At 49.2% G+C, this 70,381-nt stretch overlaps 2 protein-coding genes, 1 non-coding gene and 1 pseudogene across 5 annotated transcripts; all 4 read right to left on the bottom strand.

The window, feature by feature from the left end:
- Positions 1-1,080: 1,080 nt before the first annotated feature.
- Positions 1,081-11,879, bottom strand: IRAK1 (interleukin 1 receptor associated kinase 1). 2 transcript variants are annotated; one of them, XM_038588700.1, is made up of 14 exons: positions 11,674-11,879; positions 11,425-11,592; positions 11,180-11,314; positions 10,922-11,025; positions 10,566-10,754; positions 10,276-10,340; positions 9,963-10,077; positions 9,067-9,185; positions 8,271-8,478; positions 7,779-7,844; positions 5,863-6,099; positions 4,849-5,269; positions 4,318-4,461; positions 1,081-3,785 (listed from the first exon to the last, which is right to left on the bottom strand). In XM_038588700.1, the coding sequence occupies exons 1-14, from the start codon at positions 11,807-11,809 to the stop codon at positions 3,724-3,726; spliced, it is 2,169 nt and encodes a 722-aa protein (XP_038444628.1). In that variant the 5' UTR covers positions 11,810-11,879; the 3' UTR covers positions 1,081-3,723. The 2 variants fall into 2 exon arrangements, with proteins under 2 accessions (XP_038444628.1, XP_038444627.1); XM_038588699.1 differs by having other exon boundaries at positions 8,271-8,538.
- Positions 11,880-11,925: 46 nt separating this feature from the next.
- On the bottom strand, positions 11,926-11,997 carry MIR718 (microRNA mir-718). The gene has a single exon (NR_130472.1). It is a non-coding gene; the product is annotated as a microRNA mir-718 (primary transcript).
- A 10,463-nt stretch (positions 11,998-22,460) lies between these two features.
- MECP2 (methyl-CpG binding protein 2) lies at positions 22,461-25,617 on the bottom strand. 2 transcript variants are annotated; one of them, XM_038588702.1, is made up of 3 exons: positions 25,267-25,353; positions 23,623-23,677; positions 22,461-23,513 (listed from the first exon to the last, which is right to left on the bottom strand). In XM_038588702.1, exon 3 carries the CDS (start codon positions 23,383-23,385, stop codon positions 22,594-22,596), a length of 792 nt encoding a protein of 263 aa, XP_038444630.1. In that variant the 5' UTR covers positions 23,386-23,513; positions 23,623-23,677; positions 25,267-25,353; the 3' UTR covers positions 22,461-22,593. The 2 variants fall into 2 exon arrangements, with proteins under 2 accessions (XP_038444630.1, XP_038444629.1); XM_038588701.1 differs by having other exon boundaries at positions 22,461-23,677; positions 25,267-25,617.
- A 34,787-nt stretch (positions 25,618-60,404) lies between these two features.
- Positions 60,405-60,578, bottom strand: LOC119868696 (annotated as a pseudogene).
- Positions 60,579-70,381: the final 9,803 nt, after the last annotated feature.

A 70,381-nucleotide genomic window follows, 5' to 3' on the forward strand; every position in this document is an offset into this window, starting at 1 on the left:
AGTAAAATATCCTTAAAAAAGTAAAATAAAATAAATGATTTAAGGTTATACTTTAAGAAGTTGGAAAAAATAAGGAAATTAAGCCCCAAATAAGTTTTATTTTTTTTATTTAAATATTTTATTTATTTATTCATGACAGACAGAAAGGAGAGAGAGAGAGAGAGAGAGAGAGAGAGTCAGAGACCCAGGCAGAGGGAGAAGCAGGCACCATGCAGGGAGCCCAATGTGGGACTCGATCCTGGGACTCCAGGATCACGCCCTGGGCCAAAGGCAGGTGCTAAAGCACTGAGCCACCCAGGGATCCCCTTTATGTATTTTTATTTTAAAGTAAAATCTTTAAAAAATGCATGACTTCTCTTTTTTTAATGGTTTTATTTATTCATGAGAGACAGAGAAAGAGGTAGAGACACAGGCAGAGGGAGAAGCAGGCTCCCTGCAGGGAGTCCAATGTGGGACTGGATCCCAGGACCCCGGGGTCACACCCTGAGCCAAAGGCAGATGCTCAACCACTGAGCCACCCAGATGCCCCGCAAATAAGTTTTATTACTCCAAAATAAGTAAAGGATAAAGGGTGGAAACCATCAATAGAAAAATGGATAAATGATGGAGAAAAATCAGTGAAACAAAAACTTGATTCTTGGGATCTGTGGGTGGCTCAGCGGTTTGGCACCTGTCTTTGGCCCAGGGCTTGATCCTGGAGTTCCGGGATCGAGTCCCACATCGGGCTCCCTGCGTGGAGCCTGCTTCTCCCTCTGCCTGTGTCTCTGCCTCTCTCTCTCTCTCTCTCTCTCTCTCTCTGTGTCTCTCATGAATAAATAAATAAAATCTTAAAAAAAACTTGATTCTTTAGAACAACCAATAAAGTCGATAAGCCTCTATCTAGGCTGATCAAGACAAAAGGAAAGACAGAAAATACCAATAGAAGGAATGACAGGGGACAGGAGTGCAGATCCTATAAAGGGATGATAAAGGGGTATTATTAACTTTATGTCAACTTAGATACAACAGGCAAATTCCTTGAAAGACACAAATTACTGAAACAGACACATGAAGAGAGAAAATCCAAATGGCCCAAATATCTGAAAGAATTTACTTTAAAATTTTTATTTTTACATAGTTTCTGAACCGAACACGGGGCTCAAACTTAGAACCAGGATCAACAGTTGCATGCACTACCAACTGAGCCAGGCAGGCATCCCTAAAGGTACTGAATTTGTAACTAAACATCTTCCCCCAAAGAAAACTCCGACTCGAAGTGGCTTCACTGGTGAACTCATCAAATATTAAAAGTGATGCCAAGCATACAAAAGTCCTATAAGAACATAAGAGAAGGGAAAAATTCCCAATTTGTTTCATGGGGGCCCTGATACCAAAACCAGATAGACATTACCAGAAACCTGTAGGTCAACACCCCTCATGGACACAGATGCAAAAATCCCCAAGAGATATTAGCAATGGCGAAAGACAGCATGAAAGACAATTTTGCATCCAAGTTTGAGAACAAGGCAAGGATGTGCATTCTCACCGCTTCTAGTCAACATTTGGTTAGAGGCTCTAGCCATCGCTATAAAGCAAGAAAAAGGGGGATCCCTGGGTGGCTCAGCGGTTTGGCGCCTGCCTTTGGCCCAGGGCATGATCCTGGAGTCCCGGGATCGAGTCCCACGTCGGGCTCCCTGCATGGAGCCTGCTTCTCCCTCTGCCTGTGTCCCTGCCTCTGTCCCTCTCTCTGTGTCCCTCATGAATAATAATTTAAAAAAAGCAAGAAAAAGAACTGAAGGGCATACAGATTGGAGAAGTGGTAACTGCCTTTATTTCCAGAAGAAATGACCGTGTATGTAAACTATTCCAAGGTGTTAACCCCAAACAAACAAAACCCAAAGAAACAAAAGTGAAAAACCACCAGAGCTTGGTTCATTCCTTGATTTTGGCACCAAACCCTGAAAACAAAAACCTGCTGGAGCTAACAAAGGAATCTAAGGGAAGCTACCGCATGCAAAGCCGTTATTAAAAACTCAGTTGCAGGGGCGCCTGGGTGGCTCAGTCAGGTAGGCATCTGCCTTCTGCTCATGTCATGATCTCATGGTCCTGGGATCGAGCCCTGTTGGGCGTCCCCACTCTGCGGGGAGCCTGCCTCTGCTTCTCCCTCTGACTGCCGCCCCCCCGCCCCACTTGTGGTCCGTCAAATAAATAAAATCTTCATAGAAAAATAAATAAATTTTAAAAACTCAATTACATTTCCAGAAACTATCGATGATCAATTAGAAAATGAAATAGGGGCACCTGGGTGGCTCAGTCAGTCGAGCGTTGGACTCTTGATCTTGGCTCAGGTCACGATCTCAGGGTTGTGAGATCGAGCCTCGAGTTGGGCTCACGCGCTGGGCACGGGGCCTGCTTAAGACTCTCTCTCTCCCTCTCCTCCTGCCCCCCCTACCCAGAAAGAAGGAAAGAAAATGGAATAAAGATCCCATTCACCATAGCATCAAAGCCCGTAAAATACATGGGGGTGGAAACAAGAGCCTCCAGAGGACTTTTTTTTTCAGTTGTGTGCGGGTGGGGGTGGCTGGGGCCCCGTGGTTAAGGACCCCGAGCTGAAAAGCATCGGAAACACTCAGGCCTTTCAGTGCAACAAACTCCAAAAGCACAGCCGCAGATTGAAACGTAAGCTTTTATTCCTCTAGGACAACTTGGACTTCACCAACGCCTAGCTTCGTGGGCATGTAGTGTGACTCATGACTGCGGACATGAAATCATCGTAAGCCTGTGCTACCTTCGAACACGCTCAATTGCACAAAAGTGGACTTGCTTTGCACGCGTGAGTCCCGTCTTGTTTCCTGCCCCCCCCCCCCCCGCCCCATCCAGCTTTCCACCTGCCCGACTTCCTGGGACTTCGCGCGGTCTGGGTAGCACGAGGTCTGGGCCTAGCCCCACCTTGGGTCGTGGCTCCTCTGTCACAATCAGTGCCTGGGCCTGACACCGAGCCAGTGGCCTCCGGGGCCTACCCTGGCTTGGCGGCCGTCGGTGGGCGCACCCAGGGGTGGCCTGGCCAGCAGGCGGTCACGTTAGCCTTAGCTCCCGGGTCCCTGGTGCAGCCCGCAGACAGTGGCCTGGTGAGAGGGGACGGGGCACTGCTGGCCTCTCTGTGGTGTCCTACAACTGTCACTCGAGCCGGTGAGCTGAACCACGGGATGGCCACACCTTACTTTTCCAAATTATGAGGGGCCGGGAGGGCCCCGGGCCTCGTTTGCTCTGCTCTACAGAGCGGCCACTTGTCCCCAGGGCTCCGGCCAAGTGCAAAGAGAAGGGCAAAGGTGGGCCCCGCGCAGCTCTTGGGGGAGCCAGCTCCCTGCTCCGCCCCGCGCCGGCAACCCCGCTCACGTCTCCTCCCCGGCCGGGCGGCCCACAGCCCCACACGTGCATTCCTCCCACACCCCGGCACCCCTCCGACGATCACGGCTTTCCTGTCCCCCAAATGATGGAATGACGGCGGGCCTTACGACCTGTCCTGCCCTACTGACAGCTTCCAGCAGCCGGCCAGGGTGGCTCCGAGCCCGGCCCGTGCCCACGCCCCTGGAGCAGCTGGGGGGCTCCAGCACCTGCTCTCCCTGTGAGGAGGCGGCCCCCACCCCCCACCGCCCACGGGCTGCTGAGGATTCGAGAGCCATGAGAACTTCCGACTATGAGAACTTTGACTTCCAGGTTTAGGGAATGTGCCAGGTGCGCAGATCAGCTCTGGAATTCATCACTCTCCTCGGGCCGCGGCCTGTGCTGGTGCTCCCCTCCTAGGTCTGCAAAGGGGGGAAATGCCAGTTAGGAAACGGGGGCGCCCCCGGCTGCCGGGAGGCCTGGCTCGAGGGCCGGCCGCGCTTCCTTCTCAGCTCCTGGGCATTCTCGGGAATTAGGGCTTTCTCTTCCTAAGCAGCACTGCTTCCACTAGTCCCCGGGAGGGAAAATACCCGCTGGGGCTTTGTGTGTTCTGGAAGCAGGGGGCGGGGGCAGCTGGCAGCCCCAGGCTAAGGGGAGGCGTTGCTGTCAGGGGGACGTGAGGGCGCTCGCACAAGGCCTCGTCCAGAATACACAGCTTCCCGAAGGGAGGCGTGGGGGGCAGGCTGGGCTTCTAGCCATCGTTAGATGGGGTGGCCTGCCTCTGAGCCATCCCACACCCTCGGGGAGCAGGGGCCTTGTGCAGGCCCGGCTGGAACAAACCCTCCGCTGTTTGGGGCTGGCACGAGGACGCATGCCTGAGCGGCCCTGGAGGCCGGCCATCCAGCTGCAGCACGTCGCAGCAGCAGGGGCCCCAGAGGGGCCGGGGCCAGCTACCTGGGAGGGAGCTAGAGGACAGCAGCTGCAGGCTGTCCAGGACCCCGTCCTCGTACAAGGCCAGCTTCTGCACCATCTTCTGTCGGGCCGGGTTGATGACGATCTGCGGTGGCTGCGATGACGCGGAGCTGCTCAACAGTGATCCTGGCGGGGGGGGGGGGGTAGCCCTCTCAGCTGCAGCAGCCACTGTCCCTGGGAAGTCCTCAGTGACGCTTCTGGCCTCAGCACTCTTCCCACCCCCAGCTTAGCTCCTGGCCCCCTTGGGACAGGAGTCCTCAGTGCCATCGGTGAAGGAAGGGCCTGGGAGGGGCCGGGCTGTCGCCCCAGCTCCTGGCTAGGCCAGGAAGCCAGTCCCGCATAAAGCCTTCCTTGTTCCCGGCTTTCAGGAAGTCAGCTCCTGGCCTCGTCTCACCCACCTGGAGGTCAGGGCTGGGAACCGACTAAGGACAGAGTGAGATGGAGAGTGGGCGCCTGGGGCTCTCCTCCCGAAAGGCTGGGGGGTCCCTCTCCCGGGTCCCCGCACCCAGGTACCTTCCACAGCTGTCAGCTGGGGCCCTGGGCCACCGCCCCAGCTCGGCTCCTGGCTGGCGCCCCCCCGAGCACTGCCGGCCTGCCCGAGGGGGGCCGCGGCCCCCAGGGTGGCCCCCTGCGCAGGGCTGCCCGGCAAGGCCAGGCCCGGGGGGCAGCTGGGGCTCATGTGCCAGGAACACAGGGCGGCGGACAGGCCGGACACACTCTCGTCACTCTCCACGGGCTGGTTGGGGCCTTTCTGGAGCCACTCCGTGGCCTGGGCCGGTGCTCCCGACGGAGCCGCCAGGGGCTGCCGTGGGCTGGCGCCGCTGCTGGGGACGGACACGTACGAGTTCTCCTGCGGGGATGGGGGGCCGTGGTGGGCAGCCTCTGCTCCTGCCACTGCCACCGCCACCTGCAGCTTCTCCAGACGCTCGTACACCTGCAGGGGGAGACGGGGCTCTCAGGGCGCCAGGCCCAAGCGGGGCTCCCCCGGCACCCCCGGTCGGGGCACAGGGCCGCTCCGGGTCACCTGTGGCCTGTGTCGGGGCTTGGGCTTCCGGGGGCCCCAGGGACCGCGCGGCCGGCCTACCCTGCAGCCGGGGAAGCTCCATCCCTCGCCTGTTTAGCCCTGTCACGAGGAATGCCGAGCAGTCACGGCTGCTCAAACCAGGGCCGGAGAAGGGCTCTTCTCTGTCCCCTGGGAAGCTAAGCTCACGGCCCTGCTGCCCTCACAGGGGCCTCTGCATTCTCGACGGCAGGGGACAGAGGTGAGGGGCAGGAGACGCAGGTGCAGTGGCGCAGCGCACCCAGCACGGGGCGCCGTCGAGGCCCTTTCCCTGCGCGCCCCGCCGGGTGGGCTCGGGCCGCCCCAGCAGAACTGAAGGGCAAGTGGAAAAACGTCTGGAGACGCTGTCCCCAGAAAGAGGCCTGGCAGGTGCCACGCAGGGCTCGCTGCAGGGCGGCGCCGTGTCTGATGGGCCACCCCCCGCCCCGGGGGCCGCCAGCCAGTCACCAGTGCTCCCCCCGGGCTACCTGGGTCATGGGGGGCCTCCTCTTGGCCCGGCGGTGCAGGCAGCAGCAAGCCAGCTGGCCCAGGACCAAGCCCAGCTCCGGCGGGCACGGCCCGGGCCTGGGGTCCAGGTGCTTCTTACAGATCTGGCTGGCAATCGGGGCGGCCCAGGCATCCGTGGCCAGGCCTGCTTGGAGTGTGCTCTGGGTGCTTCTGAGGGTCACCCCGGCCTCCTCGGCCTCCTCTTCCACCAGGTCCTTCTGTGGGACAGACACTGTGAGCGTGGCCGCTGACGGGGCCGCGCCTTCACCCCATTCCCCGGGCTCTCATCACTGACTCCTGAGGGCTTTTTGGACACTGATTAAGCACCCATGGCGTGCCCAGCACTGCCCCAGGCCTGAGGGATGCAGCGACGGAGCACCCTGGGCCCACCTTCACGGAGCTGACCTCCTGGAGCGGAAGAGACACCAACAAGCCTGGAAACCAACGGGAAGCTTCGAGGAAGGGGCGCCTGGGCGGCTGCCTTCGATGCTGGGATCGAGGCCCACGCCCGGCTCCCTGCTCAGCGGGAAGTCCGCTTCTCTCTGCCTCCCCCTGCTCATCACCCTGCCCCTCTCTCGCTCACTCTCCCTCTCAAATAAATCGATAAAATCTCAAAAAGAAAAAGAAAGAAAACTTCCATGGAGAGGCCCACGGTGCTTTGACCAGGGCCTGAGCAAGTAGCACGTAGGAACCTGGGCGCCGGGATCTGAAGGCACAAATTGGCCAGAGGTCAGAGGCGAGCGGCAGGGGGGGCGGGGGGGAGCACCCCACAGAGAGGTACCCAGGGGTGCAGCTGGGACTGCAGGCCATCTTGTGTTTTGAGACTGGAAGGACCAGGAGGAAGCACCTGGGTGGGAAGGGACCTTTTGGGCAGGAGGAAAGGCTCGAACCAAGGCGCTGGGGCAGGCAGCAGGGCTAGCTGAGCTTGGAGGACAGAGGACACTGGTGATGGCGGGACCCAGGGAGTTGTGGTTAAGGGATTGGGCCTCCGCCCCAAGCCCAGGGGGAAGGCAAAGAGCCTTCCACACTATCTCTTGTTTGTTTTGCAACTTCGCTTAGGCCCTGGCACGGAGAACAAAGAGGAAGGGTCCAAAGAAGACCAGAGAAGGATCCCCGGGGAGCCTGCCTGGCTCCACCCACTGTGCCAATGGGATGTGCTGATGGATGGAGAAGGTGAAGGAAGCGCTCCCGAGGGGCTCCCCAGTTCCAGCCCTGACCCTCCGAGCCTCGCTAACGGACAGAGACAGCCCCAAGCCCGGATCAGGGGCAGCAGGAGGTAAACCAGCCCCAAAACGTAAAGAACAAACGTTGACCGAACGCATTCCGGGCCCTGGAATCATCTGAGCACGGCAGGTGCATGAAGCCTCTTAGCATGTGGGGCCATGGGCCCCGCGACGACCAGCAGGGCTCTGCTCCAAGACCACTGTCGGGCCGGGACCGGAACCCAGGCCTCCCGCCTCCTGGCCCCGTCCCAGCGCACAGTGAGCCAGACAGAGCCAGACAGAACCGGGCAGCTCCCTCCCAGTATGCAGCGCTCCTCAGCTCGCCTGACTTCCCACCGCAGCCTCCCCCAGGGCCCTGTGTTCTCTTCTCCCCTGCGCTTCTGGCCCCACTGGGATCTCCCCTTCCCCACTCCCAGCCCAGGTGGGAGCTGGAAAGGCCCATAGCATCTGCAGAAGAAAGACAGGTTTTTCCTCAGCAAGGTCAAGGGAAGCTGTCTGGAGCCCTGCCTACTTCCAGAGATGAGTCAGCAGTAGCAGGGGCTGGCTTCTGTGGGGCACTGCACTCCAGATCATTCCACCCTCCAGGGCTGCACCTGTTGGTTATCAGGAGTGGCGCTTCCCTGCCTCCCCTCTGCCTCTCTCCGTCCCTCCCTGCCCCAGCTCAGAACGCTCACCAGATACTTGGTCTTGGCACCCTGCGTCCTCACAGCCCTCTGGCCAGCCAGGGTCTCCAGCACAACCTGGAGAGGGCAGGATGGAGAGTGTCGCAGTGCCTCCTGGGATGGTGCTGCCCCAGGGCCTTGGCAGGGACGGCCATGTGCGGCGGGGCTTGTGGGGTGGACGGGGGCGCCCAGCCCAACGAGGCGGCCGAGGCTGACGGGGGCCCGGCCCTCGGACGGGCCGCCGAGGACTGGCTGCCAGCAAAGATGAAGCCACGCGTCATGGGGCTGACGCTTCGGCGGTTTGGAGGGCCACTTGCAGGGAAGGGCCGAGATGTGGGGCCGCGGTGGGGGCCGGTGTCGGGGACGGAGGGGCCCTGGAGCTGACGCCACGGTCAGCTTCCTGCCAGCTCGCTCTCTGGCCTCGGAGGGCACCACCCGGGCCCTCCTGCCTTTGCTTGGCCACAGCGCCCGCACCCCAAGCCAGGAAAGGGGCCGGTGGCTCACCACGCCGAAGCTGAAGGTATCCGTGTCCACGGCCAGTCTCCCCGTCTTGACGTACTCCTCGGGCAGGTAGGCCAGGGTGCCGCGCACCGTCCGCGTCCGGGCCACTGTGCTGCTCTGGCCGGGGTTGGCCCCTGCAAAACGGCTGAGACGGGCCAGGCCAAAGTCTCCCAGTTTGGGCATCAGTCTGTCATCCAGGAGGACGTTGGAACTTGCGGAGGGAAGGAGCGGTGTCGGGTGGGCCCGGGCCAGCGCCGCACCCCACAGTCGCCTGGCACCGACAAAACTGGACTTGGGGCTGCAGCCGGCCTGCACCTGGCCCATGGAAAGTGGCTGGCGCCGCCTGGTGGCCCGGCCGCAGGGTGCGGTGGGGGGGCTCCCTCACACAGTCTGGTCCCCGCTCATCAGCGGGGCCCACCTTGGCCTCTACTTCCACACCTGTCCCAGCGGGCCAGGTACTCAGTGACCCAGGGCCCCTTGGGCCTCAGAGAGCAAGTGGCACTGCTGCCTGCTGGCAGAAGATTCAGGAACATCATTCCCTTGCCAGAGTCTCTGCTCTTACCGCTCTTGGAGGCCCCAGGGGCCTGGCTGTGTCCCGCCCTCACCTTTTTTTTTTTTAAAGATTTTATTTATTTATTCATAGATGCAGAGAGAGAAAGAAGCAGAGACCCAGGCAGAGGGAGAAGCAGGCTTCATGCAGGGAGCCCGACGCAGGACTCGACCCAGGGTCTCCAGGATCACGCCCTGGGCTGCAGGCGGCGCTAAACCGCTGCGCCACTGGGGCTGACCCTGCCCTCACCTTTTGATGTCTCCGTGGATGAGGCTGGGGCTGTCCTGATGTAAAAACTGAATGGCCCGTGCTGTGCCCAGAAGGATGTTCAGTCGCTGAGGCCAGGAGAGAGGGGCGCAGGCCTCGGTCTAGAGAGGCAGAGGGAGCAAAGGGGCACAGGAGAGGCTGGGAGGCCACTGTGCCTTGACCCCAAGCGCCCCTCCGCCTGTCACTGTGGCATCTAGAGAAGCCACTCCACTCTCTGGGCCTGTGTCCCCTTCTGGAAAACAAGGAGCAAAATCTCCACGAGGTACTTCACCAGAAGGTCGAGACTAAGCTATTCTAGTGCTTTGTAAGGCACGCCGAGGAGGGGCCCGTGGCCGGGGACGTGCTTCCCGGAGCCATCATCCAACTGGGCGCTCCTCCGTGCTTGGCGTTCACCCCTCGTTCCTGGGGTGACCGGGATGTGGTCAGGGGCACTGGCCCCACCTCCCCCAGCACGGCGTGCTCGTCCTGGGAGCGGACGTGCCCCGTGTGTCCTGGGGGTGTCACAAGAGGAGGGCCAGCTGCAGATCCAGACGGTGCAGTCTGCCGCCCCAGGCCGCCTTTATTCAAGGGCGATGCTGACCAGACCCTTCAGCCACTCTGCTTGCAACAGGGACAAGCGTGAGTCAGGGCACTGGGTCAGTCACCCCCTTCTTAGAGGCGCCATGACCCAGGCGCCCTGGCCCGCAGGAACGGCCAGGGACAGAGCACAGGGAGGGGTGCCAGGGAAACTGGGGGCCCGCCAGGGCCCACAGCCTGAGCCCAGACCTCGCCTGCTGGTGGGACCTGCCCAGAGAGCCTGGGGCTGTGTGCCCCCTGCTTCGCCCGGGTGCTCCGGGTGCCGCGGGTCCGGGGAGGCGTGCCGGGCCAGGGAAGTCTACCTGGAAGTGCAGGCGGTCTTCCAGGGAGCCATTGGGCAGGAAGCCGTAGACGAGGCAGTAGAAGCCACTCTCGGCACAGTAGCCAGCAAAGTCCACAATGTTTGGGTGACGAAACCTGCTTGAAAGAGTGGGACCCGCTCTGGCCCCCGGCCTCCACCACGCTTTCCATGTGGACGTCGTGGGGGTGGGCTGGGCCTGACAAGCTCTGAGGGCCTGAGGGAGCCTGGTAGCATGCTCGGTGGTCCTGGAGGCCACTGGAACCCCCAGCTGACTCTCCCCGCGCCCCCAGCCAGGAGGGGTGCCCCCGGCTCACCGTGACAGTTGTTCCACTTCGGTCAGGAAGCTCTGCTTCACTGTGGTCCACTCCAGGTCTGCCCCCTGCAGCCCCCAAGGAAAACGAGGGCGGGGAGGCAGCGTGAAGCTCGTGCGGCCAGGCTCGATGGCCACTCTCGCTGCCACCCGTCCTGGGCCCAGCGCAACCAAGGTGCTGGGAGACCCTGAACTGGAGAATCAGAGGGCTGAAGGAGGGCCACGGGGAGGTGAGGGTGTGCGGACAAGCTGCCAGGGCCTCCGTGGGCGTGTGGGGGGCACTGCTACACCCACCTCCTTCAGCCTCTTCACCGCGTACAGCGTGTTCCTCATCACCGCCCGGTACACGCAGCCGAAGCCGCCCTCCCCGATCTTCAGCTTGTCCGAGAAGTTGTGGGTGCCCTGGGAGATCTCACTGAGGGGCCAGCAGAACGGAGAGGGGTGGGCTCCCTGCAGGAGCGACGCTGGGCTCTCTGCGCTGGGCTGTGGGAGGAGATGGAGGAGCAGGCGGGGGCCTCTGTGCCCGTCCCGGAGAGTCACAAGCGCCCCCTGCCCAGCTGCCTCCTGGCCGGCCCTCCTGAGCTGCCTGGGGTCCCCAGCAGCATTTTTTTGCTCGTGTTGACTGTCCCCTGGGGGTGGGACCCACTTACCTTGGTAGAGGAAGGGGCTGGACGTGGCGGTGGCGGCTGCAGGATGCCAGGGCTGTGGACAGGACCGAGCTCAGCCCCAGAATGGGTCTGGGAGCCTGGAAAAGCTTCACAAACACACCAGTGAGAGGCAGGCGGGCCGCGACGGTCTCCGGCAGCGGCGACGGTCAGGGCGGCCCTTCGCGAAGGTCCGTCAAGCCCGACACCCGGGCCCTCTGACCTGGGGACGGGAGTGTGGACGCGACACCCGGGCCCTCTTACCTGGGGACGGGAGTGTGGACGCCGACGCCGTCGGCAGCTTCCGGGGGCGGGGGACGTCGGCCTCACAGGGCGCAGGGGGGCTGCTGGGCCTCGGGGCGCTGGTGCTGGGGGGCAGGAGGGGGGCGGGCGGGTGCCCTGGGACGCCGGGGAGGGAAAGGGCGGTTAGGCCCGGGCGGCGGGAGGAGGAGGAGCCCCGTGGGAGGCGCCCGGGGGCCGGGGTCGCGGGGGCCGGGCCGCGCGCTCACAGGCCGTGATGATGTCCCGGGCGCGGAGCAGCTGCAGGTGCGTGAGGATGCTCACGAGGTCGGCCACGCGGGCGTTGCGGTTGATCCAGGGCCACAGGACGCTGGCCGTGCGCTGCCCGGAGCGCTCGCACAGCCGCAGCTCGGTCTGGTCGCGCACGATCAGGGCGGCTGCGGGGCGGCAGGCGTCAGGCCCGGCGCCCGGGGCCCGCGCGCCTCCCGCCCCGGCGTCGCCCGCCCGCCGCCACCCACCGAACTGGCACCAGTCGGCGGGCTCCAGCGCGTCCATCACTTTGTAGAAGCGGCACATGACCCAGGGCGGCACCTCGTACAAGAAGTGCTGGGCGCCGGGGGCCGCGGGGTCCCCCGGGCCCGGCCCACCGGCCATGGCCGCCGCCGCCGCCGCCGCCGCCGGCCGGGCCTCCTGGGGCCTCTTGAGGCCGCGGCGGGCGCGGGCCTTGGCCGGCGGGTCCGCGGACACTGACTCACTTCCCCTTTAAGCCGGCCTCGTGCGGCGCCCGGCGGGGCGGAAGGGGCGGGGCCCGGGCCCGCCGCCATCTTGCCCGCCGCCGCCGCCGCCGCCGCCTCGGGCCTCGGCCACACGGGGGCGCCGCGGGCAGGCCGTGCGCGGGGCGGCCGCGCCCCTGGGCCAAGAGGCGGCGAGGCGGGCTTCCCGGAGGCGGGGGCGGCGGCCGCCCGAGTGGGGCCCCGAGGGGTGCAGGGCCGTGCCGGGGCCCTGGCGAGGGGCTAGCGCCGGCGCTCGGGAGCGGCACGGGAGGGCCCCTTGGGGACGTGTGGCCGCAGTGGGGCGGCGGGCTCCGAGCGCCCCCTCCCGCTGCCGCCGTGCTTCCGGCCCACCGGGCAGGCCCCCGAGTGACGAGGCCACGGCGCAGCGTCCCCGGGCGCCCGGCTCGGTCCGGCCGCGCGCAGGTCTCCCCGCGGGACTCGGGCCCGTGCCCCCGTGCCCCCGGGCTCCGCAGCTGCGCACTCCCTCGGCTGTGCCGCGCGCCCCCGTTCCGGCCGCCCCTGCTCCCTGCTCATTTCCCTGAAGGCGCCCGCAGGCCACTTCGGCCCCCAGGCCCGCCGCCTCCCCGGGGAGCCCCGCGCCCTGGGGCATGCCCTTGTCTGCCTCCCCGCTACGTGGGGGAAGACCCCCCAGGCAGCAGCGCCGCCTTCCTCCTTTGTCTCTCCAGTTGCAGGACCGCTGGCCAGGCAACGGGTCACCGGCCTGCCCCCCTCCGTCCTGACACCAGAGGGCTCCCCTCCAGGCTGTGCTCCCAACTGGGGCCTCCACGGGCCCCCCCCCCCCCGCCAAGAAGCCACAGCCATTGCCAGCCACACCCTGGGCCCCAGTGGCTTCTCACGACGACGGCCGTCACAGAGGCTGCGGACTGGTATGGGAAGTTAGCATGCACGCACACACCGAGCTCGGGAACAGCCTGGTCCTCCTCGCGCTGCTGGACAGCGGCTCCCAGGCCAGGCCCGGCACACGAGATGCTCAACACGCACAGGTCGAATTTCAGCCCTTCGTTTGAACCTTCAAGGCCAGGACATTCGAATGCACCTTCTAGCAGCTGCGCCCACATTTACGTGCATGTGAAGCTGGACTCTGAGCAGTTGTTCCCTCCAGCCCAGCAACAGCCCGGCGACAACAGCTGTGGTGGGGCAGACAGCTCCTGAGTGCCAGGTTTGCAGAAGGCCTGCAGACCCCACGGTGATGACAGTGGCAGGGAGCCGGGTGAGCAGAGCCCATGCGAAGAAGGTCTCGGGCCACAGGCCCAGGAGGAGCCACAGCTGGGGGATGGCTGCTGTTTCCAAAAGCACCTGGACAGAAGACAGACGACGTGCCCCTGCCATGGCCCACGGGAGCAGGGAATTCGGGCTGCTGTGTGGAAGGCCTGCGGCCCGCTGGCCTCTGGACCTGGGGCACGGCGGGCAGACCCGGGCCGGCTCCGGGCCTGCCTGCCCCCCACAGCTCCCCATCGCACGCTGCAGCAGTGCGCCTAGAAAGTGTACCTTGCAACCCAAGAGGAGGCCCTGTGTGCAGCAGGCTGGTCTTTCCTCCCCAGGCAGTCCTGAAAGCGGCTGGCTATTTGCGTTCAGGGACAGCCAGACGGAATCAGGAAACACAGCACCGTGCTGTCCTGTGAGCTGTCTGATAATGAAAGCCCAGACCTTGAGTCACTTTCACAGAGAGATTTATCGAGAATGCTAACAGCACAGGATACAGTACTTCCCAACAAAAGGTGCAAACGCGTCACTTAGAAAGGCATGCTGAGTATTCTTTGCTTTCACACGTATTAAAAAACTTACAAAAATAAAATAAAACTGCGTGCTGCCCATCTTTTCAAATAGTAAAAGAACCTTATGAAAAAATCACTTGATTTTACAACAAAAGACACAAACGGACATTTTTATGTAAATTTATAAGGCAAACTCTTTATATAATAAATAGGTTACAGGGATTCAGTGGGGGGGTGTTTTTGAAACGTATACAGGTACATTCAGACAGGTTTACTGAAATGGTACAAATTTCCTTAATAAATTGCCTTTTGTTTTTAAATATATCAGTGCTTTCAGTCATTTGGCTATACACAAAGAACCTTTTTTTTGAACACTACAAAAAAGCAATCAATATTTTTTGTTTTTAAAACGACCTACTTATTTTCTAAAGTAATTGTCCCAAAACACAAAAACTGAAGGTGAATGTGATGGAGGGCTTTGGAGACATCTCTAGCCAAGTCTGTCCTGGGCTGCTCCCTGTCCCACACACGCCTCTCTCCCACCCTCGGTCCAGGGTGGCCGGGGTCACTGTGACTCAGGAGGGGACAGCTACCCTGCCTGGTTCCTTCCTGATACTAAACCCATGTGCAAATAGTCATGACACTCAGCATTGTCTTCGCCTTTTGGGGGGGGGGCTGGGTGCTAAGGGAGCACACATCTGTCCCTGTTCTGTGAGCCCAAAACAATGTCTGGTGGGGGTAACGGCTTTGCTCAGAAGTATCTGGTTTTGCTAAGGGAAGGGATGGGGGGTTTCTCACGCTCAGATTTTCCTGGGGGTCAGAGGACGGCAAAGAGAGTGCACCTCCTCCACCGTCGTCCTATCACCCAGGATGGTGAAGAATCTAGAGGTCATGTCAATGTTGGATGTACTCTGGGATGGTACTGGGTGGGATGTGATGGGCGTGTGCTGAACGGTAATGCCCACCACCTGGCCTGTCCAGGAAGCGCTGCGTCAGGTGGAGAGGGGCCAGTCTGCCCTGTCAACATACACTGACCTGTGGCCACAGCAGAGGTCTCCAGGGAGATGACCACCCTTCGTCTGAGCTCTGCTCCTCAGGCCTGCCCTATCTTCCTCCCGCGGACACAAGGTCGGCTCTGCTTGCACCCCTCCTGTCTCCCTTCAAAGGAACATCAACCTGGTCTGGCTTTAAAAAGAAGGATGATGCTAATAATCTCGGGGGGGGGGTGGGAAAGGCAACAGAATCCACTGGGTGGAACCAAACCTGGTTTTGCTCTGACTTTGAAAATGGCAACACATCAGCTATTTGGTCCGTTGGCTTAGGCTTAACTTCTTTGGGTGGCATCTGGTTGGTCTGGGCAGGGGTCATCTCTTCGAATCTCCCCTCCTGGGGAAAAAGGACAGCCCCTCTCATCTTGGTCACCATCCCCTCCCTCCAAATTCGTTTGTTTGTAAAGAAAAGGTGTCTAGAAGCATTTGTCTCTGGAACAATTACTTTAAACATGGTTACAATACAGACTTCAGTTCAAACACAGAAGAGATTTACTTAGCAAATTTCCTTTCACCCACCAAAAATTACACAAATATAAGCCTCAACACCACAGTTAAGAGGACCAGTAGAGAGAACCTCATGTTTGGAACACAAAAGGAGAAATAAAAAACCAAACCAAACCCAAACAGAAAAACCCCAGAAAAACGATGGAAGGATGAGGGAGAAGGGGAGGAGAGCAAACACAGCACACGTTACAGTGTCCGGGTACACGGGAGCCCAGCGCGAGGAACGGGCTCGGCACACATTGAGTAACAGTCCTGGTGATATTTGGTCATATATTCATCAACTACTGACTCTGGAGCGGCCGTTATTGATTGAAGCAGTGACAAATCAAACGGAAAAGGAGGCCTTGGTAGCAAGGGAAGGAGCAGGCTTCAAGTTCTGCAAGCCTTTCGCACTCCACCGTCCAGCTCCCCAGAAACACTCAACTGGGTGGGCCCTGCTCCGTCCAGGCGGGCGAGAGGTCACTGGGTGAGGCTAACTTGGGCGCTGATTTCACACTTCCGTCAGAAAGCACGCACGTGGACACATGTGGACACCCACCTGTTAGTGGCAAACAGCAGCAGCAACAGCCTCCTCGCCTCCTCTGCCCCCGTCCCAGGCTGGGTGGGAAAGGACGACGTGACCCATCGCTAATACTGAGCGCAGGCTGGAGCGGGCCCCACGCTGGGCCCAGAGGCTGCCCCAGCCCAGGTCCTCCGAGGGGCCCACGGGTAGCCTGGCCACCCAAAGGGCTTATGAGCGTTTCTCTTTTGGTTCAGGCCTCAGAAGTAATGATGCAGGGAGGGAAGCTTTTGGCCCTGGTGATTATAATGCTCTCTGCTTTGGAAGAACAAGTTTCTGGGTTTTTTTTTTTTTTTGGTGTTTTTTTTAATTACTTAAAAAAAACGATCGAAAAGAACTGTTACGGCTAAACTCTAGCAGATATTGCTCATTAAGAATTACAAAAGCAAATGCAGTTACTCGTAGGACGGGGAGGAGAGAAAGGGAGGTTTCTGGAGTCTTTGCTACCTCCTAGAGGGGACCCAGTGGACTGTTGTATGTGGTTCTGGGGTCCCTGGGGTCTACCTGTGCAGCTCACACATTCTGAGATGTGAGATGTGACAGGCCTCCCATCTGCCCTCCAGCCTCAGCCAAGTGGAAGCCCTACTGGTGGGGAGGCCTGCTGAGCTGACTCTCCATACATGAGCACTGTGACTGGGTCACTGGGAGGGCTGGGGGTGGGGTCAGGCCATCCCCCTCCCCCGTGGACTCCAGCTGCCCCACCCAGAGGTCGAAGGGGGCCAGGTGGTACCAACTACATTCCAGACTTTGCCAGGGCAAGGAAGCGCTCTTCAACCCACCCGTTGAGGTGAACTGTCTTGCACCAGCATCCTGGGACCTCTCTCACAAGCATGGGAGAAACAGTGCAAAACCCGGATGCTGTCTGGAGCCTCCTTCGCTTGGCACAGGGAAGCCCTTGAGAGAAGCGAGGAAAGACCACGGATCTGCTTGGACAGAAGAAGTGACCAGCAGACAGGTTTGTAGTTTTTTTTGTTTTTTGTTTTTTTGTGTTTTTTTGTTTTTGTTTTTTTTTGTTTTTTTATTTTCCCTTGTCCTATGCTATGGTTATCAGAAATATTGTAATTAAGCAACAGGTATAATTTTAACAGATCTTTTGTGTGTGTGTGTGGAGCCACAAGCAAAATGAGTTTATAATTGTGCAATATACAGATATATATATAAAAATTCAACTGCTCTGTGTGTCTAGTTGGTGCATTAAATAAAAGGGACAGAGAAACTAAAAGCAAAGCTAAAAAGCAAAATCAAAGCCCAGGAGAGAGGAGACCAAGCAGGCCTACGCGTACAGTCTAGAAGATACTGGGTATGCTCAGGGTCACCAGGAAGAACACCTTTGTCACTGGACACACAAACACTGAAAGGAGAGGGACTAGCAGTGAGCAGGAGCCAAACCTCTTGGCCTTTTCATCTCATTGTCTCTCGCTGCTGAGGACCTGAGGAAACGTAAGCTAGGAGGGGGGGCTAGGGGAGCAAAGGCAATTTGCAGGTTTCCCTAATGCTCTCAGACTCAAAGGCCGGGCTTCCCCTCGTGAGGGTCTCGGTTCTGCCCAGCACCCTTCCTTGTGCCTGCCCTCCCTCTGGCCCAGGGGCTCTCGCTGGTGAGGGGCGAGGGGGACACACACCACAGTGAGTGCTCGGGCCTCTGTCTTCACCCCTGAGCGCAGACGGGAGCACCACTTCACCCAGGCCCTGGGCCCCTAGGAGAGCAGAGCAGGGGATGTCCTCGGGGGACCGGCAAAGGCCAAAAGGGGGACTTTACCCTCACCTTCCTAGTTGCCTGGGCCCTAGTTAGAACTCCCTTTTTCCCGAAAAAAAAAAAAAATCAGCACTTGGGGAATGTCCTGTCGAGATGTGAAAGGAGCAAGAAACAGGTGGTGCTGGGTAGTGAGAACGTCGCAGATCTTGGGAGCCACTGGTTGATGCTACTTCCCACACCAAGCGCTGGGCTCCTACAGCTTGGGGACCAGGCAGGCGGCCCCACAGGACAGGGGGCTCGCCAATGCTAGGATGGCCCCGAGTCTCAGATCCAGCAGCTTCAGGCTGGATTCCCCTTTTCCTGTACCACTCACCACATGTCAGGCCAAACTCCAAATATTTTTAGATCAGCATTTTTGCAAAAGCTTGCTCTTATTCATTCAGAAACATTGAAATGTAATTTTCTGCCAAATGTTTTCTAGGTTTTCCTTCTGAATTGTTGAGAACGGGTTTCAGTGTTCACTTTTTTTCTTCTTTAATATGTAACTTGAGACCCTGGGGGAGGCAGTATCCTAGCTATATATAACAATTAGACTATGCCTTTTCTAAAGATTGATACGGTATCTAAAAGACAAAGACGCAAAAATGGAGACTCAACAAACCCCTCCAGAGTGGACGAGTTTACTGATGAAGAGAGCAAAGGTGGGGGCCCTTACAGAGGACAGAGTAAGAGCAGGAACGCGACATGGTGGGGCCACAGGGGCACGGGAGCGGGGCTCTACCACAGGCTGGGCGACGCTGCCATGCTTGCCCCCCGCCCCCAACACCATGAGCCCGGACTCTGGGATCTGGCTACGCAAACGCCCACAGGGCTCTTAGACACAGCTTGCTTCCTGAGGTCCGGGCCATCAGTCCTAAAATCTGTGCGTAAAACTCCCATCAGGGAACAACAATTTGGGGCTACTGGCTGGGAAAGGAGGTGAAAAAGGCTTCTCCAAGACCGGCACCTGTGACCCTCCCTGGCTCCATCAGCCCAGAGAGCTGGAAGGAAATGCTCTGGAAATGGGGCACAGAGCTCGGCTGCCAGGCCCCACTTCGGCTCTGCAAGATCCAGTGGGCCCCACCTGGTGAGTTCACGTCATACCTTCTGCTCCCTCATGCGCTTCGGCTGCTTATTAAGTTACTTAGATCCAGAGGTCCTGTCAGCTAAAGAAACTCCTTCCCCATCAAACATGGCAGTTTGTTTCAGGCTAGTCCCTTCTTTCATGATCCCCATCACAGCAATGAAAAGCTGGGCAGAGGGACAGGGAACAACTTGGGGCTGCTCTGGGTGCTGGTGCCACAGTCTGTGGCCTCTCACCTGGAATGGTGCCCCTGAACAGTGTTGCCCGCACCTGCATGGGACCTCAAGGGTAGAAGCCAGGTGCTGACTGTAGCCAGTGTTGCTGGGCCGCCACCATGGCTTTCACCTTCCAGGGAGTGGAGGGGGCTGAGGTCCTTGGGTAGTTTGGCACTGATGGACTGGGGAACGGGGCATTTCTAGGTGTCGCCTGTGCCTTCTGACACGGGAATGCAGCAGCAGCAGCAGAAGGGAGCGGTCTGAGAGCCTGGCTGTGGCTTAGTGCCCTGATTCACTGCCATGTCAAGGCCAGCAACTGCACTGGTTAGGGCAGGCCCACCAATGGGCAGGGCAGAGCAGGGCATTGTGAGAGGAGCTCGAGGACATACAGCATTCTGTTGGGAGAGGAGGTAGTGACTACCAACTAGAACGAGGGCTGGAGAGACTGAAAGGGACTGTGTGACCTAGGCGAACAGGTGTCTGAGAGCTGTGGGTCAATTTCTATATTCTTCACACAGTCCCTAAAAGATGCCCGCCATCTTCGTGATGTTCAAGTACACACAAAATCGAGGTCACACCCCCAAACTGGGCTGGATACAGCTGGTGAGAACCCCACTGCCTGGCTTTCACTCCAAACTCCTGTCAACCCGACCCAGGACACGGGTGGCACGGCAGCTGCAGAGCCCCTGCCTGCCAGGGGAACAAACCACCAAGGCGACCTGCTTAATGGTGACTTACTTGTGATGCCTTTATTAGGTGAAGAAGAGGGAATGTGGAAGAAAGGGCGTAAGGAGAGAAAACCCTATGGAGCCTCAGGGGCTGCAGGTCAGGACAGGCCGAGAGAAAATGACACTTGAAATGATGTGCTCAACCACCAATGCCCGGTCAGCCCCTGAATGGTCACAGGTGAAAGGGGGGCATGGAGGGCCCTGCACTCCTCTTCCCAGGACCAGATGGTACTGAGCTTATGGAGAGGCCAGCTCTTGACACCGGTTCCGGGAGTCACATTCCATTGGGCTAAGTGTAATGGATAAAAACCCAACAGACCAAAACGGCCGGTGTCTCCATGGCAAACTGGCCGGACACTGTACTCGTGTGGCTAGGCATCCTTTGTGGGTGCCAGGAGTGACAGGCCACTTTGGGGTCAGGAGCCTTTTGTCCTTGAAGGAAGAGGGGTCCTGAAGGACTCGCCCCCTCCTCCGACCCCCCTTTCCTTTCCTGGGGAGGAGTCAGCAGTGAAGCCCAGAGGGTCAACAGCAGAGCAGGTCTGGTGTGGGACTTGCTTTTGCAGCATAAGGAAATGGGTACAAAAATGCTACAAAGGCCAACTATGATTCTGCAAACAGAATGGGGGCAAACTCCCTTGCTTCTAACCATTCCGGAAGAGACAAACGCGTTTTTTTTTTTCTTAAGCTACTGATTGGAACTGTCAACTATGGTTCCTGATCACTAAGGACTGGCAAGGAAGTGCTAGACGGTTTTTAGGATGTTTCACTCCTTCATGGTTACACCGCAATAAGGAAGCCAGGGGACAATAACTGAAATACACGAGACAACACGCACTTGACAGTTCATGGCAGCAGCTCGCATGGGACGTGCTTGTGGGTGTTTCTGGAAGCATAAGACTGCTGTCTCATTTGCTACTTTGATAAGGTACTTCTCAGTTGGACAGATTTAGATATAAGAGACATCTCTGTAAACACAGAAAAGGATATACCAATATGATGAAGATATGCAGCTAGATAAGGACTTCCTGAACACAGAATGACAGGATGGGGTCCTAAGTGGAGATTGATCAATGAACACCCATAGCAAACCCAAGCCTCTCGGCCCCCACACCATTCCCCTGGCACAGATGTGGAGATGTGTGATATGCTGGCCTCACCCAGTCTCCAGCAAGCAAAAGCCAGGCATTTTCCATCAGAAAAGAACTCATGGTTAACTTATAGGAGGAGCCGAGGGGCCAGGGGTCTAGGTGCCCGTCCCAGCTCAGGTCTGGGGCGTCTGCATTTCTTCCCACCTGCCGCCCCATTGCACTGCACTATGCTGGCTGGGCCTGGCGAGGTCAAGGTCAGGGCTGGGCTACTCGGTGACTATGGCAGGCCATGGGGGCCTCTGTGCTACCCTCAGCTTCCAAATCCAAATCTGTCCAACTTCTCCTGCTTGCTTTTCTTGGATAGAAGGTCGAGAAGGCCCAGAATCCAGGGTCTGACCAGGGAAGGGAGCTCCCTCAGAGAGCAAGATCTTGCTGCTCTCTTGCCCTTCGGAGAGGCCAGGGTGCTAGGGCCAGGTGGACTCAGCAGAGCCCGGGTTTTCCTCAGGCCTCAGAATGGGCTGGGTCGGGGCTAGGGCTGGCAGTGGGAAGGCCAAGGGCAGGGTGAGATCTGGGGGCCTGAGCTGACCAGCATCAGCTCAGGTAAAGCTTGGAACTGTGGGTGCCTGGTACAGAAGGGATGAACGAGGAGGGGAAGAAATGAAAGGATGGATGAAAGAAGGCAGAGATGGAAGGACAGAAGAGAAACCAATCAGGAAGTCCTTATAAAATTGCAGCAAACACTTAGAGTTTCGGAGCTTCGTGGGAACCCTATGTGCTGAGCCCACTTTAAAACAAGCGCAGGTATATACAGATCCAGGTAGTTCTAAACACCGTCATGTCTGGTGGCTTGAGGGACAAAGTGTCACCAATTCAAGCCAGTTTGCTCTCAGAGCATGTTTGTTTTGAAGTGGGAACATGAAGACTCAATAGTGCAAATAGTTCTAAGCTGTCCCTAAAGGAGTAGAATTGGAAAGTTTTGGAAGAACATTTTCCCCTACTTCCCCCTGGCCCCCCAACCTGTCCACTAGGCCTCTACCTACCAGTCACAGACTGCTCTGAGCAACTAGGAATTCCATGAGCCCCACTGCTCTGTGCCACCCGGAGGAGCCCAGGAGCCCGGGGCCAGCCTGCCTACGCCTTGTCCCGTTGCTTCCACGGCCTCTCTCTCTCTCTCTCTCTCTCTCTCTCTCTCTCGCCACCCACTGGAGAACGGCCCTCGGCCATCCTCTCCTCTGGCTCAGGCCAGTCTACACCCAGCAGCTCAAAGGACTGACTCCCTCCTAGCCATGCCAGAACTGGAGTGAACAGGTACTACTTCCCTGTCCTGTGAAATGTCCTAGTCAGTTTTGGATTGGGGCTGGCGTGGGGCCAGATTTGTGCCACCATGGGTGAGATCACACAGGCTGTAGCCACTGGCCATCTCTGTCTTTTTCTCTAAAGAATCCAACTGTCTCTCCTGCCTCACACCTCCTTGTCCCAATGTGGGTAGGGATGGGGAAGGTGGAGGAGCTGGGGGGATGGGGGTGGGGCAGGGCGGGAGGAGAGGAGAGCTGAGACTGGGAGTGTCCTCTCAACCACTCTCTGTCCCTAATGAGCACATGGGGGGTGGGGGGAGGTCTGGGTGGGAGGGGAGGTGCAGGCATACCCTAAGAAGCCTGGTCAACAGCTTGTCTGGTCAGTAGTATCTGCAGCAAGCCTTGTTGAAGGAGCCTAGTTTAGAAAAGTGCAAAGCTACTTCTGGCCCTGGTTAGGTCTTCAACCTGACTGTGCTTGTCGGTAAGAAAAACATCCCAATGCTCCAACTACTCCCACCCTGAAGCCACGAAACTCTAAGTTTACTGAAAGAAAAAAAAATATTTTTTATTTCAGTTAATCGGGAAGCTTTGTCAGAGCCCTACCCATAAGGAGAAGAGACAACAGCTGCCTTTATTCTTGTTGGTTTGCTTTGCAATCCGCTCTGTGTAAAGTCAGCTAACTCTCTCGGTCACGGGCGTCCGGCTGTCCACAGGCTCCTCTCTGTTTGGCCTTGGCATGGAGGATGAAACAATGTCTTTGCGCTCTCCCTCCCCTCGGTGTTTGTACTTGTCTGCGGCCGTGGCGGCGGTCGCGACCGTGGGCTGAGTCTTAGCTGGCTCCTTGGGGCAGCCGTCGCTCTCCAGCGAGCCTCCTCTCGCCATCTTCTCCTCTTTGCAGACGCCGCTGCTCAAGTCCTGGGGCTCAGGGGGGCTGGCGGGGTCCTCGGAGCTCTGGGGCTCAGGTGGGGGAGGGGGCGGGGGCGGAAGCAGCGGCGCGGGTGCCTTCGGGGGCTCTGAGTGGTGGTGATGGTGGTGGTGCTCCTTCTTGGGGGGTGAGGAGGCGCTGCTGCTGCGCCCCTTCGGGCTGCTCTCCTTGCTTTTCCGTCCGGGGCTCTTGCAGGTCTTCAGTCCCTTTCCACTCTTCTCGCCGAGGGTGGACACCAGCAGGGGCTTCACCACCTCCTTCACCTCAATGCTGACCGTCTCCCGAGTCTTGCGCTTCTTGATGGGGAGCACAGTCTCCTGCACGGACCGGATGGAAGACTCCTTCACGGCTTTCTTTTTGGCCTCTGCGGCGGCAGCTGCCACCACACTGCCTGGCTTTCGGCCCCGCTTCTTGGGAATGGCCTGGGGGTCAGCCTCGGCTTTTCGCTTCCGGCCTGGGCGTTTGATAACCATGACCTGGGCTGACGTGGTGGCCCCGCCCCCTTCAGCCTTGCTCCCGGGCGAAGCTTGAAAAGGCATCTTGACGAGCAGCTTCCCGGGACTTTTCTCCAGGACCCTTTTCACCTGCACACCCTCTGATGTTGCTGCCTTGGGTCTCGCAGTGCCGCTCCCTTTGGGGCGTCCCCGACCTCTGCCAGTTCCTGGAGCTTTGGGAGATTTGGGCTTCTTAGGTGGTTTCTGCTCTCGCCGGGAGGGGCTCCCTCTCCCAGTTACCGTGAAGTCAAAATCATTAGGGTCCAGGGAGGTGTCGCCTACCTTTTCGAAGTACGCAATCAACTCCACTTTAGAGCGAAAGGCTTTTCCCTGGGGACTGTGGGAACAAATGGAGAGACACAAAGAACGATTAGAAGCTTCCCCGCTAATGTACAAAGATGGGGCAGGAAGAATGTGCTGAATTCTGTGACAGGACGTTCTGCAATTGACCTGCCTGATGATACTATTCAATGAGAGTCACATTAGAGAAAAGCCAAAATGGGCTGAAATTAGAGGGGCATGGTCACACACAAAGCAACTGGGTTGCTGGGCGGCGGAGAGCACCCACAGGGTGTGCTCCAGTGACAAGAACAGCTGGGTGTCAGCTGCTCTGCAGCTATTGCCCCTGAGGATCCGCCTACCACCAAGGCCCCTCCTCTGGCTCCCAAAGGGGCCTGGCCTGGAGACCCGCTTGAGCCAGAAGGCTGAGGGGCAGGCATTCTGCTGGTTGGTGCCTGGGCCCAGTCAGTAAGTAAAGCACTCCTCTCTGTCTGAACCTGGGCATGCTGCTTAGCCTCTCTGGGATCGGTTTCCTCATCTGTCAGTAGGATAATGCTTTTTGTTCACCCTTCTCAGAGTTGTTGCGATCAAATGAGGATGTCTGCAAATAAACTGTTTATCTTTTCTGGATCATCTAAGGGCCAGAACTGAAATGTATTTATTCAGTCCTTCTCTGAAGCTCTGGCTTGGGAATTACACTGTTTCTTTTTTTTTTTTTTTTTTTTTTTTTTTTTTAAATTTTTATTTATTTATGATAGTCACACAGAGAGAGAGAGAGAGGCAGAGACATAGGCAGAGGGAGAAGCAGGCTCCATGCACTGAGAGCCCAACGTGGGATTCGATCCCGGGTCTCCAAGATCGCGCCCTCTGCCAAAGGCAGGCGCCAAACCGCTGCGCCACCCAGGGATCCCTGAATTACACTGTTTCAATAGAAAATGCCCAATGACCAGCTCAAAGCTGGACAAATGCACCAATGACAGTTGGAAAGGCACATGAAGAGACACCAATGTGTCCCCAGAGGCCCTGTCAGAGAGCTCACCTTTCCCAACATGATTCAGAGAGTAGACTGAGCCCTCTGAACTCCTACTTCTTCTGGGTCATGCAGCCAAGTCACGGAATGACTGACAGAAAGAAGAGTTGTTTAACAGGTTCTGAGAAGAGCCCATCAGCTGGATGTTTCCCAGCTGGGAAATGAGAGGAACCCAGAGAGCCCTGCTTGCCTTCCAAGCACAGGCCACTACACATGGCAGGTCCTGTGGCCTCTGGGACCAGCCTGGGCAGGGCCTTGTGTCCTCAATGTTTCTCAGGCGACCTCTCTTTCTTGTGTCCTCACTGTGGCCCTGGGTAGGCCCTACTGCGATGCCATCTCCAGACAAGACCTCAAGGGCTGGTGGGGTAAAGTCACACTCAGGGCGGTGAACTCTGTACACAGTCATTTGAAACATACCTGGAGGGGTCTGCAAGTGGTGTTCATTATTGAAGCCACCCCCAGCCCAAGATGGGTGATATACACACATTTTCCTGATCATCGAGTAAAAAAAGAGCTGCCACTCTAAGGGATCCCCATTAGTTTCTCAGCACCTGGCCCCAGCCTCCTGCCCACCCAGCCTTCCCTGCTTTGTAGAGACAGGAGTTGCCCTTACTTACTTGATCAAATACACATCATACTTCCCAGCGGAGCGGCCAGATTTCCTTTGTTTAAGCTTTCGGGTCCAACCTTCAGGCAGAGTGGGGTCGTCATACATGGGTCCCCGGTCACGAATGATAGAGCGTCGCTGTTTGGGGGAGGCAGAAGCTTCCGGGACAGCTGGGGCTGAGCCTGACCCTTCTGAGGTCTCCGCTTTGCCTGCCTCTGCTGGTTCAGCAGAGTGGTGAGCCGGTGGCTGCAGGGGCTCATGCTTGCCCTCTTTGTCTTCTTTCTTCTCTTTCTTCACCTTTTTAAATTTCAGGGGTTTGTCCTTGAGGCCCTGGAGATCCTGGTCTTCTGACTTTTCTTCCCTGAAGTGTTAAATAAGTATGTAAGTATCACAGGGAACACACCGATTTGTAGAAAAAGTAAGCAATGGCGGGTTTGGGGCACCCCAGCACAGGCAGGGCTCTGAGAGACAGGGCTGCCCCACCGATGCTCACCCAGATCCTGATGCCTTTCTCCTTCAAAGATTTCTTTGGGGGCTTTGGGCTTTACCCTACCTGCACTGTGACCACTCTGAGTCCTTCTGTCCCAAGTCCCACTCCTAACAAGCAGGAGAATGAGCGGCATTTTTCTGGGTAGAAACACTAGGTGGCTTCTCAGTGTACTGCCTCGGAAGAGGCCACTTTACAAGCTGTGCCCAACAGTCTCTAGACTTCATGGCTGACAAGAGGCCCTTGACTACTGGAGAGGGAGCTGCCCACCCAAAATGTGGCCAGGGCTCCTCTTCACGAAAGACCTGGCTTGGGTGTTAGTATAGCTTCTGTATTGTAAGTTTTCTCAAATGTGTGCTTGATAAAACAGTCAGGGAGCACGATGCAACTTACTGATGGTGGCAGAGCCTAGCACTACCCCCTTGGGAGATAAGGCACAGCACAGTGCTGTGGAGAAAACACACAGGTTTGGAGCCAGCCCAACCTGAGCTCAAATTCTGACTTGGCAACTTCTAAACATGGACCTGAGCAAGTGACCTCAACATTCCGTGCCTTAGTTTCCTCATCTTGGTAATAGGCACCAACACCCCAGAGGAAGAAAAGTCACAAAAGCACCATATAAACACTAGCCAACTCGGGCAACCAGAAACTGCTGCCCAGGGTTCTGGAGTGAGGAGAAGGCACCCCAGGTCTGCTAAACTTTTATTATCAGACATTCCTTTACAAGCCATGACTGCCTTACACTCAACCAGTAGAAGGGGAGAGCAAGGACAAAGGCACAGAAGAGCACCCTCCCCACTCCAGGGTGGGCACCTCCTTATGCTTTCACACTGACAGAGCAGCTCCTTCCTGCTATTTTGGCTCCACCTGGTAGGGTCCCTTCCTTGTGTGCACTGGAAAGGCCCTGGACCCTGGAATCAGTCCGCCCGTGGTGTTCTTAAAGCAGGGCTAAGAGGGCAGGAACACCACCCACGCTGGGGAGGCTTGGAACCAGCCATCTGCTGGTCTCTCAGCAATTCAGTCTAGAAGAGAATGAGACTATTCCTGCCCTTGATATCTAAGCCCTAGAGCTGCCCTGTCCCATGTGGCTCGTGTCAGCACTGGTCACTGCCTCATGGCCAGTCTACCCCAAGCAACCCCCTTGTTCACACTGTGGAGACTCCAATGGAGGCACTGTGGTATGTACTGGAAACCAGACTCAAATGATGTCAGTAAGCTGCCAAAGGTGGGTTAGTATCAGGACTCTTGGCACCATGAGAACATGCCTTTTCTGAACAGCTCAGGTCAGGGGTTGGGAGACAGGCTTGTCCCTGAGTTCCTCCCTATCCTGGGTCATCCTTTAGCAGCTCAGGACTCTAAAGCATGGCTGCCATGGTGACCCTGATTTAGCCCACGGCCCACAGGAGATCTTCTCTTGCTGTAAAGTGAGGGTCTCTAATCTGTTGCAGCACAGAGCTTAGTTTTCAATTATCACAGTCTTATTAGCCTTTCAGCAGGAATTGAGGAAGAATCCTGAGAAGCTTGGTGTGGCCTATAGCCTGTAGTCCCCCAACACAGAGGGGAGAAGGGGAGCTTGCCAGCAGCAGAGTGGCAGATGAACTGGAATGACCACTCCCACACAGTCCACGGGCCACCGCTGAAGGCCAGGGCTACTCCCTGGAACCTGGATAGTCCTGGAGTCGGCAGACAACACTGCACCCATGGGAAAGGTTTGGTTTCTCCAGAACACTCATTTATATTCCCCAAATAGTTTAACCATCCATGAGGTCAAGTACAAACCACATATCCCAGGAATGCCTCTTAGATACAATCAAGGGTGTCGATGCCATCAAGGTCAATCCCTTCTAGAACTCTACCCTAAAAAGACACACCCCCAGAAATGCCAAACAGTTAAGTCTATGATATTATTTGTTAACGGCATCATTTTTCCTGACCCAGTACTGCATACAACTCATAGAGCTACCAACAAAGACGTACTGAATGGACGATGCCATGCCTATAGCATGGAGAGCCATGCAGCCTGAGAGGGCTGAGAAGGAGCACCTCTGGATCTCCTACAGATCACAGGATGCCTTTCACGTGAGAAACAAGGGAAGAAGTACTTCCTAGTCCCAGGATGGGTGGGAACGAGCTAAGGTATAGGCGCAAGGCAAGACCTCTCTGAATCATATAAAAGTTTACATAACCAAAATGAGAAAGTAAACAGTACCAAAACCCTACTGTATTGAATGCAAACACAAACAAACTGAACCATGTATCAAACTGATACCACACCAAAGAGAAAATTTATTTCAAATACCTCTGACCACACTGCTCTGCATATCCTTGGTGGGACATATTTTAAGGCCTGATATGGCACCCAGGGTTAGGGAACATGTCCAGCATCCATGGAGGGAACCAGGCTGGCCCTGGGAGAAGTGGGTGGTTGTGGTTCTACGGTGGCCTGTGAGGGCAGAAAGGCAGGGGAGTGCTTGGACAGAGGAGGGGAAAGTCAAAGGACATAGGAGGTGGCTAAAAGGACTCCTTGCACTAGATGACACCATGACAAGGTGAGTATCTGAAAGAACAAACTGACTGGATCACAATGAGGGAGAAAAGAGAGAAAATCCTACAAGAAGCAAGGGGTGAATCATGCAGCTGTGTGCCAGAAGGTGGTTCTGGGCAGCAGAGCGGCCTCAAGGGGGATGTGGAGGGCTTTGTCAGATTGCTACTGGGGAGTCTTGGGCAGGGGAAGGGACAAGAGCTCTTATCTTTAAAGGATCACTACTTGCTGTGTGGAAATCAGGGGGCACCTGTGAGAAGCCTCTTCAGTGGTCTCCCATGGCCCAGGGTGGGGACAGTGGAGGATTTGGGAAATGACCAGGAGGTAGAGTGACAGAGCTGAGGAAAGCCTGGTGTGGGTGAGGGGATGGGATGAGTTAAGCACTATCACCAATGCCTGGAAGGATGGTGGTACCACTGAGGACAGGAAAGCCTGGGCCAGGAACACATGGGGGTTATAGCCACATCCATGGCTAGAAGTTCAAGGAGAGAAGAACATAGTTTTTTGATACTAGCCACAGAGGAGACCCAGCTGCGCTCAGAGTTTGACTTGGGCCTGAATGAACTGTTTTGGTTTTTTTTTTTTTTTTTAAGTTTTTCATTGTGATAAAACATTCATAACAAAATTTGCCTTTTAAACCCTAAGTGTCTAACAAATGAATTTTTAATAGCACCTAAGATGAAGAATAAAAGGGCCTTTAATTCAATCTGTAATATTTTAGTTCTTTTATTTTATTTATTTGAGAGACAGAGAGAGAGAGACAGACAGAGAGCGAGCGCATGCGAGCACGAAGCAGTGGGAGTGGCAGGCAGAGGGAGAGGAAGAAACAGATTCCCCGCTGAACAGGAAGCCCAATGCGGGGCTCGATCACAACTTAGGCCAAAGGCAGACTTTCAACTGACTGAGCCACCCACCCAGGCGCCCTAGTTCTTTTTTTTTTTTAAAAGATTTATTTATTTACTCATCAGAGAGACAGAGAGAGAGAGAGGCAGAGACACAGGCAGAGGGAGAAGCAGGCCCCCCGAGAACAACCTGATGTGGGACTTGATCCCAGGACCCAGGGATCATGCTTAAGTCAAAGGCAGACACTCAACCGCTGAGCCATCCAGGTGTCCTGTCCCTAGTTCTTTTATTTTATTTTTTTAGTTTTTTTTTAAAAAAGATTTATTTATTTATTTATTCATGAGAGACACGGAGAGAGGCAGAGACACAGGCAGAGGGAGAAGCAGGCTCCATGCAGGGAGCCCAATGTGGGACTTGATCCTGGGTCTCCAGGATCATGCCCTGGGCCGAAGGCAGGCACTCAGCCACTGAGACACCCGGGCTGCCCTAGTTCTTTTAAATTAAAATTACTTGAAGCAGCTACGACAATATGGTGATGTTCAATTCTGTGCATTGAGGGGCACACAGGTTTGTTACTTTGACTGCTACTTCTCTGCAAAAACAAATGACAAATGCCCACAAAGAAGCCTGGAAACCATGCCACTGGCTGTGGACTGGAGGTAAAAATGATGCAAAACAGGTAATCCACCTACTCGGTCCCAAGGTGACCCAACTCCCTAAGAGGCCTCCTCACCAGGGCATTATGGAGTTAGCTGAAACACACACTTTTTCAAAGAAATCAAAGTCTTCTTCATCCTGCCTTGAATGAGACCATATATGTATATGTTTTATATATATATATATATTTCGTGCACACTCTATCTTCAAATGAGTAGCAGAACTGAACGAGTTCATATATTCTGGAGTTGAGAGGATCTCCAGAAAAACCACCCATCCAACTCTTCAGGGTTACAGATGAAAAGAGAAGGAAGCACACAAAGTTCCCTTGTGTGGTCACATGAGGGAACTCGTCTGAGGTCACGGCTGAGTTGATGTGTGTTCATCTACCGCCCTGAGCCAGACTCTGCTGGGGGCTGGGAAAATGGGGCAGAATTAGCATCATCACTCTTTGGTCTTCACGAGCTCCCAGTTTCGTCAGGGAAACAAAGAAGTAATGAAAAAAACAGTGACACCCTTCCCAGTGATAGTAGGCAGTGATACCAATAGTTCTAGCCCTAGAGGGAGGAGTGACTAATGACACCTACCTTGTGCAACCAATGGTTCTGGGCTGGCCCTCTCGCCCATCTTCTTTTGGGTTAAGATAGCACTTCTGAGGAGACTTCCCAGCTCCTGCCTTCTCCAACCCCATGAGCAAGGGCACCCTATGCCCCCGCGAGTGTACTTGGAACACACCACTATGTAGGTCAGCTTCCCCACCCCACGACGGTGCATGCCTTCTTTATTGTCATCTCTCCACTCGCACATCGCCAAGCAGAGGAGTGCCAAACAACAATCACAACCCAGAGGTTGTACTACTTTTGCTTCTTTTGATGACTGTATGCCTCTGACCAGTAACTTTGAGGACCAAGGGCCAGCTTAGCACCCAAAGCAGACACGGTCTGAGTAAGTGAATAAATGAGTCTAGGTGCTACCATAGCCTACTAAGCACTGGTGGGTTGGGTTGGCAAGAGACAAGACTGGGGCAGTCAGTGAGGGCCTGGGAGAACAGGCAGTGACAATCTACAGCGACAGGGAGGGCAGGGTCATGGGGGTAGAAGTATGGAGGATGGCTATGCTGCAAGGGCGGGTTCCAGGGATCAGCATCAGGTCTGCAGACACTCCTCCTGTGGAAACTACGAAAAATGCTAGACTGAACATCTTGTAGAAGATACTACAGAAGACGCTGTTTAAAAAGTTTTGCTTGCACTTGACTTGTAAGCTAGTGAAAAAGTAAGGAATATACAGTTTCAAGAGTAAGGGAAGGAAGGTAGGGGGTCCTGTTCTATGGAGAAATTTGGCAGGTGACCCATTAACAAGTGGTCAAACTGATCACCACCGACCAAGACCGAAGTGCTATGAATGAGGAGCATCAGCACTGTCCCATCCTGCAAGAAGGGGTAAATGAGGCCACATAAGGAAACAACTGGAGGAGCATTCCCCTCAACTGTGAGACTGGAGTCTTCAAAACTGTCTGCAGCATGAGAAAAGGTTTGCAAACTGCTCCTGGTGAAAGAGAACAGCAGAAGGCAACAAGTAATCATGTGCTGGCTTCTGGTTCAAAGGCACTAAAGGGGTGCTCATGGGGCATTGGCGGAATGTGAATTCCCCCATGTGAATTCGTGGAACTTGGTTCCATGTTGGCATGGTGCTAAGCTCCTTGAGGGTCAAAAGTGCAGCATAATGCTCTTAGGAGAGCCAGGCTCAAGCAGCACTTAGGAGTGTAAAGGAGCAACAATGACTTGGGGAAGCATATGGTACTAAAATGGCAGCATGTTTGAAAAGGAGGTTATGACATCAAATATAACTGGAAGCTGTGCAGGTTGAGAGTAATATTTTGAAGCAGTTTCAGATGAGTTTTCTAACAAAGAGAATACCATCACAGTACACGAATACATTAAGAGGGAAACCTGGAAATCTTATAAAGTACCTTCTTTTAGTGGCTCAAAGAACTATAATGTTTTCCAGTGTTATGCTTTATTTGAAGCTGTGAGTGCGAATGAAGGGAAGGTGTCAAAGCTATATATACACACACACAAACAGATATACATATATGTATATACATATATAAAAGGTGTCAAGGCTATATATGTGTGTATACATATACACACACGGATACATAAACATATATATATGTATATGTACGTGTGTGTGTGTGTGTGTATATACGTTCATATAAAAATCATCACAAGGGGCACCTGGCTGGCTCAGTGGGAAAAGCATCTGCTGCTTGGTCTCGGGGTTGTGAGTTCCAGCCCCACGTTGGGGTGTAGAGGTTACTTAAATTAAAAAAAAAAAAAAAGATCATTGCTGAAGGCAGCCCTGCCTAGGACCCCACTTTAAATGTCAAAGGAACTGTGTAATATAATCTGTACATCATATGGAAGGAAGCACAAATCTGGGGGTTGCAGCGAAAAAGGGTTGGCTGATGGCAATACTGGGTACAAATACCAACAGACACTTCAGTGTGACCCTGTTACATCTTTTTTTTAAGATTTTTAAAAAATTTATTTATTCATGAGAGATACAGAGATACAGGCAGAGGGAGAAGCAGACTCTCTGCGAAAGCCCGATGTGGGACTCAATCCCTGGACCTGAGATCACGTCCTAGGCCAAAGGCAGACGCTCAACCACTGACCCACCCAGGCATCCCTGTGTTAGGTCTCTTAACCAGAATTTTAACCAGACTTGTCACTGGTTTTGTTAATGAGCTCTGATTACCAAATCACATAGGTTTGGCATGGTCTACCCCTCACATTTTTCCCATAATGACTCTTACTTTTTATTGTGTGATTTGTAGAACACAGGGATTTTTTTTCAGAAATACACGTATCACATTGAAACAGAAAGGCCTTCACAAACCTTAAATATCTACCAGGAAGGAAAGGCGGCTCTTGAGTAATAAAACACCATCTAGCAATTTTTCTGCTAGAACACAAACATTAGATCAAATCTTTTCTTTGATCTAGCGAAGGAAAACCAGAGTTTGCAGGAATCTTGTTTTTGAGCCAAATTACTGTATCCCAAGGGGTTTGATGGAAAGAACTGCCTGTACTTTCATAATGAAAGTAACCTATAGTAATTGTGCAGAAGGCTGCCTTGAGAAGCTGTACCTGGCACTCCTGTGACCCCAGGCTCCTGTACACTACAGGGGGGCAGGCAACCAACAGCTGGCAGGTACAGCTGGCCAGACAATGTCGACTGAGGAGGGACTACTCAATCCCTGAGGCTTTCAGATTAAAGAAGAAAGACTACAAAGCCAGTTGAAAGCAGCAGAAAGGTGTTTTTCCCTTGAATCAGAATCCAGCCCCCTCCAAAGTGAGCTCCAGCAATATCCTCGGCCCCATTTCAGTCATGTTTGCATGAAGCCAATTTCAGGATATAGCATTTCTCAGCACCGTTCATTTCAAGTCACCCATTCCACTGAGCTGCAGAAGGAGCCTACGTCCCACGATAAGGCCATGACACATCAGGCCAAGGTGGTAGCCACTTCCCCAGGTGAATGGTCAGGGACCAGAGGAGAGAAATGGCCTTTTTGCAGTGGCTCTTTCCATCCTGCAATGTCATTCCCTCAGTGCTTCCAATTCTTTCTACCTTTAGTATGAGCTGCAGAATCTCAGAATCAAGGAGGCTCTTCTGCACGAATCAATAAAGGCAGCCACACTCTGAGATGCCAGCTTCAGCCCCTTTAAAGATCTGAGAGAAATCAAACTGGCACTGGAAGAGAGTCTCAGTGGTCTCCGGGGAGCAAAAGAGCAAATGGGGTTCAGCTCAAAGGCTATAGCAGTAGAACCTGAAGTTCAGAGGCTCTGACCTCAGTGTATTTTTTAATACCCCAGTTTTCAGAAGATGCAAGAGAAACTATCTGTGTTTTGAAAAGCTAAATAAAATACAGCTCTTGACAGGTAGATCTTTCCCCAAATGAAGGCACCCGGTGCCATACAGTCTTCATGAGTCCATCACACGTGAGCTAAGAAAAGCAGGTTTAAACAAACACTGCCACTGTGGAGAACAGTCAGACAATTCCTCAAAAGGTTAAACATGGAGTTCCCACAGGACCCAGTATTTCCACTCTAGATGTAGACCCAAGAGAACTGAAAACAGGGACCAGAACAGATATCTGTACACCCATATTCATAGTGCCATGATTCACAGTAGCCAAAAGGTAGAAGCAACCCAAGGTCCACTGACAGATGAACAGATAAGGAAAATACAGTCCATCCACCAATGGAATGTTACTCAGCTTTAAAAAGGAAGGAAAGGAAATTCTGACACAGGCTACAACACGCATGATCCTTGGGGACACTATGCTGAGTGACATGAGCCAGCCACAAAAAGACAAATACCATATAATTCCATTTATATGAAATGTTCGAATAGGCAAATCCAGAGACAGAAAGTAGATTAGTCATCACCATGGGCTGGGGGGAGTGGGTAATAGGGAGTGACTCCTAATGAGGTTAGGATTTTTTTTTTTTTATTGGTGATAATGTCCTGGGACCAGATAGTGATGGTTGCACAACACTGTGAATGTTCTAAATGCCACTGAATTGTACACTTTAAATGCGTGAATTTCATGGTATGTGAATTATATCTCAATTTTTATAACACCCCACTAAAACGACAGCTGACTTTGCCTATTACGCCAAATTGTAAAGGTAGGATTTATGATGCCCAAGCAGTGCTCAGAACCCACAGCTGTCTCCAAGCAACCCCGTCTGGGTACAGACAGAGCCCAGGCAGGCAGCTCTGCCGTCCATCTGAGAGAAAAAGGCCAGCGTGGGGCTGAGGGTGATATGCTAGACCAGACCAAGCCGATGTGAATGCCATCTCTGAAACCCAGGACATAGTAACCATGACAGTTGGAAAGAATTTAGTTCAAGAAGCTTAATGACATAAAAAAAGTTTAATGACCAGGCATTTAGCCAAGTTGAGGGTTGCTGGCTAAATATTCTGAGGGCATTTGATCAATCTTTTTTTATTGCGGTAAATGCACAGAACATAAAATTTACCATTAGCAACACTTAGTACATTCCCAATGTTGTACAACCATCATGACCACCTAGTTCCAGAACATTTCAGCACCCCCTGAGGAAACCCCATCCCCATTAAGCAGTTATTCCTCCAGGTGGCCTTACTCCCAGCACTCAGCAGCTACTAATCTGTTTTCTATGTCTATGGAATAGCCTACTCTGGACATTTCATATGAATGGCATCATACAATATATAGCCTTCTGGGACTGGCTCCTTCCACTCAGCATCATGTTTTCTAGGTTCATTCATGTTGTAGTATGTATCAGAACTTAATCCCGTTTTATGGCTGAAAAACATCCATTGTAAGGACACAGCACACTTTGCTTATCCATACATCTGTTGACGAATAGCTGGGTGGTTTCCACCTTCTAGCTGCTATGAACATTTGTGTACAAGTTTTTGCATGGATATATGTTTTCAATTCTCTTGGGTCTATGCCCAGAGTGGCAATACTGGGTCAAATGGGAATTCTATGATTAACCTTTAGAGGAACTGGCAGGCTGTTTTCCACAGGGTTTCCTTTGGGGTTGATGAAAACGGTCTGGAACTAGATAGGAGTAAAGTATGGCAGCAGAAACTGCTTCCTTTCTGGAATGCTTAGCCGGCAGGGTCAAGCTTTAAACAGAAGTCATCACAGCAAGACCACAGGCAGTGGCACAAGGCAATGTCTCACCTACTCACTCATTCAGTAGCTAACATTCTTTAAGCACATTGTAGGTACTGAGGATGAGTTGTGCTAGGGCCAGGAATGCTACAGCAAGAACACAAGCTTTCTACCTGCATACATTTCTCTTTTTTTAAAGATTTTACTTGAGAACAAGAGTGATAGAGTACACGCGCACACACACGAGCAGGAGGAGCAGAGGGAGAGGGAGATAATCTCCAGCAGACTTCACACTGAGTGTGGAGCAATGCAGGGGTGGAGGGGGGATCCCAAGACCCTGAGATTATGACCTGAACCTAAACAGAGTCAGATGCTTAACCAACTGAGCCACCCAGGCACCCCCCTACCTGCATCCATTTATCTTCTCCTGGTGCTGACCATCTTCTGGGCAGAGTCAATATTGAAATCATAGCAATTTTGATGAATGTTGTAAAAGGGGAGCTACTGAGAGGTAGGGGAAGAACTCCAGAATATAGATGCAATGGCAACACTATGGCCTGACAATGTGAAAGTGCTTGAGGCGGTGGGGGGTGGGGTGGGGGAGGAAAGGGTCCAAGGCGGTAAAGGTGGTGAAGCTGTGGATCATGACTGAAACCCAAGCAGGTTGGCTTCCCCACCACCTGTCCCCATGAAGGCAACTGTAGAGGGAACTGGCCAGATGAGATAAGAACCGGAGAAAACCAAGAACCCAATCCTTATTACTGATGTTTCTGCTATTTTCTCTCTTCCCCTGGAAAGCCTATACTGTTAGAATTTGCTCTCCATTCTTGAGCTTCCACATCTAGCAACTTCTCTCCCATCCTATTCCCCAATGCCTCTGCTTCTACACACCATGGGCACTCATGTTTATCCTCTGCATGAGTGGTTGGACACCTGGCCTGCAGTGCCCCCATGACACTGTCCAGTCCTCACGATACCAACAGCCAGTCTGCATAGGCACTTACATTATACTTGCCTTTTTGGTCCCCAGCAATACATTCCCACAGCTGCTGCTTCTCCCACTTTTCTGCTGATATTGTTTTCTTCTTACCTCCATTCTTTATGTAGTTAAGTTTTACAAGCTTTTATCAAAGCGTTGGCTGCTTTTATCGAAGAACAGAATATTTGCCAAAATAAATTTTCAAGAGAGGCACTGTGTTTTTTGGGGGAAAAGGGGTGGAAAAGAAATCTCTAGTAATGGGAAAGAAATCTCTGTAAGAGCTCACTTTGTGTTTTCCTTATTGTACCTCTCACTAGTGTAGGGCACCTATATGGATTCCTAACAAACAACTTTTTTCCCAGCGATGACACCTGAGCCCACTGAAATGGCCAACAAAATATAAAAAATAGCGGGCGGGGGGGGATCTCTGTCGGCACTAGCAAATAAGGGTGCCTCCAACAGCTGAAGCGCTCTGAGAGTGCTGTAGAAACCCTGCGGCTTCACTCAATGTGAGTGAAGTACTGTTTGTGCAATTCTGCCCTACTCAAACATGGGAGCACAGGAGGGACCCAGCAGGGATGACTGCAGATAGGATTCCCCTAAAGAGCCCTAGGAAGTCTTCAAGAACAACAGGACCTTAGAGCCAGACTAGCTGAAGTGCAGCTTAGTTTACTGGTGGCAAATGGAAGGGCCTGAAATAGTGCCTTACCTGGAAGGGCCAGTAAGGGCTGAGAGGTTTCCCAGGGCACTGATTAGAAGGGGGCCAGCAGAGAAGGGCTGCAGTGCTCCAGTGAGCCTGCATGGCTGGAACATCCAGAGATACACAGATATGGATGGAGATCCTACCAACCTCTCCAGCAGCACCCTGGGCCTCTATACTACACCACCCTGGCTTTGGATGACAGGGATTCTTTTTTTAAAAAAAGATATTTATTTATTTGTTTGTTTGTTTGTTTGTTTATTTATTTATTTGAGGTGAGGAGGGGGCAGAGAGAGGCAGAGACACAGGCAGAGGGAGAAGCAGGCTCCATACAGGGAGCCTGATGTGGGACTCGATCCCGGGGCTCCAGGATCACTCCCTGGGCCGAAGGCAGTGTTAAACCGCTGGGCCACTGGGGCTGCCCGGATGACAGGGATTCAAAGCCATGGGGAAGCTTTGGACAAGCAGGAGGGACTAAATCTCTACCCCGTCAACAACTCTGGGGACTGGGTAAAAAAGTAACACATCTGGTGACAAGACAAATATCAGCAAATTCAGTTACTTCCCTATGTCTAAACACTAACCAGGGAGAAAATACAGTGGGAAGACTGAATACTGTTCTTCCAGTCCAGAGCCTACTGGAACTCCCTTCGGAGCCTGACATTTACCTAGAATAAGAATCTGTGAACAACCAGAGGAAGTATAGAGAACAGGGCCGTTACAGAGAACAGGGCCGACCATTGCATCACACGCCACACAACAGAGTCGATTCCACGAGGATTAGAGAATTAGCTTTAAATGGCTGGTTAAAACCTCCCACAGACTTGCCCTCTCCCAGTCCCTAATAAAACCAGGAAACAAAGGTGTGAGGAGGTGTGAAGGGAAGACTCCATCAAACAAAGGCAAAGGACATAAAACCTACCCAGCAGCCTACTGGTGCTCCTGCCCGTGTCTCACCCCAGAAGCCATGCTGGGGAGCCAAAAATACCCAAAGACCTTAGCCAATAAGCTGGAGAGAAGCAACTGAGTGGGAGTCTATCACTTTTTCCATTTAGACCCAGGAACTATAGAATCTCCTGCTGGGAGGTGCCCAGCAAGCCAGGTGGGCTCTGTGGGAGGTGACCGCTTTTGAGTACATAAAGACCCAGGGAACCACCCAGAGCCTGGGGCCTGCCCTTTCCTGCATCCCGTGGGAATGGCATATATGTCCCTCAGGCAGCTCGAATGAACCTTGGTATAAGACATTTAACACAATTAATTCTTGGGACAGGAAAGAATCCAGATACTGCCAAAGACTACCCAAGGGTGCAGCTCCCCCAGTGTGCAACTTCTCTCTGACCACACAATACCAAGTTCATGATAGCCCAGAGGAGAAAGCAGTTAGATAGGATGCCAAGAGACTAGGAAGAAAAAGCCAAGAACGCCCCCGCTGTACCAAAGCAAACAGAGTATCTGGAAATGACATGGTAACTCTGCAAACATATTATGGCCAAAAGAAAAAAAGGGGCGGGGGAATGGTTCAGGAAAGGCAGTCTTCCACCAAGAAGAGAATATGCTACAAGGAAGAGAAGGAAATTCTTTGCAACCTTTGTAAGAGCATAATAAGTTCTCAATAAGAACTCAAAGATGAGATGATAAAACACAGTATGATGAAAGGGACAAATTCTCAACTTAGACAAACAAATTGCAGACCAAAACACATCATTATGGAACCGATAAGTACATTTAAAAACAGCCAGAAACAGAATACATATAGCTGAAAATCAAATCAGACAGTGAATGCAGATGAAAAAAACAAAAAAACAAAAAAACAAAAGCTAAAGCAATTAGAGGAAAGCTAATAGCATTGGAAGAGACACAAAGACAATCCAACATAAGGATAATTTGTGTCCCTGTAGTAGGGAACCCAAAAAATGGAACAGAAGATGCTATCAAAAACATAAGAGAACAGACCTGAAACAAAGATGAGCTACATTTGCACCTTGAAAGAACACAATGTGTTCCCAGGAAAATGTGATAAGGAACACTTAACAGTGAGACAGACTCTGGTCAACCTCCTCAACTTCAAGGATAAGAGAAAGAATGCTTCAGGCACTTTGAAGGAAAATGCAAATGTAAACAACTTCTAAGAGGGGAAACAGCAGAAGACCAGTACTGTGTAGCATCTACACAGTTCCAGGGCAGCTCAGCACAGCAGTGAGGGGCACAGGCTTGGCAGTCAGCCTGCGATGAGTTCAAATCCTGACAGGGCTATTTGTGCTGCATTCATGTGTGCGCGCACACACACTGAGCAGAGATGTCAGAGAGACGGGCAGGAGTCTGATTCCTGGGGGAAGCCTCTCCAAGGGGAGTCTGAACCCAGATCTGAAGAAGTGGGGAGTGAGGGAGTGGGTCATATAAAGTAGGGCTCAGGTATAAGGTGCACCAAGAACCAAGGCCCTGGCCTAGGAACAACCTGGCATGTTCTAGGGAAGGCAAGAGTGGTGGGTTGGACCCAAGTGAGCAAGGAAGGGAAGATGAATTCAAAATGAAGCAGGCCAGCCCAGGTCATCTGCGGGACCCAGTACAAAATGAAAATGCAGGACCTCTTGTTAAAAAATGGAGGATTCTGAGATAGCCCCAGTAAAGCATTAAACCAAGCCTGGTTCTTCTAAGGCCCGGACATTGTATAGGCTACATGCCCAGGGAGCTGGCTTTGCTTCGCGGTAATGAACTTTGGATTTCATTTTGAGAGGGCTAAGAGGCCCCCAGAGGGTTTTACTCCCAAGAGTGACATGACCAGCTGAACAGTTTTAAAAAACCCATCCTAATGATGAAGTTATAGCATGTAAGGGGAGTGAGGGGGCAGAGATAGCAGGTGCTGCAGGGTGAGCTCATGGTTTGGGGTACTAAATGTTTATTAGGGATTGACATCGGTGAAAAAAGGAGCAGGAAGCAGACCTGAGCAGAGGAAGAAACTGAAGTGTCAAGCCCAATAAAGGTCCTGTGCACCTTGGACAGAGATGGCAGGGCGGGGGGAGGTTGTATCCCCACCTCACTCAGTCACCTGAGTGCTGCCCTGGAATCGGGAGTCTGACCTTGGGGAGGTTTTTGCAGCTGAGGCCCAGCAGAGCCCAAAGGAACTGGAGGCTGTCTGCTGACTGCACTCCCAGCACAGCGACCTCCACACCTGCCATACGGGGCCACTGCAGAGTCTATCTAGGCGGATAATTAGGTGGTGTAGGTGCTGGCAGTAGAGGGCATATGTGTACTGTGGGCAGGGGTGGCACAGATCAAGGGTTCTGCTTTCCAAATGAGATGTTTTCAACACTGAGACAGTTTACCTTCTGAAGATCTAAAGGGAAGCTGGATAGGAGTTTGCAGTTCAGGGGAGAGTTCTGGGCTAGACACAGACATCCAGGGGTCCTCAGCACAGATGTCCGAAGAGGCAGGTGAGTGAAAGAGGGCCCCATGGACGCCAAGTGTGGACAGTCCTCCCCCCACTATCTGTAGCTGCGATGAGAATAAGTCAGCAAAGGAGACAGGAAGAGAAGCGAGGAAGAAGCACAATCAGGTATATCTGCCCTGAGTATTGGTGGCAAGTGAGAGAGACCAACTCTAGCTGATTTATGCAGGCAAAGCCTTGATTAATAGGCTACTGGAAGGCAGAAAGTGGTGATGTTTCCACAATATGAATGGACTGTAAACTTAAAAATCGTTCAAACAGTACATTCTGTTATGTATATTTTACCACAATAAAAAAAATTAAGGAAAATAGGCTACTGGTGGCCAGATTATCCTTAGAGGGCTGGAGGAACAGGTTTGAGTTTAGTTGGCCAGAAACAATATTTCAATCCTGCTGCCAGGCTGACATAGGGCAGCTAGCATTGCCTCTGCCACTCTGCAGGGGGCAGCAGTGACCACCAGCACCATGGCCACTACGTAGCTCAGCAACTTGTGTTTTCTGCAGCCCAGATGCCGAGCAAGGGCTCCTCTGTTGTTCCTGATCCCCTCTGAGGATGGGTCTGACCAGCATATGGGGCACACACCCATACCCTTGTGTAGGACTCAGGCAATTTTTTTCTGTTAAGGGCCAGACAGCAAATATTTTCTGTTTTGCAGACCACATGATCTCTGTCAGACACTGAACTTGCCAGCTTTAGTGGGAGAGCAGCTACAGATAATGCATAAAGGAAGGAGTAGAGCTGGGTTGCAATAAAACTTTATTTACAAAAACAGGCAGTAGGCCAGGTTTGGCCTTGGGATATAGTTTGCTGACTGCTGCCCTGGCTAAAAGAGAAATTAAAAAGGGAAGCATCTAGTGTTTAAGCAACTGGTCAGGTCACCTGGCCTCCCATCAAATTCTTTTTTTTTTTTTTAAGATTTTACTTATTTATTCATGAGAGAGACAGAGAGAAAGAGAGGCAGAGACACAGGCAGAGGGAGAAGCAGGCTCCATGCAGGGAGCCCGATGTGGGAATCCATCCCAGGTCTCCAGGATCACGCCCTGGGCTGAAGGCAGGTGCTAAACCGCTGAGCCACCCAGGTTGCCCCTCTCCCATCAAATTCTTAAGGTGTGGAGAGAGTTCCTTCAAACACAGAAGGGGGCTTAGATGTGAGGTGAGGTGTCCAAAGAAAATAAAATTAAGCAAGTGACGCTGCACCAGGAAAGGGCGGTATCCCCAAACAGACACAAGGAAGGAAGGGTTTCCAGAAGGGAACAACCAGTGTCAAGAGGAAGACTCACCACTGGCCATGGCAACATGGACATCCACAGGAGGCTAACAAGACTGCTCTGTGGACTGTGAGGGAAGAAAACTTCCATGAACTGGGCTGAGCAGAGTAGGAGGTTAAAAAGGGGGAAGGTGAGTAGCCAAGTCTTGAAGAGCTTGGCCAAAGGGCTAACAGAAAACTGGGTGGGAGCTGAGGAAAGAGTGCTCAGTGAAGATGGGAAATTCTAAAATACGTTCGTATGATGATGGGCATGAGTCATGAGAGAGAAAACTGACAGGGTCCCAGGGAGGGTGGAATCTGTGAGCTAGGAGCACAGGAAGTCTTTGTCACCAGTGGAGCTGTCTGTTAGAACTCTGTGGGTAGAGTGGTTTCCAGTGATGACAAATTCCAGGCTGTGATTAAGGCAGTGGGTGGTAGAAGTCACTGGAACAGAGGAGGGGTTAAGGGCCATCTACATGCACACTTAAGTCACCTGTGGGATGGAAGGGACTGGGACAGAGAGACAAAGACGTGGGCCTGGCATCAAATTCTCAGCAGAGGAGGATGGTCTGGGCAGTGAACAAGTCTGCAACAGGGAGTATGTGGGCTTGGAAAGCCGAGCGGCATGAGTCTTACAGCATGCTTTTTATGAGAACATGGATCCTGAACAGAGGACACAGCTTCTCCTCCTGTCTGAGGTCCATGGGCTGTGACAGTCAGCAGGCTGCTCTCTCAGCATGGGTACTGGCAGTGAACCAGGAGTGCACGAGGATAGGGCCTGGGGGCTTAGTAAGGGTTCTCTTCAGGAAGAGATACCTGAACTGAATCTTCAACAGTAAGAGGGGTAAGTGTGGCAAGGGAATGATGGGCATAGCCAGGAGTATGAGAGCAGTTCTGTGTAGCCGAGGGGCACACATATGAGAAAAAGAATAGCAACAGAAGATGACAGAAAGAAGCAAGGGTCATAGCAGGGGCCCCGATGCCATTTGAAGACAGGGGTACCATTCTTGGGGTTAAAGCAGGAGAGTGAGACTTGACTCTAGGGACCTCATGGAAGAGAGAAACGTGTAGGAGTGTTGGCAAGTTACTGCAGGAGTCCTGGAGATGAAGACTTGAACTAGGTTCAGGGAGGAAGGGACATAGAAGACAGAGGTGGGAGAAATAAAGGATTGTGGGCAGTGAAGGCTGAGGCAGGTTCCCAGCTTGCATGACTGCTGCTGCTACCAAATGCGACAGAGACCGGAGGACATGGGTTTTAGCTGTTCGGTCTTCTGATCTATCCACCTTATTTTGGGGGAGGCAGTGGGTTGAGAATAGGAGGGAGCAAAAAGGGCAAAAAAAAAAAAACCTTCCAATGCCTTGTGTGGTTAAATCTGACTAATGTGCACGGAGACCTCATGTGCCTTTTCCAACATGAACAAAACAAGTTTTATTTCCTTCAAACTTGCTTTTAGTGCTCTCTGTCGCCACCTAATGGGATGTCAGCTGAAACCCAAAGACTTACCTGGGGACTGAACAGTGGGCAACGGGAGGCTCCTCAGGCGGGGGGTGGGGCAGGGGCAACATCTGGGTGGAAAAGGACCTGCCCAGCTAACTTCGGATGTCTGACAACACATCGACAGTCCATGGGACCACCTTCTGGAAGATCAAAGGTTCCTGAAGCTTACAGAAATATTCGTTCATTAATAATACCACGTTCAGGGGTACCTGGGTGGCTCAGTCGGTTAAGTGTCTGACGCTTGATTTCGGGGTCTTGAGACTGATCCGCATCTCAGGCTCTGTGCTCAGCAGGGCAGGGCATCTGCTTCAGATTTTTTCCTCTCCCTCTCCATTCCTCCCCTGTTCCCACATGTTCACGCTCTCTCTCGCTCGCTCTCTCTCTCAAAAAAAAAAGGAAGCCTCAATCTGAGAGACAGTAGCACAATAATGAGAATGTATTTCATGCCACTGAACTGTACACTTAGAAACGATCGAGATGGGGTGTGTGGGTGGCATAGTCAGCTAAGTGTCTGACTCTTGGTTTTGGCTCAGGTCATAATCTCAGGGTCCTGGAATCAAGCCCCACGTCGGGCTCCATGTTCAGTATAAAGTATGCTTGGGGTTCTTTATCCCTCTGCCCCTCCTGCTCATGTGGTCTCTGTCTCTTTTTTTTTTCTGTCTCTTTTTAATAAATAAATAAACCTTTTTTTAAAAAAATAGTCAAAACGGTAAATATTATGTGTATCTTTACACAATTTTAAAAAAAACTTCAATCCAAGAGAAGGCAAGAAAGAAGAAAAAATAAAGAACAGAAAGTGTGGAAAAACAGAGCATACAAAATAAAATGGTATGAACAATCTAAACACATTAGCAATTAAATGGATGTAAACAGAACAAATTTTTTAAAAATCCAGCTATTTGCCATTTTCAAGAGCCATTTCTAACCCATAAAAACACAAGAAGAAAATGAAAAGTGGCAGTGCTGACCAAAAACACAGGTGGTGCAGTGCTACTAACCATCAGATGAAGTAAAATTCAAGGCAAAAGCACATACAGTCACTTCATAATGCCAAAGGGTTCAATTCACCAGGAAGATAAAACTGTTTCAAAAACTGAAAATCTGGCCTCAAAATAAATACAGCCCAAATTAACAAAGCCCATGAAGAAACTGACGTGTCCAGCAGCACAGAATACTGAGACATGTGTTCTCCCACAGTGAGTAAATCAAATAGACAAAATGACAGTAAGAAGAGAGAATACTTTCATAACCCAGTGAACAAGATTGAGGTGATGAGCTTGTATGGGCTCCTGCACTTCCACCTGGCGGCTGCACATTCCATTCAGGCAGCCATGCACTTTTCAACATGCTACAAGGGCTGCTGTCACACAGATCACCTTCTCAGTTTAGCTGGAACTTGATTTTTCTACAATAGTAACAAAAACAAACCACAAAGCCACATGCTTGGAAATTTAAAACACATTTCTAAATAATTGGGGGGGGGTGTCAAAGAAAGAAGCATAAAGGGAACTGAAAAACCCTTTTAGATGACTTAAAGTGATGATACTACACATCAAAACTTGATGCATACAGCTGAAATAGTTTGCAGGTCAGCTTTAAATGGCTGTATTTGGAAAGGAGGTTGGAAATCAATGAGCTAAGTTTACAATTTTAGGAGAGAGAAAAAGAAAACCAGAGAATGTACTCCAAGAAAGTAGAAGACATGACAAAAATAAAAGCAGAGTATAATGAGTTGTAGATGCATAGTAAATACAGGACAATAATGCCCACAAGTTCGCTCTTTGAAAAGGTAATAAAACCAACAAAATTCTACCAAGACAAGGAAAACAGAGAAGGTACAAGTAAACAATACTAAAACGAAAAAGGAGACATAAATACAGATGTTGCAGAAGTTTATAAAAGTTATGCACAACTTCATGCTAGTATATTTAGTAACACAGACAAAATGGACAAAAATATACCTTAGCCACACTGACCCAAGCAGGTGCAGGGAACATAAAATTAGGTTTCAAATTGTGTGTACGTGTATAGGACACCTCACAGGAAATCTATCAGACCCCAGAAGCAGCTGCTCCCTGCAGAGGGGCCAGGGTGGCACAGACCAAGGGTTACCCTATGGTGTGCACTTTGAGTTAAGAACCATGTGCATGGCTCATCCACTCAATAGCAGATCCAAGCACACCTGCAGACAAGGAAGGACGTCACCTGGCTGGGTGTGCAAGCCAGCCCTGGAGGTGGGGAGTGAGCTGTGTGGCAGGAGCAAACCCCAGTATTAGCAGGCACTAGGTCTTCTCTTTCCTTCTTCCTTTATTACTTTTTACAAATTTGGTAAGTGAAAATGGCATCTTCTTTGTTTTCATTTGTGTCTCTGTTCACTGAGGCAGAATTCTTTTCCTGTCTTCACTGGCCACCTATATCTCTTCTCTTCTAAATTTCCTGTTCTCACTCTTTGTTCATTAGTGTTACTAGTGGTAAGTTAGCAATAAAAACTGTTGTATGCAAGTCTAGACTGAAAAGGAAATTTAAAAATATCCCCAACTCACAATAAACAACTGTGCAACAGCCCAAGATCATTGTTCCCAGTGACCAGTCAGAAGCATTAAGTCTAGGATGATTCATTGGATGGGGATCTGCAGCTGCAATATTCAAACACTTCAGACTCACCCAAGTCCCATGAAATTGCACCCAGTATGCATGCATTCACTCACTCACCAGATAGCCTCTGTTTGTCGAGCACGGTGCTCTGACGGAGGCTGGGGTCTGCAAGAGCCCTGCTCAAAGCGGGCACTAGTGGTGCTTCCTGCCCTTCCTCGTCCGCTTTCCAGAAGGACCCTCTGAGGCACTACCAGCACTCCTACATTACAAGCCCATGACCCAAACACAATATAGTTCATCCAAAAGTTCAGAGCAGGACATTTTCCCAACGCTCTCATAATCATCACTTTACAATCTCACTCAGTGCTCAGCAACACTGCAAAGCAATGTTACTGAAGGCAACACTGAGGCTCAAAGAGGGAAAAGTGACTTGACAGCTAGTAGGTGAGAGCTGGGATTTAATCGTAAAGTTCAAAAACCTATGCCTGTCTACTATACTTAAGATAAAACTGTGAAAGTAGCATGTTTTTACCTTGCCTAGACCCCATGCACTGCAGCAAGGTCTTCGGTTGCAAGCAACAGAAACCACCTCTAGTTAACTTCAATCACAAAGGAGTTCTTTGGCAGATCTGAAAATGGAGAGACGACTAGTGAACTAAGCCCAGAAAAGCAGCTGCACAACTGAAAACACAGCCACAGTTGTACTAAAGGGGCCCCATTGCTGGATCAGCTGCTACTGTTGGCTTCCTGATGCATGTGCCACTACCATGACTTATCTCTCACTGCCCTTCAAGAGTCAGAGTGCCTGAGTGCAGCATGGGTTTGGCTGAGCCTAAGTCTCGCTACCAACCCCTAGTTTCCAGGGAGCAAGGAGAGGGAATATCTGTCACAGCAGGCCCTACCAGCTACCCCTCAATGCCGAGGTTCACTGTAGGCCTTTGTAACAAGACCCTAAGCTCAGCTAAGAAAAGGTATTTTCCAGCTTCCCAGCAGAGCTGGGATGACATTCTGGCCAATGAGACAGTGGCCGAGGGCACTGCCTTTCCTATTTTTCATGCCTGCTCTTGCCCCATGGACCATGGGCAGAGCTCATGTCCCTGCCTGCTGGCTCTGCACTTGCTCACATGTCTGGCTTCCATTGATGAGACTGAGGACGAAGAGACTTTAAGTGGCTTCTGTGTCTCTGCTCATTCCTTTTGGGGATGACATTCGCCTAAGAAGAGATTGTCCCTAGCAGCTGTTTCTCCCTCCTGGTTCCTGGAATGATGGGCTTGGGACCAGATCTGAAGCCCATTTGGCAGTTGACCTAGACCTATGAGTATGAAATAAATGATTGCTGTTCTAACCACTGTTCATTCCTCAGTAAAAACTAACAGATGTGGAGACAGAAATGGAAGTTACTAAGTGGGACTGGACAGTAAGCCCACAAGTGCTTTTCTGCCCTTCCTCCATGCCTCCTTCTTCCTACCTGGAAAGGAGGATGCAATGGCTAGACCTGCAAATGCCATCCTGTGACCATGGGCAACTTTTGAGGATAGAAGGCACCTGCTTTAGGTGATGGAGGAAAAAGATGGGAGGGGCCCTGGATCCCAGATACTTCTGGAGCCACTGCAATGGGCACGAACACCCTACCTCCAGACTTCAGGGCACAGGACAATCCCATCTTAGGCTTTCTTAAGTAGAAGCTAAGGTCCACCTCTACCCAAGATCCACAAAACGAGGATTCGACACCAAAAAAGGTATCAAGGAGTTTAGAAATAAACAAATACCACACCAAAATGTTCACAATAAACCACATGTGAGGTTTACTTGTTACATGGCTTTTTCATCAAGTTTATCACAATCACTATAATTCAAGCTATTGAAAAATGACGATATTCTGAAATTCTTCCTATTTCTCTTGGCTAAAAGTGCAGCTTTTGATTTGTTTATAAGTGAATCTGAGAGACAAAAATAAACTCAGATAATTCAGAATGTATTGAGGACAACACATATGCCTTCTGTGTGATAAGCTCCCAGTATTATTTATTCAAAGAAAATTTGCTTTACTGAAAGAAATATAAAAAGCTTGAAAGTGAAACAATTAATGACATAACACACTACCTCTTACAACACCAGAGTCCTTTCCTTGCCTTCATAGTAGTGGGTGCCATAACCTGACCAGAAGGAAAACAAAAACATTGTTCGAATTGCTGAGACTCCAAAAGTTCAATTAACCAGAGCATTTTGCTCTCCCAAACTATAGCCACCAAGTAGGAAAAGGAGCAGCCCAAGCCTGCTGAGTGAGCCTGGACACGAGGCCCAGGTAGCAGGCATACATATATGTGGCTTGGAGGCCATGTGGTGAGCCAGAAATTCTGCCCCTTACCGGTCTTGGGACACTCAGAAGTGAGTCCATCAGCCGCTCATGTTGGGCACTGTACTACAGAGGGGAAGGTCCCAAGGAGTTGCATGGGCTCTCTGCTCCAGAAGCTCAACATCCACTAGGGAAAGAGCCACATGCCAGAAGACCGTCATCCTTTTTGGCTATGGGGGCTGCACCAGATGTCTGTAGGGGTCGCTAAGGGCCCAAGAAGAGGAGTGGTCAGGCTCCTGAGGCCTGAGAGCTGGGGTGGGCAGTGTCAGCCTCCTCTCAGGAATCAGTTCCTGAGCTTCCGTCCAGTCAGGCGGAAAACCATAAAGGCCATTCTCATGGGTACTTTAGGCAGCACATCTGTTGGTAAAACACAAATGTTGTTACACAAATACAAAGCCACAGATTGCAAAGACACCTGACCGTCTTTAAAATTCATTTCCCCTGTTTTGCAAAGCTGCATTGGAAAAGCATGCTGTTAAATCATACACTCATAGAGGACGTATGTTTAAAAAGTGGGGGGACTGTGTGGGTGTTATTTAGACTTTCATCAATTTGTTCCATGTTTTTGGATAACTGCAAATCCTCAAAAAGTAAATCAAACTAACCAATCCACATATCTGCCCTTTATATGTACCTTCTGACTCCAGACTGTAGGTTTGATTAACCCATAAACAAAACTGTTCCTCTTGGCCACAGAGAAGCTAATGAGTCTAGAGCAGAGCAGGCTACGTTCTATTCTATCCCTTTCAGCATAAAACAAAATCTTAGGGCCAGGTCCCACTACAAAATTCATTCATCCATCTATCCATGCAACAAGTAAGTATGCATGATTCTAGGCATGGAGATACAGCAGGAAAAAGGTTAGAAAATCCCTGCCCTCATGGAGCTTAGATTCTTGTGGGTGGGTGGGGGGGGGGGAGAGAGAGAGAGAGAGAGAGAGAGAGAGAGAGAGAACACAAATAAAACCAATGAGTAAAAGACAGCATATAGCAGACAGTGACAAGTGTGAGGCTGGAAAGAGGAACTGGTGGCAGTAGAGTCAGATGTCAGCTTTCAGGGAGTGGAAGGTGACACTTGAGCAGACTTGAAGGAGACAAAAAGGGAGCTGTGTGATACCTGGGGGAAGATGTTCCCAAGAGAGGGAAGGGCAGGGTATACTCAGAGGGTCCAGGAAGGGAGGCTAGGGAGGCCACAGTGGATGAGTAACAGGAGAGTGGCAGGAGAGGTGATCACACCAGACCTTGTGGGCCACTGTAAGAACCTTGGCTCTAATTCTGAGTTGGAGGGGGCGGTCCAGCGAGGGTCCTGATCAAAAGAGTGCTATACTACTCCAGCCTGCATGCTGCAGCACTGGACAGAGATGCAGGCAAAAGGAAGCGAGGCTGGGAGCTTAGACCAGGATGGGACCAGGTGAGATGAGGAGAGTTGTCAGGGAGAACAGGGCCTGTGGATAAATGGGATATGGTGTAGAAGCTATGTGGGTAACTAGCACCAGGCTTTTGGCACAGGAGCAAGGAGATGGAGTTGCTGTTTATTGCGAAGGGAAAGACCAGGGAAAGAGAAGGCACTGCGTGCGGAGGGGGTGTCGAAGCCCAGGTTTGAAGAGGTACAGTTGGAGAAGCCTGTTAGAAGATAAGCAGATATTAAGTTGGCACTAGGAGCATGGGTCTGGAGCTCAGCACGCCTGGTCAGCCTGGAGACAAAAATTTGGTAGCCAGAGGTTTGCAAATGGATAGAGAGCCATGAGGGCTAGATAAGATCACCTTAGGAGTGAAGGTGGAGAAGTGCAAGCCCGAAGGCCTCCAACATCACTTGGGGACACACTCATGAAGGACCTCTTGAGGACTACGAAGGATCTCTGAATACAATGGACAATCTTGCCCTGCAGAGTTCTGTCCCAGTAAGGATGACAGACAATTAAGATAAATATGGTCAGTCACCTATTCTGTTAGAAAGGGACCAAAGCTGTGGTTTGGAAGAAACAGGGTGGTCAGAGTAGGCCTCACTGAGCAAAAAGCCTCGAGGGAGGAAAGGGACTGACTCACATGGATAACCAAGATCGCTGATACTGACATGTCAGGAAAGAGAAGTAACAACTAACTCCTGGGTTTATTAAAGACACAAAGGTCATCATTCCTGTCAGCAAAGAGCCAACTACAGACAGCTCAAGAAAGTGTGTGGAGAGAGAGGAGTCCTGCCGGTAAAGGGAGGCAAAGAAGGTGGAAGGGTGGTGGGGTCAAGAGCCACTTTTGTCAAAATTGGAGAAGTAGCAGCAGGCTTCAAGGGATATGGGAAGGATCCAGCATCAAGGAAACAATCAATCTCTGACACAGAAGAGGGCTGCAGAGATGGCCTGGAACAGAAATAGGAGCAAGGGCCCAGGAGAGGAGTGAGGGTATGGGGTGGAAAGGTGGATGCTAGTGAGGAGATGCAGGACCTGCTGATGTTCTCCTTTGGATTGCTTTCCTGCTCTCCAGGAACTGGGAAACGATGTATCAGAAGGTGTGATGGCTGATGAGGAGGTTGGGAGAGGCAAGGAGAAACTGGCGAACTGCAGTATGCTGGCCAGCGAAGTCAGGGGGCTCTATTCAGCTGTGTGGCAGGTGATAACTGAATTTCATCAGTGTTAAGGCTTCAACAACAGAATATGACAAAGCATGAAATTGGTGAAGCTGTCGAGGTGGCATGCCTGGGGATTACGACGACTCCCCATGCCATTCACATAGGGAAGGAGATGAGCGAGGATACGAGGGAGGTCTGGGCCAGGGAGCAGATGGAACCTTCACTGGCATCTGAGTGCCTCCAAGGACAAAAAAGGCTTATTGAAGCTGGGTATGGAGGCACTCAGCTGGACGCAAAGAAGGAGCTCTGCTTTTGCAGATGATAGAAACGATCAGGGCTACATTTTCGGGCACCAGCAGCAGCTACTGTAAAAGTTGTCTGACTTTAAGAAAGAACAAAAAGTTGTGGCTAGGCTTCAGAGTATGTGCATCTTCAAAAAGTCATTTTTAAAGGAGCAAAATTGTAAGCACTTTCACCTTTTTAAAAAGTGTTACACCCAACGTGGGGCTTGAACTCACAACCCCAAGATCAAGAGTCACATGTTCTACCCACTAAGCCAGCCAGGCACTCCAGCACTTTCACTTAAACAGACAAAAAAAGATTTTACTGATTTGAGACACGGAGAGAGCACAGAGTGGGGAGGGACAGAGGGAGAAGGAGAAGCAGACTCCCCACCGAGTTGGGATCCTGAAATGGGGCTTGATCCCAGGACCCTGAGATTGTGACCTGAGCTGAAGGCAGATGCTTAACCCACTGAGCCACACAGGTGCCCTGCACTTTCACTTTTTAATGTTTTACTTCCACATCTACTCATGGCCCAAAGTACAGGAGTAGGAGCACAGACTTAAAGGAACTCTTGATTTTACCTACACAAACTTTCCAGTGAATAAGGTTGTTCTGTTACAGTTCCCAAACTGTGGCAGCCAGACACCCAGGAGTTACAGGGGTGCTGTATAAAGACCACTCCGGGACAGCCTCGGTGGTGCAGCAGTTTAACGCCACCTGCAACCCAGGGTGTGATCCTGGAGTCCCGGGATTGAGTCCCACATTGGGCTCCCTGCACGGAGCCTGCTTTTCCCTCTGCCTGTGTCTCTGCCTCTCTCTCTGTGTCTCTCATGAATGAATAAAGACTTTTTTTTAATCTTTAAAAATGTTTTTAAAAAGACCACTCAGGCAAGATAAATAGCTCATTAAGTCTACCATGAGCTCTGTTAGCTAAAATACTGTGGTCATGCTACACAAAATAGAACTGAATGGCTGGCTACTGTCCCTCTGCTTATAGCCTGGATTCCACTGAAAACTGTTCTGTGGGGGACTCCTGGCCTTCCCTAGGACCTTCTACCCTGGTGATGGACAGGTGGGTTCAATGGTAGCCACAAAAAGGTACATACATGTCTTAAACCTGGACCGCTGAATGTGACCTTATCTGGGAAAAGGGTCTTTGCTGATGTGGTGAAGTGAAAGATCTCAAAATGAGCTCCTCCTGGATTAGGGTGAGAAGCCAAGTGCAGATAGAAGCACCAGATGCGGGCAGCCCGGGTGGCTCAGCAGTTTAGCGCTGCCTTCAGCCCAGGGCCTGATCCTGGAGACCCGGGATCAAGTCCCACATCGGGCTCCTTGTATGGAGCCTGCTTCTCCCTCTGCCTGTGTCTCTGCCTCTCTGCCTCTCTCTCTCCCCCATGAATAAATAAATAAAATCTTAAAAAAAAGAAGCATCAGATGCAGTGATGTGACCATTAGCCAAGGAACATCCAGGACTGCCAGGTAGCTGCCAGCCACTGGAAGAGCAGGAAGGATCCTCTGCTAACTAGAGCCTCCTGAAAGAGTGGGGCCCTGTGACACCTGAATTTTGGACCTCTGGCCTCCAGCACTATACAAGTTCTAATTCTCAACAGACTAGTGAACCTTAAACCAAGGATCCATATGACTTCTACCCTCCCCACCCTTACCAAAGAGGAAGTTCCCACCTAAAGCCCACCCTCCATGCAAGGACTCTGCTCTTCTAGGGCTCTGTCTCCCCCACTGCCCCCCACATAAACATGCTCTCATAGCCACCCATCTGAAAAAGACCCTCTGTAACACCATCGACCTCGACCCTACACTCATTTCTCTGGTCCTCATCATGGCACAACTTCTCAAAAAGAGTTGTATATACCTGGTCTCTACTCTCTCACCTCCCACTCACTCTGATCTGGCTTCTGTCCCTATCGCCTCTGATGAAGTTCACCACATTACAGCTAGGTCCTTGCTAAAAATCCTTCACTAGACAAAGACCAAATATATACATGTATTTGCTACCTAGCCCTTCAAATCTTGAAGAAACAAAGTACAGATGTATAAAGAGGAAGAAACCTCCAACAGAGATGATACCACAAGGAGACTTCTGAACGGATATATTTCACAAATTTCTAGATGCTAGAAGTAGGAGGAATATGTTGACTAATGGAACAGTGCACAATGTACTACAAAGGAAATGGGAGCCCGTGTGCCAGTGAGAACCCAAAAGAGGCTCTTAGAGCAGCGCAGACCAGGGACAAGCAGTGCGCCTCAAACTTCCATGGATCACTTGGGTGAGCATCATATTGTCATTGAGAAGGTTGCAGCAGCGCAGTTCCAGAAAGCTCCAAAGTGAGGCTAATGATACTGGGGCTGGTCGGTGGAGCACCCTTTGAGTGGCTAGGTGCCACTTTCTGGTATTCAAGAAACCAAGGGGTCTTTTCTAAATCTATGGCTGGAACTTTCCTTTCCTCCCTGCAAAGCTCCTGGTGGACAGCAGCCCAGGTGAAGCCCACTTCTATCTGGCCTCTGAGGGTCCATGGCAGAAAGGCTGACTCCTGTCTGCTTACCTTGCAAATGCAACTCTGGTTAACCTGTTCTGTCCCGAACAGAACTCCTAATTCCAAATCCCTCTTAGGTGAGAGACCCCACAGGAAATGGGACTCCACCAGAGCAGAGGCAGTGCGCCAACTACCCAGGCTTCTTGTCCCCAACCTGAATGGCTCTCCAGGGCCAGGGGAAGAGATCCAGCAACATGGAAGAGGGACCAATTCTGTCCCTAGAGGAAATATAATATTCTGGGAAAAATTCTAGAAGACAATATAGCTATAAAACCATAACAGAAGTGTTCACAAACAAGAAAGAAACAAACAATACAAGGGTTCAGAGATTAAAAATGGATTAGCTACAAATACATAACAACAGTGTGGCATTGTTTACAATAGGAAAAGGCTGAAAAGGATCCATATGTCCATCCACAGAGAGCTGCTCAGCTAAAGCACAGTTCATCTATACAACGGAGTCTATGTAGCAGGAATACGAAGAATGAGGAAGGGAAAACTCCATATTGCCATAAAAGAGGAGGGAATGGACACTGACAGGGAATGATCTCCAGGACAGACCAAGTGGAAACAAACTAAAAACAAAATGTGAAGCAGTATATCCATCATGCTAACTTCCTGAGTAAGGAAGAAGGAGAAATAAGAATACAGGTCTATTGGCTTATCTTTGTAAGAGGAAACACTTAGAAGGATGAGCAAAAAACTAATAAAGTGATCACCTACAAGGGAATCAAGGGGGTAGAAACAGAAATGCGGCTTCTGAGTATTTCTTTTCAAGATTTTATTTATTTATTTGAGAGAGAGAGCGAGCATGAGCAGAGGGAGGGGCAGAGGAGGAGGGAGAAGCAGATTCCCCACTGAGTGGGAGCCCAACGTAGGACTCGATCCCAGGACCCGGTGATCATGACCTGAGCAAAAGGTGGACACTTAACTGACGGAGCCACCCAGGTGGCCTTGCGTATATATTTCTTATATGGGTTGGCTTAAAAAAATTCAAGTCTGTTATACTAGATTCAACAGACATCAACTTGCATTTTAATGTTGCTTACATATACATAAAATGTGGGCACATAAGCCATTAATATAAAGAACCATTATTACAATTGTAACTTGTTATTCTATGATCACAACTAAACAAGATTCAGTGAAGTAGCAATTCCCCATATTAAATTAGGCTTGACTTTTGAACCATTAAATACTTTACATATTCTAAAAATAGAGGAAAAAAGTAAACAATGCTGAAAACAAATAAACCTGGCTGTATATCAAATCAATAATAAAACCACACAGGAAAGAACTGTTCCAAGTGACTTTCCTCCAACATATTATAAAGAAAAATTCAAACATACAGAAAAATTGAGTAAACCACACAAAGAACACCCACATACTCAATCACCTAGATTTTGCCATCGTTGACATCATTCATTTATCCAGCAATCCATCTTATTTTCTTTTTTATTTTTAAAGATTTTATTCATTTATTCATTAGAGACAGAGAGACAGAGAGAGAGGCAGAGACACAGGCAGAGGGAGAACCAGGCTCCATGCAGGGAGCCAGACGTGGGACTCAATCCCGGGTCCCCAGGATCACACCCTGGGCTGAAGGCAGCGCTAAACCGCTGAGCCCCCCAGCGATCCCCTCCATCTTATTTTCAATGCATTTCAAAGTTTGCACACAAGTATACCCAAATACTTTGGCACACATACCATTAACTAGAGTTGAGAACTCATTTTCGGTTTTTTAGATAAAATTTACAACCAGTGAAATGACAAATCTTTCATGTGTATCATTTGATGAGCTCTGTCAAGTGCATGCATCTGTAGAAGCCAAACCTCTATTAAGATAGAAAACATCACTATGACCACAGAAAGTTCCCTGCTACCATTTCTCATTCAGTCATACTCAACATTCTCATCAATATTTGCTATTGTCAATTTTCAATTTTGGCCATTCTGGTGGATGTGTAGTAGTATTTCATTGTGGTTTTAATTTGCATTTCTCTGATGGATAGTGTTAAGCACTTTCTCATGGTCATCATTCATATGCCCTCCTTTGTGAAGTATCTATTAAAAATTTTCCTCTATTATTGAACCGTAGGAGTTCTTTATATAGTCTAAATACAAGTACTTTGTCAAATATATGATTTTCTATTTTCTCTATTACTTGTCTCAACTATTTTCTCAGTGATTTGTCTTTTCAATTTAACGGTATTCTTTAAAGAGCAAAAAATTTTAATTTTAATGTTGAAGTTTCCTAACCCCGGTACCTAAGAATGTGACCTTATTTGGAAATAGGGTCGTTGCAGATCTGTTTAGTTAAGATGAGGTCATCCTGGAATAGGGTGGGCCCCTAATCCACTAAGACTGGTGTCCTTATTATAAGACAACTATGTGAAGACACAGACACATGAGGAAAACACCATGTGATGAGGAAGGCAGACACTGCAGTTATGCAGCTGCAAATCAAGAAACATCAAAGAGTGCCAGCATGCCACCAGAAACTAGCAAGATGCAAGGAAGGATTTCTCTACAGGTTTCAGAGGGTGCATGGCCTTGCTGACACCTTGAGTTTTAAGCCATCCTGTCTGTGGTATTTTGTTATAGCAGTTCTAGAAAACTAACATGGATAGGGTCAAGGTTCATTTTTGTCTGGTATAAACATTATTTGCTATGATTCAGAACCATCTGGTGGAAAGGTTGTCCTTTCTCCCACTGAACTGCTCTGGTGCCTGTGTTAAAAATAAAATGATCATTGGGGCATCTAGTGGCTCAATCAGTTAAGCATTCAACTCTTGATTTCAGCTCAGGTCATGATCTCGGGGATGTGAGATCAAACCTCGCATGAGGCTCTGCACCGGGCATGGAGCCTGCTTAAGATTCTTGCTCTCTGAGCAGCCTGGGTAGCTCAGTGGTTTAAGCGCCTACCTTAGGCCCAGGGTGTGGTCCTGGAGTCCCGGGATCGAGTCCCACATCAGGCTCCCTGCATGGAGCCTGCTTCTCCCTCTGCCTGGGTCTCTGCCCTCCTCCCCATCATGAATAAATAAATAAAATCTAAAAAAAAAAGATGCTTGCTCTCCCTCTCCAACCCCACCCCCTTTGTTCTCTCTCTCTAACAAAAAAAGGTCACAGAACTTTGGAAAATTTCTGGGCTCTTTATTTCTACTCCAGTGAACTATGTGTTTATGCTTTTGCAAGTATCAAGTAGTCATGATTACTGCAGATTTATAGGAAGTCAGAGCCAGGTAGGGTAAATGTTCCAATTTTGTTGTTTTCAAGATTGCTTTGAATGTTCTAGTACTTTGCATTTCTATATACATTTTAGAATCTGCTTGTCAATTTCTACAAAAAGACTGTAGTTATTACTGGAATTATGTCTAATCTATAGGTCAAGATGGGGGAACTAACATACAGTCAACCACTCAATTCATGAACATGGTATTTAGGTCATTAATTTATTATATCCATGTTTTCGGTTTCAGTGTATAGACCATGTACATTTTCATTAAATTATTCCTAATGGTTCTGCATTATTATTTTCACCTTTCAATTAACTTTTGCATAATTGATCTTATGTCCTGAGACCTTGCTGAATTCATTTTTTAGTTTTAGTTGCTTTTTCTCTCCTCTATAGGTTCTCAAATTTCCTACATTACCCCCAAAAAGAATAGTTTTATTTCCTTTTAACATTAATGCTATTTATCTTTTCTTGCCTTATCATACTGGCTAAAACATCTAGTACAATACTAAACATAAGTATTAAGTGTTGACACACTTTTGCCTTTTCTCTGATTTTAGGGGTAACATGTTCAATATTTTACTATTAAATACAGTGTATCTGTAGCTTTCATAAATGCATCATAACAAATGATCAAGTTCCCTTCCATTCCTAATCTGGTAAGTTTCTATTATGAAAGGGCATTGAATTTTGTCAAATGCTTTTTCTATGTTTATTGAGATAATTATGTTTTTATTCCTCTATTCTTTTTAAAAAGATTTATTGGGATGCCTGGGTGGCTCAGCAGTTTAGCGCCTGCCTTCGGCCCAGGGCGTGATCCTGGAGTCCAGGGATCGAGTCCCACATTGGGCTCCCTGCATGGACCCTGCTTCTCTGCCTATGTCTCTGCCTCTCTCTGTGTCTCTCATGAATAAATAAATAAAATCTTAAAAAATAAAATAAAAAGATTATTTATTTATTTGAGAACTTGTGTGCACATGCATGCACAAATGGTGGGGAGGGACAGAGGAGGGAGAGAAACAAGCAGACTCCATGCCCAGTGTGGAACTCAACACAGGACTTGATCTCATGACCCTGAGATCATGAGATGAAATCCAGATCAAATCAAGAGCTGACCAGTTAACCAACTGAGCCACCCAGGTGTCCCCTCCTTATTTTCTTAATATGGTGAACTACAGAGTGGCTTTTGAATGTTAAATCACATTTTTATTTCTGAGAAAAATATCACCTGGTTGTGATCCATTATCTTCTTATATATTAATTTGACTTACTAATATTTTATTAGGATTTTGACATTATGTTAAGGATGGATATTGGTCTATAATTTTCTTGTTAGGTAATCATTTTGTAAGATTTGGTATCAGGGTTATGGCAGAATCATAAACTATGAAGTGTTTCTCCTTAAATCTTCTAAAAGCTTATGTTTATGTAAGATTGGTGTTATTTCTTCAATGTTTGATAAGATTCACCAGTGAGACAAACCATGAGAGACTCCTAACTCTGGGAAATAAACCAAAAGTGGCATAAGGGGAAGTGGAGGGGGATAGGGTAACTGGGTGATGGGCATTATGGAGGGCACATGATGCGATGAGCACTGGGTGTTATACTATATGTTGGCAAATTGAATTTAAATTAAAAAAAAATAGGGATGCCTGGGTGGCTCAGCAGTTGGGCGTCTGCCTTCTGGCTCGGGGCTTGATCCTGGAGTCCCGGGGTCGAGTCCCACATCAGGCTCCATGCATGGAGGCTGCTTCTCCCTCTGCCTGTGTCTCTGTCTCTGTCTCTCTCTCTGTCTCTCATGAATAAATAAATAAAATCTTTGAAAAATAAAAAAATAAATTTAAAAAGCCAAAAAAAAATTCAGCAGTGAAACCATTTAGGCTTAGAATTTTCTTTTTTACTTTTTTTTGGGGGGAATCTTTTTTGAAGTAGGCTCCATCCCCTACATGGAGCTTGAATGCACAACCCCAAGATCAAGAGTCCCATGTTCTACCTACCAACTTAGCCAGCCAAGCACCCTGATAATGAATTAAATCTTTTTACTTGATAAATGGCTATTAAGTATTTTCTATTTCAAATTATGTCAGTTTTGACATGTCCTTTTCTTCAAGGAATTTGTCCATTTCATATGCCAACTTTAGCTTATAACATTCCCTTAGGATTCTTTTAATGTCTGAAGAAGTTTCAGCAACATTCCTTTCACGCTTGATATAGGTAACTCACGAGCTTCTCTTTTCATCTTGATTTGCCTGGCCAGGGGATTATCTGTTGATATATTCAAAGATCCAACTTTTGGCTATGTTAATTATCTCTATGGCTGTTTCTACTTCATAAATTCCTGCTCTTACCTTTATCACTTCCTTCCCTCTATTTACTTTGCTTTTTCTTTTACTAGCTTCTTTTTTTTATTTTTAAGATTTATTTTTATTTATTTATGATAGACACACACACACACACAGAGAGAGAGAGAGAGAGAAAGAGAGAGGCAGAGACACAAGCAGAGGGAGAAGCAGGCTCCATGCCGGGAGCCCGACGCGGGACTCGATCCCGGGACTCTAGGATTGCGCCCTGGGCCAAAGGCAGGCGCCAAACCGCTGAGCCACCCAGGGATCCCCTCTTTTACTAGCTTCTTAAAGTAGAATCTTCGATCACTAATTTTATACCTTTCTTCTTTTCTAGTAAATGCATTTAAGGTTATAAATTTCACGGAGTACTCCTTTAACTGCATCCTATCAATCTTAATGTTTTATTTTCATTATAATTCATTGTTACTTGAAATATTCTCTAATTTTTCTTTTGACTTCTTTGACCCATGGGCTGTTCAGAAATGTATTAATTTTTAAATAGTTGGGGTTTTTCTTCTAGATCTTGTTATAATTTAATCCCATTCTGATCAAAGAACATAAATCAAACTTCTGGAATTTACTGAGACTTGTGTTATCATCTAGCAAATGATATAGTGTTGAACTGTATTATGTACATTTGAAAAGAATGTGTTCTGCAATTGTTGAGTGTTATTCCATAAATGTCGATTAAGTCAATGTGGCTGGTAATGTTCAGATCTGCATCCGGATTTTTGTCTAGTTCTAATAATTACTCAGTATTAAAATTTCCCAAGTATGATTACAAATTTATCTATTTCTCTCTTTAATTTTGCCAATTATTCTTCATGTACTTGGCAGCTTTATAACTAGTTTTATAACTAGGCATATACACATTTGTGATTGTCAATGCTTTCCTGATGAGCTGATCCTTTTCTCACTATGAAGTGTGTCTCTTTATCTCTGGTAATATCCTTTGTTTTGAAGTCTGCTTTTTTTGATATTAGTATTGCTACTCCAGCTTTCCTATGCTTACTGTTTGCACAGTATACCTTTCCCCATTCTTTTATTTTCAACCTAGCTGTGTCTTTATATTAAAACCACTTCTCTCACAGACAACATATAGTTGGGCCTTGATTTTAAGTAGGCTGCACTCCCAGCATAGAGCCCAACATGGGACTTGAACTCATGACCCTGAGATCAAGACCTGAACTGAGATCAAGAGTCAGATGCTTTTAACAGACTGAGCCACCCAGAGGTCCTGGGCCTTGATTTTTCAATTAGCAATAATCGCGCTTCAGATAAACCTCATTGGCTACAATACTGCCACTGCGCAAAGCTCTGGGCCTTGATTTTTTTTAAGATTTATTTATTTATTCACGATAGACATAGAGAGAGAGAGAGAGAGAGAGAGAGAGAGACAAAGGCAGAGAGAGAAGCAGGCTCCATGTCGGGAGCCCGACTCGGGACTCAATCCCGGGACTCCAGGATCGCGCCCTGGGCCAAAGGCAGGCGCCAAACCGCTGAGCCACCCAGGGATCCCCTGGGCCTTGATTTTTAATCCAGCTTACAATCTCTGCTGTTTTAACTGAAATGTCGAGTCTGTTTTCATCCAATGTAATTATCAATATGAGTGGATTTAGGACTACTGATTTGTGTTTTCATTATGAGCTATTTTCTTTTATGTACTTGAGCATCGTTACAACAGCTGCTTTAAAAATTTGTCTATGCTAATTCCAACACGGGTCATCTTGGAGTACGTTGCCATTGATTGCCTGTTCTCTTGAACAGGGAGGGGTAGGCAAAGTATGACCTGCAGGCCCAATCTGACCTACTATCTATAAATAAAATTCTACTGGAATGCAATCATGCCTATTCACTTATGTACTATCTATGGCTGCTTTCACACTATAACAGCAGAGTTGCATAGTTGTGACAGAGACTACATGGCCAGCAAAGCCTAAAATAGCTACTGTGTACAGAAAAAATTTGCTTACCCCTGGTTCCTGAGTAAGGATCACATTTTCCAATTTTTCAAATGTCCAGACATTGTGAATGATAGACTGACAGATTTTGGATTCTGTTATAGTCCAATAAACAGTACCAATTTATTTTAGCAGACAGTCAAATTGGTAGAATTCAAACTCCAAACTATCTTCCCCTATGGTGGGAGGCATCTGAAGTTCTGTTCATTTATTTTGCCATAGCTGGAATTTGGTCAAGTTTATATGAAAAATTTGGGCCCCCTGCCTGTGTCTATCTGCTTTCCAGGATTTCTGTCCTTGGTTTCCAGCTGCTGTTGTTGCTGTGAACTCTGTCCTGTGATTCTTCAATCACTGAGACTGCAGGTTAGTGGTAATATTGGTATTATAATTTTATAACTATTTTATGTATATTATTTGATAAAGCAAGTATGTTAAGAATCAACATCTTTGGGGCGCTTGTGTGGCTTAGCTGGTTAAGCACCCAACTCTTGGTTTAGGGTAAGATCATGATCTTGGGGTCCTGAGATCAGGTCCTGCATTGCCGGGTTCCCTTGCTCAGCAGGGTCTGCTTCCCCCCTCTCGACCTCTCCCCCAACTTGTACACTCTGTCTCTTTCTCTCAAATCTTTATTTTTTTAATTTTTTTTCTTTCTCTCAAATCTTCAAAAAAATTTTTTTTTCTGTTTATTAGAGACAGAGAGAGAGAGAGAGAGAGACAGACAGACAGACAGGCAGAGGGAGAAGCAGGCTCCATGCAGGGAGCCTAACATGGGACTCGATCCCGGGCCTCTAGGATCACGCCCTGGGCTGAAGGCAGCGCTAAACCGCTAAGCTACCAGGGCTGCCCTCAAATAAATAAATCTTAAAAAATGAATCAACATTTTCAGTGTAAGAAAAAGATATGAAAGAATAAAAGTTAAAGACAAGCCCTCAAATGTTAAATTTCCAATATTAGTTTAAAATCCTTTTCAGTATATTTTGCAGCTTTATCCACTGAGAGAACCTAGAGAGAATGTCACCCCTGTAAGAACGAGCACATCTAGCACCCAAATCTTGGCTACTAAATACCATTCTCCACTAAAAGGAATCAGAGCTCTTGGAACCAGTTCTGGGGCAGGAAAAGCACACATGGAAAAAGAACACATGCTTTCTTACTGTACCAGAAAGCAAAGAATCACTCAAAGATTCATTAATGAGAGTATGCCAAAGGACCCAGGTGCCAGCATGAAGGGGTTCTCATTGACCAAATCTGGAATAATTGGATAAAAAAATAGTGACTATAGCTGAATTGTAAAACATTCAATAAACAAAAATCTGTGAGTCCACAATGACATGAAAGAGAAGAGAAAACACAACAGCAGACAGTTTGCCACCATCTGAGGGTGACTATTACAGCAACTCCTTACTTTGGAATTTAGTAATTAATTTAGTAATTAAAGGCAAAGATTTAGTACTTATGGTATCTTTTTAGGAGGAAATACAGTTCTTCCTTACTTGATTGAGGGAAAGTTCTTTACAGAAGCATGCCAATATTAAATGTAGAAGAGGTGACAGAATCAGAAAATCCATCATTTTCTAATTCCCAGTGAAATAACAGATTAAAGCAAGAAAGGATCATCAATGAATGCTAAAATCATTGCGTGAATGGTTGTTGGGCCACAGAACCTCTGTACGGTGCCAAAGCATCATACCACACATTACTTATCAATTACAACAGGAAAATTGTGCAGCTGCATCTGGAGAGACCTGGTAGTCATCTGCTTCCTCAACCAAATGGTAAAACAGAACATCAGGAGCCACAGGATACCTATCCAGTGTGTGTCTCCTGATCTGATACTAACACTAAATAATCTTGCCCAATATGTTTACCTAAGCAAGCCCTCTAATCTAACCTTTCATTTATAATTAATTATAAGGGAGAAACAGGAAAAGAGACACATTTAGAATATGAGCCTTCTGTAAAACAACTGGGCAGGTTGATTCAAAAAGTCAATGTCACAGGTGGAATGGGTGGGGCTGTTTTTATTAAAAGAGAAAAAGGAGGGCAGCCCAGGTGGCTCAGTGGTTTAGTGCCGCCTTCAGCCCAGGGCCTGATCCTGGAGACCAGGGATCAAGTCCCACGTCGGGCTCCTTGCATGGAGACTGCTTCTCCCTCTGCCTGTGTCTCTGCCTCTCTCTCTCTCTCACTGTGTGCCTATCATAAATAAATAAAATTAAAAAAAAACATTTAAAAAAATAAAAGAGAAAAAAGAAACATACTCAAATGTAAGGTATAAATTTTAATCGCTTTCCAGTTTCCTCTTCCCAAACAGCGGTAAGAATCATTTGGGAGAAATTAGAATTTAGAATGACTGTCTGATGATAACATTAGAGAACTGTTAATGTTCTTAGATGTGCTCTGGGCATTGTGTTATATTGGAAAATGTCCTTATTTTCAGGAGATGTATGCTGAAGTACTTAGGGATGAAATGTCATGATATCTACAAATTCCTTGCAAATGGTCAGCAAAAAGATATAAAAATGCACATATCTAAACAGACCAAGCAAGTATGTCAAAATGTTAACAATTATTGAATCTAGGCAGTGGGCACACAAGATTCACAGTAAGTAGAGAAAAAGATTTGGCTGAAATAAAGAATTTAACAGAAGGGATGGAAATAGAGTCTAGGAGATCTTCCAAAATTCAGAGTGAAAGAAAACAAAAGGAAAATATGAGAAGATTAAGACAGAGGACCAATATAAGAAGTCCAAAATTAAGCTAAAAGGAATCTCCATAAAAAAAAGAGAAAATGGAAAAATGAAACATTTTTTTAAAAGAATTGACAATAGACAAAAAGTATTTTGACTGAATGACCCCAGTACAATGAATGAAAAAGACACAATTCCAGACACATTCTCCTGAAATTTCAAGACACTGAAGAAAAAAAAATCCTAAAAATTTTCCAGGGAAGAAGAAAAAAGGCCACCTACCAAAGAACCACAATCAGATTAACATCAGATGTTTCTTTCATCAGTGACTTTGCACACTAGAAGACAATGGAAGTAGTGCCTTCAAAATCAGGGGTGAATCCTATGCTCAATCGAGAAGAGCATAAGTAAAGCATTTCAGACATGCAGTGACTCAGAAGACTTGTCTCTTATAATGCTTTTGGCTGCAAGTAACAGAAAAGCCAACTCAAACCGGCTTACACAATAAGAAAATATATTCTCACATAACTGGAAGCCCAGAGCTGGGGCAGACACCAGGTTCCTCCTGTCCCTCTGCTCCACCAACCTTGGTGAGGAAGTGCTGTCCTCAAGCTTGGTAGTACCTCAGCCTGAGGTTACACCAGAGCTGCCAACAGCACTTTCCTGATTTATATCCAGTGAAGGAAAGAGAGTCTACCCTGAATATACCATCAAAGCTCTTCCCTTCATTCTGAATGGACCAACTGAGACCGTAAGTCCAACCTTGATCAATAACAATTGCCAAGGGAATACAATGTGGGGAATGACTTAAGGATCCATTCTGGTGGTGGTAAGGTAGAAAGGTGAATCATACCAGGGTTTTGATAGGAATTGGTAAAGAAGGAATGGACGTGGGTAAGTAATAACAGTGTCCACTACAGTTTATTGCCCACACACACCATTATCTTAGTAAATTATTTAAAGGTGTATTCCAGAAAACAAGGAGTAAACCATGTAAAAGACATGGCTTCTGGGGCTCCAACCCAAGAGCTCAGTGAAGGGAAGATCCAGGTGGCAGCTAAGTACAACCTTAGAGAATAAATATCCAGATTGCAGAAGGAGAACAGAGAGTTCTGAGTGGAATCTCTGAGGGGGAAAGGGGAGATGATGACACAAAACTGCAGAAAGAAACAGCATGGCTGGAAAGATTTTACAACAAAATCAGGGAATACTATTAAAAAAGAGCAAAACGCAATCAGAAACAGTGGGAAGACCTGTATAAGAAAGCCAAGGTCTAAATATAAAGCAGGTTAATTCTGGCAAGGATTTTAAGCAGGTGACAGAGTCTAAGAAAAGAGGATCCAATTTACCTTGCTTGGTCACACTCTCCTTTGAGTGGTCTAGCAACTGTGATTGCAGACCTATAAAGGAAATGTCATTCTAGCATTTGTGACTTGACCTCAGGATAAACAATATTTACATATGTGTAACAATGTCAATGACATTGACAGGTTTTCTTTCTTTCTTTTTTTAAAGATTTTATTTAAAAAAGATTTTATTTTATTCACTCATTCATTCATTCAATTCATTCATTCATGAGAGACACACAGAGAGAGGGAGAAGTACAGGCAGAAGGAAAAGCAGGCTCCCCAGAGGGAGCATGATGCAGGACTTGATCCCTAGGACCCCGGGATCACAACCTGAGCCAAAGGCAGACGCTCAACCACTGAGCCACTCAGGCACTCCGATAGGTTTTCAACTTTAAAATTAACCTATGGCTAACTGGATGTGGTTGTAGGGCAGAACACAAATCTTAACAAATTTAAGAACTGATATGGTCAAGTGTAGCTTTTAGAAGTAAAAGTGGGGAAAAGGTAGGAGAAAAAGCAGGGTCATTCACATCTTCACCTTAACAGAGAAGTGCCATATAGACTAAAGCTGATGTTAATAGTTGAAGTTACAGAGAAAATATGAGTCTCAACATGGGAGGTGATAGACACTAAGACATCCTCTTTCATTTCATGGAGTTCATATAATTCCCCAAAGGTTGGTATAAATCAAGAAAGATGTGTAAGCATGTGACTTAATTTTGAAGGTAACCATCAAAGAAACTGAAAGTAGAACCAGTTAAAAGGTGTCCTATCTGGGTAGTGGAACAGGAAGAGGAAGGGGTAGGCTGCTGTTTTCACCATAACCTGTTTTGAGACAAGTTATATTGTTATCAAGTGGCTGTAATATTTTGATAAAAACTCCAACCCCAAACAACCTAACTCTTCAATAGTTTCCTACTGCTATGACATTAACATAAAAAATCCTCCACCGGGGCACCTGGGTAGCTAAGTTGGTTAAGCATTTGACTCTTGATTGATTCCCGCTCAGGTCATTATCTCAATGTGGTGAGATCCAGCCCTGTGCTGGGCTCTGTGCTCAGCACAGTCTGCTTGAGATCTTTTCTCTCCTTCTCCCTTTCCCTCTGCTTGAGCATGCTCACACTCTCTCTAAAATCAGTAAAATCTTAAAAAAAAAAAAGTGCACCTAGCCCATTGACCTGTCTGCCTGCATTACTGCCACCCCCTTCCCCAGCTCTGCTCCAGCCACACAGGGCTTCTTAAGTGCCTCAGACCGCTAAGCTCTCTCATGCGCCAGGCTCGGGGCCTTCACAAAGGCTCTTCTCAGTTAGGAAAGCCCTTCTCCACTCCATCTTGCCCACTTTTTTCACCCTCAATTCTCGGCTTCAACATTGCCTCCTCAGCACAGGTTTCCTTATCCCTTCCAGGTGGGACTGTTCCTCCATTACTCATGATCATAGTAAGCACCCCACCACCACCACTTGTTCTTCAGAGCACTTAACCTACTGAAATTACATAATTATTTGTCAATTACGTGAAGTCTGTCTCTCTCTCCAAACAGAAGTTCTATGATGAAAGGTACCAAAATGTCTCAATCATCCTACAGCCTGCCTACCACAGGGCCTGAAGTACTGTATACGCCTAACTCCATCGTGGAATAAATGGTTGGATGACAGCCTGATGAACTGCAGATCCTTCAGCATGGAGCAGCAAGGAATTCAGTACTTAAGCTGAAATGTATTGGCCAGATGAAGTTACTAAATGTGGAACAATACCATCATTTAGAATTGAGTGTCACTTTAACAAATAGTCCTATGAAATGTGTGGTGTTTCATGAGTGTCAGTGAGGAAGCTGCTCAATGTCGCCCAAAGTCCTGCTGCATCCATTGAGGGGTGACTTGTGGCTTGGACTGAGTTCTTAGCATTACAGGTGGTGAGAAGTGGTTGGCTCTGAGGTACATTTTGAATGTAGATTCCCACAGGAGTTGCTGGTAAAGGAAAGAGTAGAATCAAAGGACAACTCATAGAATTCTGGATTGGTAACAGGATGGATACTGATGTTATGTACTGGGATTTAAAAAAAAACAGCAAGAAAAGCAGATATGAAGGGTGGGGGGGATGCAAGAGAACTGTCTGGGACTTGTTAAGTTTGAAATGTCTGTGAGGAACTCAGGCGGAAATACTGAAGAGCCTACTCAATGTGGGGCTCAAGAGGGAGGCTAGAGATGCAGGCACGGAGTGGAATCATCAGCACATATCCATACCTGTCATTTGGAGCAATGAAAACACATAAACAACGGATATGCCCCTAATTAAATAGGCGCACGGACTTCAATGAAAAGTCATGTGCTCATCAAAAACGCTGGTGTAAAGGGGCACCTGGGTGGCTTAGTCAGTTGAGCATCAACTCTTGATTTCAGCTCTGGTGTCATGATCTCAGGGTTGAGATCAAGCCCCGTGTCGGGCTCTGCACTGTGCACAGGGCCTGCTTAAGATTTTGTTTCTCAGGGACGCCTGGGTGGCTCTGGGGTTAAGAGACTGTCTTCGGCTTGGGGTGTGATCCTGGGGTCCTGGGATTGAGTCCCGCATCCCTCTGCCTCTCTCTCTTTCTCATGAATGAATAAATAAAAAGTAAGAAAAAACAAAGAATCGCCCATAAGTGTGACATCTACAGATAGATGTCTGATTGATGTCATTTATTTATGAGAGAGAGAGAGAGGCAGAGACATAGGCAGAAAGAGAAGCAGGCCCCCTGTGGGGAGCTTGATGTGGGACTCAATCCCATGACCCCAGGATTAAGACCTGAGCCAAAGGCAGACACTCAACTGCTGAGCCATCCAGGCATTCTGTAAAAAAAAAAAAGTATTCTTAAACAGATTTAGTAGCATTAAACTTTGCACAGATTCTGCAAAACACTAAATGTGTTCATCAAAATATTTGATAGGATATTTTCAAGTAAGCTTTAAATGTTACTTTGTCTCCCTTTATTGCACTCCTGCTCTAGGGCTTTCTTTAGGCTCTTTCCCCACATACTGACTACTCAAGTACTAAACTGCATCAATGTTTGTAGTTGCATGGTATAATGTACACAAGTGTTCTTAGCCTTTTTCTGCCATGGACCCTTTGGGCTCTCTGGAACCCTCCTCAGAAGAATGTTTTGAAATGCATAAAATTAGATGCATAGAAACTGATTAACAACATATGTGGATGGGGATTCCTGGGTGGTGCAGCGGTTTAGCGCCTGCCTTTGGCCCAGGGCGCGATCCTGGAGACCCGGGATCGAATCCCACGTCGGGCTCCCGGTGCATGGAGCCTGCTTCTCCCTCTGCCTATGTCTCTGCCTCTCTCTCTCTCTCTCTGTGTGACTATCATAAATAAATAAAAATAAATAAATAAAAATATTTTAAAAAAAAACAACATATGTGGAAATGGGTGCTAGAGGAATATGTGCTTCTTTAGGAAACCATTAAATAACTAGGTCTAATAACTACCCTAGGTGTGAAACATGATGAGGACAAATGATATTTCTGAAATATCTATAACTATAATGTAATAAGAAAGTATCTTTTGGGCACCTGGGTGGCGCAGTCGATTAAGTATCTGCCTTCGGCTCAGGTCATGATTCTGGTCCTGATACTCAGCTCCCTGCTGAGCAGGGAGCCTGCTTCTCCCTATCCTGCTTTCCCTGCTTGTGTCCTTTCTCTTTGTGTCAAATAAATAAATAAAATCTAATAAAAAAATAAAGTACAGGAAAATCTAATAAGAATTTTTTTTAAAAAAAGCATCTTTCATCTCTATTGGTGACAAAGTCACGGTACTCCTAATACTACCATGGTCTGTGGCCTACATTTTTCATTGAAGGAAAACTGATTTTTCAGTGAGAGGTTAGTGAACATCAAGATGAAGTATTTTTCCCATCCAAGGTCACAGAACCCATGGATTTTCAACCATGAGTCAGAATAGAATCCTTGGTCTAGGAAGATACAGACCAAAGAGTAACAGCAGTTTTCTCCATGTGGTACAGTTTCCAGAGTGATTTCCATATGCATTTTCAAAATTTTCTGCAATGATGCTTTATAATTAAAAAATAGGGATCCCTGGGTGGCGCAGCGGTTTGGCACCTGCCTTTGGCCCAGGGCGCGATCCTGGAGACTGGGGATCGAATCCCATGTCGGGCTCCCGGTGCATGGAGTCTGCTTCTCCCTCTGCCTGTGTCTCTGCCTCTCTCTCTCTCTCTCTGTGTGACTATCATAAATACATAAAAAAAATTAAAAATAAATAAAAAATAAAAAATAAATAGCTTAACAAATACATTTTTCTTTGTCTTAATCTAGAAGAGTATCTAAGAAATTTTAGACAGTTGCTTATAAGCTACATTTTTTATAGGGTGACCACTTAAAAAAAGACTTTCAACTTTCCCTAACTCCTTAAGTATTATGACAACTTTAATCATTTCTATGTTCTTATGAGCCTAGAAAAAAATTCACTAGAATTATTCTGGAGTTAAGCAGAACAAAAAGACAAACTGTCACAACTGCAGACATTTGTTTTTTTTGTTGTTGTTGTTTTTGTTTTTTTGGCCAAGTATAATTCCAAAAACAGCTGAAAATATTAGAGCAAATTAATACTTTATATGGACTGATACCTTCTGCTGTTTAAAAAACACAGAAACACACAAATTCATATTTTTTAAAATATATTCTTAAATATGTATAGACTCATTTAAAACACAACTCATCAAAGTAACATCAAAACGTAAGTACTGCTAAAAGTCCCCCAAAAAACAAAATACTTTAATATTTTCAAAAATAATCCAGATGTAGGGGCGCCTGGATGGCTCAGTCAGTTAAGAGTCTACCTTCAGCTCGGGTCATGATCCCAGGGTCCTCAGATCAGGCCCCATATCAGGCCCCACGTTAGGCTCCCTGCTCAGTGGTGAGCCTGCTTCTCCCTCTCCCTCTGCCGCTTCTGCTTATTTATGCTCTCTCTCTCTCAAATAAAATATTAAAAAAAAATCAATCCACAAGTAGAAAGTCAGCTAGTGCTTAAAAGTGCTCAAGTTCGTGTTTTAGCAGCAATGTGGAATGTTGCAAAGAAGATGGGAACAAAGGGAAATGTGCAAATCTCAGAAGCCTTCTTTGCTT

The sequence above is a fragment of the Canis lupus genome, chromosome X, assembly GCF_011100685.1.
Source record: "Canis lupus familiaris isolate Mischka breed German Shepherd chromosome X, alternate assembly UU_Cfam_GSD_1.0, whole genome shotgun sequence".
NCBI classification, from domain to species: Eukaryota; Metazoa; Chordata; class Mammalia; order Carnivora; family Canidae; genus Canis; species Canis lupus.

Coding starts and splice junctions, on each gene's coding strand:
- IRAK1 (XM_038588699.1), bottom strand. CDS start 11,809: ATGGCCGGTGGGCCGGGCCCGGGGGACCCCGCGGCCCCCGGCGCCCAG. Junction 10,755..10,921: donor CAGCCCCTTCCTCTACCAAG/GTAAGTGGGTCC, acceptor CTCCTCCCACAG/CCCAGCGCAGAGAGCCCAGC. Junction 3,786..4,317: donor GTCCTCTAGCTCCCTCCCAG/GTAGCTGGCCCC, acceptor CCCCCTTTGCAG/ACCTAGGAGGGGAGCACCAG.
- MECP2 (XM_038588701.1), bottom strand. CDS start 25,364: ATGTATGACGACCCCACTCTGCCTGAAGGTTGGACCCGAAAGCTTAAA. Junction 23,678..25,266: donor TATGATGTGTATTTGATCAA/GTAAGTAAGGGC, acceptor TTGTTCCCACAG/TCCCCAGGGAAAAGCCTTTC.